The following is a 72,089-nucleotide window of genomic DNA, read 5'->3' on the forward strand; positions in this document are numbered from 1 at the left end:
GACAATTCGGATCAACTGCCCAAAGGATGACAGTTCAAAAATTTCTTCTAGAGGAACCGGTTCTCTATCAACAAATATTTTAGAGCGTTTTAAGCTATTCTTTTATTAGTTTAATATGTTTTTTTTAAATAATACTTAAAGTAATATAAATTTAAAATCAAAGCAAACAATTTTTTTATTTTGATAGATGAGGCACAAATGAAATGGTGCCAAAAAGGCTTTTCAAAACCAATTCAGTAGCGAATATAGGAGAAAGGATTGTTTCCAATAACGAAAAAAACAGAGAAAATCATCATCATCTTCATGCTCCTGCATTTCGGGAAGGACTGTTTTGGCTATGAAGACTGATAGCACAATACAAATCTTGAGTGGCAAATCCTATTGTATTCAACAGATTTGGTGCAACCACATTTGTAATTTCATTCACCAGGAGTCATCATTAAATACCAAAATAAATATTGTCTTCATTCCAAGTTGGTAAAAATCGTAAGTGTAATGGAAATCCAGTGCTTTGTTTTTGGAGTAGGAAAGAAGAAAGAAAGAAGAAGCAATATTATTATTTGAGTTGGTGTCACGAGTCAACACGTATTAATTTAGTTGGGAAAATTACAAAAATGTCATTTCGTAATTAAATTAAGTTATATTATTTGAGGGTATTTTAGTCTTTTCTAACTAAATCAATAAAATAAAAATATGAATACAATGGGAGTTGAACCTATATCAATTGAATTGGTAAAACCTTAAATTTATTATTCAATCAAAGTTTCATTTTAATATGCACTATTTATTATCTCCATCAATTGTATATATTAATAATTAATATTGTATTTGATTGAGTTGGTGTCACAAGTTAACTCGACACCGACTCAAGATTGATGGCAACACAATGATAAACAATATACATATTTTATATGTTATTATTAATTAGTTTCAAGTCATACGTTTCAATATTTATATTTGTGGTTTCCACACGCATACGCATGTGATAAGATTTTAGTATTAATAATATGTTACTTGAGTTGATATCACAAGTCAACTTGATATTAACTTACAATTGATAACAACATGATAGATAATTGTAATGCATTTAGAATTGTTAATCTGTTGTATTTATGTGTTTAAATTTCGTTTTACTCACAATTTAAAATCTATTTTTTATTTTAATATCGTACATATTCGATGTGTTATTAATGATTAATTAGTTTCAAACCATACGTTTCATTATTTATTGTATGTTATTCTTAAACACACATATATTCTAAATCATGGTTTCCACACACTTACACGTGTGATAGGATTTCTAGTTTTTCAAACTATTATGCCTTGTTTGGTTACTAATGTAACAAATTTATTTACTACATATGTATTACAATAATTAGACAAATAATAAATAATAGTTAGTACAAATTTGAATCTAAAACATAAAAGATGAGTAAAAACTCTTGTAAAAATAAGACTTCTTCAAAATAAGAAGAAAAGATATTCCTTCCTTCCCCAAAACAAGTCTTGTGAGTGGTTAAAAGTTACTCATTGAAATTAACTTATTGTTAACTCATATACTAAAACATCGTGAATAAATAATAGTCTTACCAAACCTAGCATAAATGAAATGAAAATAATAAATTTTAGTTAAGATATTATTTTTGTTTAAATTTTATATAAAAAATATACTAATCTATTTTGTTAAATAAAATAATTTTAATAAATAGAATTACATTTATTAATTTTATTAAATATATCATCCAAACCTCACTAATTAATAATATTTTAAACATATAATAATTCTTATTAATATGATCTAGAGACATCTATGGACCGAGCTAAATTGGGCCGAGCCCAATTTCAAAATATTTTTCAAGCCAACCCGACCCACCCAAAAACCCATTTTACTATTCAAAAATTAATAAAATATTAAAAATATTTTTAGTTGCTATTTTATATATTTTATAATTAACTTTTTATTTAAAAGTATTTTTTATTATTTAAATTAAATTCGGGCAGAATTAAGTTAACCCGAAGTACAAAAATCCTTGTCTAAGCCTAGCCCAAGTCAAGTCTAATATAATCTAAATTTGGAATGTTGTTATAGATGTCTATAACCTTTAAAATTTTGGTAAACAAATAGGGTTGTTCTAAAAAAAGTTGACTGTAGCAAAAATTTAATGACTATCATTTAAATCAAGACTAAATTTTCGAAATACAAAAACTAAAAATGATCAAATGAAAGTATAAACACTAAATCCACAATTTCAACATATAGATGCAAACAAGATGCTAGCGCGATTGAATAATTATCAAGTCGAACTCAAGCTCGAGGTTCAAATTTAAACATTATAATACTTAATTTGAATGACTTACGAAATTAATCTGAACTTAAGTACAAAAAATAATAAACAAACTTAATCAAATACTCGAACTTAAGTTCAATTATGTCTCGAACACAAAGATTGATGTTTGAGTCAGAGTATTGAATTTTGAATTTGAGTGTCTGACAAAAACTTTTATCCGAGTGGGGCAAGTTTTCATTTAATTTGATAAAAATTGATTATATTATACTCATCAGACCCAACAGATTGCTGAGCCCATCCATCAAACTTGTTGGATGTCACATAGCAATTCCTCTTGTGATCAATGATGCATTCACTATTTGCACTTACATTGCAAATCTCAGTAGTGTAATTGACGAGCTATGAGAGCCATGTTAACAAAAATTAGGTCCCTAACCCTAACCCTAACCTCAAACAACAAAACAGACAATGGCAAAAGCAGAAAAATGAGAGATACTAGAAGCTCCTTCATCTTTCATTGTCTATCTGCCTGCCATGTATTGTATATCCATATAAATTTTCTTCTTTCAACCACACATATGAACTCAATCAGGTACCTTTCTGCGGCAGTGTTTCGAATGCAGAAACAGTATTCTCAAACTTAATCCGAGGCAAAGGAGCACCACTTTGCTTTATAGCACAAGCCATTTTGTCCTCCAGAGGGCATCGAGCTTTCAGCATCGAAAATACATGATTGTTCAACCTCCTCGCTTTCTTCATTGCTTCTAACATGCTATCCCATCCCTTTTCAAATAGTAATGCCATTAAAGATTGACCAACCAAAAAGGCAGCAACAAGTTATACATGAACAATCAATGAGCATGTGTGAAAATAAATTCAGGTCATTTTGGCTACACAAGCCTCATTGTATCACGTCACTCAAAACCACAACTGTAGTGATAATCCGTAGACTCATTTCTGAAATAGCTATTTAGCCTGGTCATAGAGCCCAGATCTCAACTCAAAATGAGTAGTAAGTACGGAGAAAATTGTGAATTTGGTTTTCGATATACATTAACAGACAAACCTTCGGTTAGAAGCAATCATGCAGAATAAGGAATTTTGGATCCTGTACCTGGCCAGAATGAGGACTTTTATGTGTTTGCATGATTGATGCAGCTTCAACTTCCGCAACATTTAGGATTTGGTATGAAAAATCAAACAGCTCGAAATGCAGCTGCTGGCCGAGCAAGTATATTATGGTACAGCCTCCCCAAGCAACTGAATCCCCCAGCATATCATGATTGTTAGGCTGTAATTGAACAGACTGTTCTAGATATCCCTGTGGTTCAAAAAGAAAAAAGGTGTTAGTAGAAGGCAGTAAAGTCAATACATTTTTAAGGGTGAACAAGGTGTAATTTTGCTACTCCAGCTCTTCATTTTCCTTAAAGTACTTGCATATGGTTATACATATTCCGATGTTGGTTTAGTGATAAGATCCTGCAAATATATGAACTAACCAATCTAACATCTATATTTATCGGATAAAAAAATATGCCCAAAAATTTAGAATTCAGAATAAAATTAACAGCGAGTCCTAAAGGCAAAATACTATAAAAGCAATATCTTTTTACTTGGAAGATCAAATTACAGCTATTGGAATGATGTTTCGAAATTAAGCAATACCTAAAAAGTGCTTGGGTTGAATGATCTCTACATTTTCCAGAAAAATTCAGTAGAATCTTCAAGATAAAATTGTGACTAGTTCATGATAAGGTTAACATCAGATATTGTTTTTTCTAAATTATGGGATCATGGCAGTCTATTTTATGTTTTAGCAATAATGTAACTCAAATGGGAAACAAATAATTATCAAACAGACATACACACATTTATCATAGATCCCTCTTAAAAGTTTCAGACCTTGCGAGATTATGAATTCACATGTTGAGATCAATCATGAAAGATATGGATATATTCATGTTAAGGGTTACAGAAAGTTGTTCCTTACAATTTGGAGGCCACTATATATACGATAGAAATCCTTTGAGGTTGTGATGTCAATGAACCCAGTCTTCGGGGCAGCACTCCATTTACTGCAATATTTATCTAAGGCTGCACTTGTAAATGCAAGGGCATATTCTAACACACTTCCAGTATTTAAGTTAGCCTTGTACAGAAGATCTGCAGCACAAGGAAGATACAAGAACCTTTAGAACAAGAAGCTAAAAGAAGAGTTTCACAAACCTGGATATGGCATAAAATTCTACAGGCAACATAGAGATAAACGCTAAAACTTATTCAAGAGTGAAATATTATTAACACACTTACTGCATCTTGCTATATATAACTGTTTGACCACCTATTCCACCTCGAATGCATTCAACATGTTTCATTGAATAGTTAAGAGGTCTGGACTCTGGATTGGTTATTGTTAGGCATCCAACTCAGACCAATTGGCTTTAGGTGGAGGGGCCCAACTTTAATTATAACATCATAGGAACCCAGTACTTAACAGACGTGAGATAACACCACTTTACACTTTCCCCTACGTGTAGCTCACGGGACCTACACATGGACAACCTCACCAGGGATCTTCAACCTCAGATGGGGTTAGGCAATAGAACAACATAACAAAACCTATGCTTTGATACCATGTTAAGCATCACACCTAAAATCAATTGGCTTTAGGAGAGGCTCAACTTTAATATGAGACCATAAGAAAACCCAACACTTTAACAGACAGAATAATATCTCTTAAGAGTTACAAAAATAGTTTTCTTGATTTTCACTAAACTGTGTTAGAATTTTGCATGTTTTCCTATTTCAAAGAGACATGGGCACAAAATTGTTCCTAGATTCAATTAATTGATAAATTTCTTTTGTTTAGCAAATGTTAAGTGGCCTTAATGAATCATCGGAAATTTGGCCATAAACGAAAATCATAGGAATACTAAACTATAGGCACTACCTGCAGCTTCTGCCTGCTTTGACATTGTATAAAAAGAGGTTGGATTTGGGCACCTAGGGTTTGACACAATTGCAGCTGTAGCAGATTTGAAGAGGTTGACAACAGGACTCTCTCCAGCATTTTGTGAAAGCATTTGCCCATCTGCACCAGGAAGCAAGCCCAACCAAGGTGCTGTTTGCATGAAATGTGTGGTATCCAGCTCTCTCTATAAAGGAAGCTTGCAACGGTTAGATGCCAAAAACAACATGAGTTCCAATCAAATCAGAAACTGATGCAATGAGTTATTGATTATAATTGCGCACGCAACACCATATAAGATTGAGCGTAATAAGATACAATATATAGATGTGTCCATCAGGTTTCTGATAGGACCAGAAGATAAGGTAAGGAAGAAGACTTCACCACCCCCATAAGTATACTCAAACGTCATCTTATATATGCACACACACTAGTATAGTGATACTAAAACATCCTTGAACTGATTTACTAATCTTCTATCCATTCTAGAAAGGGCATGAACCAATCATATAACTGTCTTATACTTGAAATACCCAACAGGAACAAAGACTGAATTATCATGAAACCACAAGTACATTCACAACTAAGTTACACGATAAGTTAAAACTCATTAGTATACTGTGGCCTTCTATTTAGATTAGGCTTTGGCACCTATCAGGCTATTACAAATTTATTCTAGGCTTGATCCATTACTTTTAATAGTTATACTTTCAAGCGAAAGAGTTAGCTATATCTTCAAGGATTTCTATGTCATATTTATCCCCTGCAAGTAGTTGGGGTAACACTCAATAATGAAGAATTCTGGAACTAACCAAAACAATATCAAGGAGCCCCATCCAATATAATACACTTCCAATCTCTTTTATTCCGCGAAGGACTTCTGCCTTGAGCTCTGATTTTGTTCCCCAGCTGAGTTGCTCTTTAACAAGCCTCATACATCCTACACAGAGAGAAATCTGTATATAAGTGAATTGACAACACGAGATACCACTTACACCCATCATTCCAACCACTAAAAAGAATACAGAGATAATAAAGAGGCATATAAAAATTCAATACCATACACAAATCATGGCCAGATTTGAATCTTGAAATTTCTTTTTACAACCTATCTAGCCAAGAATAATTAGCAGAAAGAATACAGAGATAATAATGATGCATATAAAAATTCAATACCATACACAAGACATGACTAGATTTGAACCTAGAAATTTCTGTTTACAGCCCATGTAGTCCAAGAATAACTAGCAGTGCACAGTGATCGTCTGAACCTAGAATGAAATTAAACAACATTTTCTTAAAGAAAATTTATTTTTGACATGAAATGAGTTAAATTTATTTTTAACATGAATTGAGTTCTGTTCTGTTCCCTTAAAGAAAATTTACACACATATTTCCCATCAGTGGTATTCTGGCTTAGCACTGAAGTTCAGGGACAGGAATAAAGAAAAGTCCACCAAATCATTTCGTGAAACACAATAAAGGTCACCAAAATCGCTTTGTTTACTTGCTCTAAGTGATAAAAACTCCCATGATTGCTCATTAAAAATGCATATCTTGCGACACTTCTTCGAAAGTTTCTCTACTTGGCATCAATAAACATTTCAGAAAATCAACACATTAATAAGTAGCTCCAACTTCATAAAAATGTTCTTAAATATACCACGCATCTGTATTTTTGTAATTGAATGAAAATAAACAATTTAGCATTTAAACCAAAACACCACTCTCTGGCATCCATAACTTCACTGCAATCAGATGAAAAGTTATAATTATTATATCAATTGAGGCTTAGCATTTTGATACTGCATAAAAGAAGTACCCTATACTATTACATGAGGAACAATGATATAAAAAGGAGTATTCTTTCAATACCATTTGCATACAATCAATATATTCAGGAAGAAGTATGCTAGAAGGAAAAGATAAATAACACCAGCTTCTACCTGTCACACCCCCATCAAAAGGAAGAAGTCCAATAGATTTCGGCAGTGTTTCTTGCAAGCCTGTGATCATAGGCTCAAGTGTGGCAATCTGAAACATGCAGTGAATCAAATGTTAGACTTAACTTCCACTAAGCGTGCAACCTGTATATGATATATTTGAAGGCTCGAGATTATAACATGCAAGGATTGGAATAAATTATCATTACAGACATCTTGACAGTCAATAATGCTTCAAATATGAAGTATAAAGATTCAGATAAAAGAAGGCATAAAGCAATTCAAGTATAATGCTGAACGTTAATAAGTTAAAAAATTTAAGCTCTGATCACTGCAAAAGAAGTAGAACTTCAGCAAATAATGCATACATACCTTGTTTGATATATGATCTAGTAGTGCTCGGATAAGCCATGGCAAGGACCTTGATCCTAGAAGTTTAACAAGAGAAATCATGTGTGGAATCCCAAAAAAGCCACTATGCAAACGCGCAAAGCTTTGATGTGCAGAATTTAAATCCTGCAATTACCATAAAAGGGAAGACTGTAAATATAAGCCAAAATGTTTTAGCACTCTATTTGCTGATATGTCAGCCCCAGAAAAGAGGAAACTAGTTCACCAAAGTTCAGTTTCTTTTGCAATGAACATTAAAAAGCTCACAAATGTAGAACCAAGCAAAACAGCAATCAATAATAGCTTCTTACTTGAGTACCACAGTAGAAGTTTGGCTTGGCATGTGGAACTGATGGCTTTTGAACAGGAACAAGAGGAACTTTTGAAGATCGAATGAATCGCTGAGTAGTATTGCAAAGGATAAAGTTTGGCAGGAAATCACTTTGCATCTCAGACCAAATCTAACAGAGAAGTGGAAACCAAGCATTCAGTGACCAGTAATCCAAAAACTATGAGCTAAAGTTACACCAAAAGCTGGAAATTTCTGTTGAACCTGAGAAGCTAGTCGACTAGAAAATGACACAAGAGAAATGTTCTCCTGCATCTCATTCAACATGAGACTGAAGGGGTCTATTGAAAGATCCTTTGAAAGCAATTCATGGGAATGCTTTAATATGTCTATCAGCTTTTCTAATTCCTGCAATAAGAGATCATATTTATCACTGGATTATGAAACACATAAAAAACCAAAAAGAAAAAAAGGTAACTACTTACCACTATGGCGCATAGATCCTGAGACTCAAAACGATCAAAAAGAAACTCAAGATTTTCTCTGAAGACTTTGTTCATCCGTTCAGCAATCAGACTTCTTAAATCAATAGTCCTCCCAAGTAACTGTACATTGCAAAAGTTGGCAACAATTGAGAGTATTAGACTAAAAGACAAATTGCATAAGTATTTTTTAATAAAGAAAAAGACATGTGACATGAACCATAACCCCAAATAATAACACAAGGAACCAGAAAATTCTGATGCAATATGCTTAAGATATTGTAGAATGAATATCTTACAACATTGATCATAAAAGATAAGTTCCAGAAAGAAATGCCGAGAGTGCAAGAAAACAGGTATGGAAGTATGCTCCCCGAATTGATAGGAGTTCAAAGCATAGAAACCCAATCACTCTAGATGGTACTAATGGAACTAGTCAGGGAATGCTATCATAAACCAAAACTACATGACATAAAATGACAATATTATGTTGATAAAAAAAAACTAGTAATCGAATCCAAAAGAAAAATGCATAAAATGCTAGTCAAAGACATCAAATATAGTGGTTTAACCACATAGACATCCAATTAAAAGATTTAAAATAGTACTTCATCCACAAAAGTGTAAGTTTACAATCTACAATATAAGCCATAAACTAACTAAGAAGAATATAGAGAGGAAATCAGGAAAATAATTAAAGACCTGAGAAATAAGTTTGCATTTGAATGAACACACATCATTTCTAGAAGCCACTGAGTTGTTCGGGAGACATCAAGATAAAGCCATACAAGCCACTGTACTTAGACAAGATATGAATTTTTTTATAGTAAGGTGTCTACTAAGCTAAAAAAGGTAATTACATAGTTACCTTCACTCTAGTCATCTTTAGAAGTGAAGTAAACCGCATAGGCTGGATAGAATACTTTTCTCCATTGTCCAAGGCAAAGAGGAATGAAGGATCAAGCAGTTCACTACAGAATGTGAGAAAAGGTCAAGTTGGCTTTAGTTTCAAAGTTCATTAGCACATACATATGTATCTCAGGCAAAAAGACATACCTAGCAGACCAGCTCTTGTAATATGTGAAAATAGCTTCACATAATTTTGTAACAAATATATCGAAACAATGGTCCACCTATGGAAACAGCAAAAGATCCCAAAGGACAGTTGAATTGGTCTTTTATTTATTTCAGATGGATAAAGTTGATATAAGAAGAAGGATGTCTACATCCATGTTCACAGGGAATAGGCAAGAAGTCATTTTACCTCAGCCTCAATTTCATCATAAAGAAAGCGCTGCTTCAGCACAACCAGTGCATGCTGTGCTGAATCATTATATATGTCAAATGGCATCAACACACTTTCAAGAAGACCAGCACTTTGGGACTCAAGCACATGATCCACCAGCATCCAAGGAAGGGAGCACTCTATTGGAAACTATAAATGGATAAGAAACAAGTTATCAATGAAAATCAAAGGGAACATTGAAATAAGAACCATAAGGGGAAATTCATTGAGGCTAAACTATATACATAAATAATCTGAAGCTCTCTCAAGCCTAGAAAATATACTTGAGAAAATATTAATAGGCAAAAACAGGGTGCACATGAAAACTGTGTGCTTAACATAGTAGAGATGGCAGTGGTAAATTGTAGATCACAATTCTTACAAAATTTGAAATTCCCATTAACAAATCTAGGAATATTCCAGACAACAAAAAGAAGGCACAGCAAAATGCTTTGTGCTTGCAGCAGCTGTAGAATAGAAAACTTGAAAATCAAACAATGTACTTAGTGATCAACGCATATTTCCAAGATGCTTTCGGCTTCTCCACAGCAGAAATCAAAATCATGTTTAACTGGTGAAAGTCTTATATTAATTATTTATTTATTCATCCTTCCACGCGGGGGGCTCTTAAGATGCCAAAAATAATCAGCAGAATAGCATTTTGACAAGTTAGGCTGGTCCTCTCTGCTGTAACAAGAGCTTCATGTGCTAAAACGAATTCAAAAAGAAATAGGACAGACCATGTAATAAGCATTTTATTATTATCTTTCTTACTTGAATGACACGAGAAGACTCCAGGTAAAATTCTCTAAACCACAAGAAACCAAGATCTGTCAGTGTTGCAATAGTTGCTGCAGAAAAAAAACATGACAATAAGATTAGAATAAACGAATTTATATACAACCATTTTCCATCTTGGTTAGAGTTATGGAACACAATGAGAGTAACACTAGGGTTTAGAAGAACCTATAAGAAATAGCAGCATCAACTCTATATACATGGGTGTTAAATGTGTCCAGACAAGCATTTCAACTTGACATAATGTGGTCCTACGAAAAGGACTCGTTCACATGAATTAAATCAAACAAGGTCATATAACTTAATTGGGGTTACTACATAAATCCATTTCCTTCATTCTGCAAAACATTATTAACACGTGTAAGACAATATGTCAATCCAGGTGCTCAATTTACTTCTCTTGGCTAATGCCAAAGATTTATCTTTTTCCACAATGACAAGGAAAGGCAAACATAGCTTTTCTTTTTTGCATGCGATTATGGCAGAAACAGAAAGGCCAAATAAGCATGGTGTGTTAACAATGTCTGTAAAGTTATTATGAAAGAGGCATAGTTTAAAACCTTGGCAGGGAATCTATGTAAAAGGTACTATAATTGGAAGTTGAATGCTTTATTTGTTTTTCAGTTTTTGAAGAAACAAAAGGTTTGATGACACCATCCGTATTTATGGATATGGGGAACAGATAAATAGCAAAGAGGAATGACCAGAAACATGCAACAAGGAAAGAGCAACATAGCTGAGGGCCGGTTTAGAATGAGGTCATACTGATGCTCAACTAGGCTAAACAGCAAATTACAGTCCTGAAAACCTCTAGCATCAATTGAACCCATAGAAAAAACTACCTTCACAGATAATTCCAATGGATGGGTACAAACTTACTAATCTTCCCTCAAAAAAGCCAGTCTCCAGAAACTGTAAAATGTACAAATGAAAGATATATATGCAAACATGTCTGCCTACCTATATATATAGGTATGCAGGTATCACATCAAGAGAAGTCTAAAATGAAGAAGCAAGTATGCATAGCAGCAGAAAACAAATCTACCCCCTAACCAATTAGAATCATTTTTACTCCAATTTGTCACTCAAAACTGAAGCAATTGCCAATATAGTGGTAAAAGCCAGCTACAAATACTTGAAAGTGATCTCTGCTATTAGAAATACAGACATTGAGACAAAAAGGAGCTGAATGCAGATAAGTAAGAAGATACCTGAATAATCCAATATGTGCAAGAAGAAGCTTAGCTTGTAAAAGAAAGTTTCCAACTGCTTTAAGTCATTAACAGGAATCTCAGACCCACTGTTACCAAAGAGGCCCCCAGGCTTCCTTAGATTACCACCAGAGACGACCTCATATATGAGAAACTGCAAGCAATGAACCTGAAATGGGGGGAAATTATGTCAAGGAGTGGTTTTTAACTTATGACAGCATATGCATTTGCTATGTTATATTGTAAAAATTACAAAACATTTAATTTTATTCCAAAAGCTGCTTCCATACAAGAAATATCAATATACGATAAACTTAAACCAAGAACAAAAAGCTTTGGATTGAGCTATGTATTCATACTGAGCCAGTCAGTTTCTGTAGCATTACTGCTATTCTTTGATTGGAATTTTTTCCAAGAGGAAGAAAATTGGTCCACAAAAGAATGCATGCTTCTAAAGAAAATGAATTCTGATACTTATGATTCTTTACATTACACTAACGTGTCCAGGATGAAATTTGTTGGCACTTTGAAACATTATGGGCATAAGACACTTTATTCATATACAAAGGGTATTAAGATGTTTAATTCCAACGATGTGGGACAAATATATATACACCAAGTATAAATGCTACAATATAGTGCAAAGGAGAGGGCTCGCAAAACCAAATAATCACAGCATGCATAAAAGAACTTGTAGGGAAGAAACCTGGGCTGCTGTAGGTGCCACTGGCCTTGGATAAAAGAAGTTCCCTCTACTTTCATCACCTCCATGTTGTAAAGACTGAAACTCGGAGTCAGGCTTGTTTGTGTTTGCCATCCAGTCTGCTGAAAGGGTCCGCATATCTGAGAGAATCCTGGAGAAAAGCAATTGAATAGATAACATAAGCAGTTGCCAAATATTATTTGGAAAATTTACACTAGTTTATAAGCATATTTATCGAGTGAACACTTCATGATTTCCATGTGAATGTTCTGATAGAACAAAATATTGATATGCTTTCCTTGAGAAGATCACTGATCCCAAGGGAGAGGGGGTTAACATGTTAAGCTTCCTCAATTTTGAAGATGCAAATGTAGTAACATAGGTTTATATTTAATAAGCTTCCTCAATTTTGAAGATGCAAATATATTAAGATAGGTTTATATTTAATACTACCAGTATTGCAAGCATATGTTAGCCAAGAGTAAACAATAATTACTTTTTATCTAATTATGAAACCTACAAATATAGTACATTTTCTCTATTGCTAAAGATAACATAAGCCTTGGAATGACACAGCAACAAAATTAAAAAATAACATTAGCGGTGTTGAGATTCAAACAAAAAATTTTAAACCCAAGATACTAATTTAAAAGCACACCTTGACAGATCCTTTTTCTTTTTAAATGTAGTTCGCAACATGGTAGCTAATGTATTTTGAACAAAATCTTGGACTTCTGCGTGTATTGTTTCCCACAAAGCATCAGCAATCAATGTATCAGATCGCTGCATCGTTGATCCAACACTCTTTATGTAGCTAACAAGTTCAACAAGTGCTTTCCTTTCCTCTGCACTATAATTATATCGTACAACCTACAAGATAATTCCATTTCCATAAAAACTCTATCAAGCAAAATATGGACAGCAAAAGTTGGCAGGTATCTCAAACAAAGAACATATTAAGCTAGTTCTAGTTCATAAGGATTTTCCTTCAAGTAAACTTCTAAGAAACCATCTCAAGTGAGCACAGCAGCACTGAGCTTCAGCATATTAAAACTCAATGCCAGAAAAAAGATAAATGTTGCTAATAAAGCTGAAACTTAAGAGTTTCACATCTTAAACAGAACAAAGTAGAGGATACAAAACTTAATGCAAAAGTTAGGGAGCAATGATGCATTTTAAGCCAAGAATTTTTTCTCCAAAAATAAAATACCTTCTCATAATCAGAATAAGATGATGATAACTCTTGTGAATCTGAAGGACCGACATCTTTGCATGGGCGAGAAAATTTCCATGCACATTGTTCCCAAACACGTGCAGTCCATCTACTCAATAGCTGGAAACCTTCAACAACCATATCATACATGTTTCCTTTAACTTCTTTGCACCACTCAACATCTGCACCATCAGTAGATTTCAGCAGCAAAAGCTGTACAAAAGAATTTGAAGAAAGGAACAATAATGGTTTAGAAACAGATAAAAAGGTTCAGCATATGATGAAAGGGAACTGAGGGACTCAGATTGAAGAAGCACCTGATTCATAGCTGAGGCAAAACGGATAGCAAAATCATCATGCTCAGCACGGATGGCACCAATGTGATTGACAATCAGATAATGCCTCTGATAAGTAATTATGTCAAGGTTTTACTAAGGCAAGAACTGAAATTTTTCCAATGAACAAGCTGATAGATATGCGACAAGACATTTCATAAGTTCTTAAACAGAAGACAGAGGTGGAATATTAATGTGATACAATCAACAGTATAGTTTAATGACCAAAATTCAACATTTATGACTTTAACTTATAGGCTTAGTCTAGTACCTCAGCCATTGGAGTGGAGATAAATAAAATCCCACATCTATTAAGTTGGGATGACCCAGACTCATAAATATGAAAATGGTCTCTTTACCTATCACCAGTTCTTTTAGGTTGGATTCCAATCTAAAAATTCAACAATGTACCAGAGCAGGCACAGCTCCTGTAGTGTCTTTCATTTGTTATGGATCAGAACAAAGACTAATTGCAATGAGTGTTTTGCAAACCACGACCTAATAATATTTTATAAAAGTGCAAGGATATTCTTGTGCTTCTCGGGGTGGGAGTTCATGAGGTGATGGAAGAGTGAGAAGACGAGTTTGGCTGGAAAACTTTTGGAAGTAATTTGACAATTCTTTCAAAATTGCAGTTGGCGAAAGATGAAGATCTGGGAATGCAGGAATTACTGGATCATTCTGCACAAGAAATGGAAGCTATTAATTCAACTGTGCCAACTTGCTAATAAATATACAAGGACAAAAAGATGTACTAAATGATTCTGCTTCCCATATGGCATTTTAGGCCATCAGCAGAGACAATACCTTAAATATATTGATCAGTCTATTTATTTTCACCCTCTTATACAGTGATTCACTATCTTTCTCCGATGATGTTGCCATGACAACAAGAACAGGCAACACTCGCAGAAGCATGTGTCGCTCAGGAAACAGAAGAGCAAAATCCAGTTCCAATGACTCAACAGCAAAGACTATAAGAACCTGAAGGATATCCTCTACACTAAATTCAGTCAAGGACCTCAATAATCATTAAAAATAATTGTGCAAAAGAAAAATTAAAAAGAACGTCACATGGATTCTACACTGGGCCTTAATAGAAAAAGGCATACTATTTTCCTCAAAAACTTGGCTACAAAATAAACATTTGTCGAATAAGGTTCAACCTGGATGTCAAACATTGTTCTTTTAAGGCCACATGCAGGGATACAATAATAGAGACTAAATTCACTAAAAACTTGCATCAAATAGGATACTTGTTCACACGGAACATCTCCACGTGCAAGTTCAATAAAATAGCCCACCTTGTGCTTAAAAAAATCTGTAAAAATAACACAATAAAGGAAACAGTTATCATAATGAAAATGGTAAGCAAAAATAATGTTTCTAAACAATCATCATAGATGAAAACAAAGAGCCACCTGTAAATCATCCAATTCCTCCCTCATAGAATCAGTATCTGGCCACTGAATGCTGACTTGTGTGAATGTCCTGTTGAAGCGGGAAGATGTCAGAAAACATTTTTAAAATATCTGTGAAGGAGATTGCCCAATGTTAAAATCAATTCTAAAGATTTCTGGAATACCAGCAATAAAACAAATTTTAAGACCACGAAATAGTGAATTTGAACTTTGATGATCAACCAGTAACTTTGAACTTAAAAATTTCTTAAATCGCAAAAGAACCATATCCAATATACTAAATGAGTTTTCATGAAAAAAAAAAGTTGCAGAACCATTCAGTGTATGGTATTTCCGACAGAGATTCAAATAAAAGTTATCAGGCAATAGGCAAGGGTCCTACGCAATGCTTAGTTACATGTTTTCCGCTTGTTTACATTTTATAAGCTTTCGGTTCTCCAAGTTTTGATTCAGCACTTATTGGTTTTCACTCTTACAATCTGAAGTGAAGTAATTACATACCATTTGAAAATCTTCATTTCAATGTACCTATAAGCTGCATTTCTACAAATGTCTGAGTGAAACAATTTAAGGAACCAGACTTCTCATCCCTAGACCTTCTCTATTCTGATTTCCTCATATTTTGACACATTCAAAAACAAATTTAATATTCTGCTTAAATCAAACCACTCCAAAAGCCCCTGAAATAGACTTAAATATACAATCCCTTCCCTAAAATCTGATTGATGATAACCCATGTGACATCTAACCTAATACTAGATTGCTACACTTCTAAACATTCTATTCAGGTTAAGAAAGCCTAAACCAGTATGAAGTTCATTTTACAATCTAAGAGAGAAACACAACCCAAATATGGCAACATGCAATAACTAAAAATCATTCTTACCTCTTGTACCAAGAGAAATCATTAGGTATGCTTGCTTTAGCATTTTTGAGATGATCAAGTTGCACCAAAACATCAAGTAACTTTAACATGGACCTGAGAAAATAAAAAACAAATCATAATTAAGGCATCTAATAAGAACAGTTTATTCTAATATCAACACTTAAATTATAACAAGAAGGTTGTATATTATTATATTAGTAGTACGCTATGTTGATCACAGAAAAACAAACAAGACAAGGTTCTCAAAGGAAAAATAAATAAATAAAATAAAAAGGAGAAGCCATCACAACACACCAGAGGTGAGTTATTGTAGGGCCATTAATTCGTCGCTCAGGCCTAGAAAAGCGTTGCATGTCAGCAGCAAGCTGTGTTACAAATTAACAGTTATAAGAGAAAAACACAACCTTGAGGGAAAAAGAAGGAATATTGAGGAGGAGGAAAAATATCTGTATCATTACTTTAGTCGCAGCTGATGCTTGCCATCGCTGTATTTCACGCAACCGACTCATCTCCAAGTCCAGAACTTGATATGTTTCTAGATATAAGTCAGCTTGACTATGCTTCATAGATTCAGGAAGCTACAACATCATACACAACAAGGGATGAATTGCATAAGAGAATTAAATTCCAAAAGTACAGTGCTTTTCTCATTAAAAGAAGCAGATCAAAGGAACGTTTCTCTTTATGATGTTAATTGGTATCATGACGTTCACCTTAAAATAATTGAAGTAATTCTTTTTTGCCTCAACTAATGCTAAAATACCTGAGGAAGTGCTTTGACACAGCTGCGATATGTATAAAGCACTGATGCCATCTCCTTCCCATCCTGGATAAGTGTGTTCTGCCATGCCATCAAATAAAAGATCAGAGACAAAAACAAAACACTAAAAAGTATATCAAAATTTTGCAATTAACTTTAGACTCTAACTAGCTTGGGCAAAAAATAAGTATTTATGCATATAAGCAAAAAAGGAGAAAAATAAAATAAATTGACATACAAGCTGATTGAGAGCTTTTGTGTCCTCTGTAAGAGACAAACGATAAGCAGAAACATCACTATACTCTGAAAAAAAAAAGGATCATCAGTAATGCAAGAAGAATTTTTAAGAAAATGCAACTAAGCTGAGAAAAACAATAAAAGAGAAATCAAGCAACGTCAATACTATAAGACCAACAAACAACCAATTTACTACTAATAAATTGCATCTATTCCAAGCATATCTCTTTATTACTCCAAAAAGAGACCCGCAAGTCAAAGTTTCATGCAAATCAAAGTTCTAAAACCTCAAGTTCAAGTACTGCAATGAACATATATTCCATTTTTAAACTAAATCCAATGAAGAAAAAACCCTTAAATCATAAGAAAACACACACACACACACACACACAGAAATACCAATTGGACTGATAGTTGATCCTCTTTCAGTTGAGACCAAAACTGCTGGTCCTTGTACTTCTGGTTGCTCATCCTAACAAAACAAAACAAAAAAATTAACCAATAATGCATGGTGAAAGTTTTTTTTTTTTCAAATTGAAAAAAAGGAGCACTAGATGCATTTTCTCCAGTAATTTGCTTGCAAAAAGTTAAATTTGATTTCTTCAAATTTTCTTCAAATATGAATAATTTACGTTTCTAAAAAACTACAATTTAAAAAAAATAAAATGCATTATAATTTCGTAAAAAAACAATAGAAGCCATTTTAGAAACAAAGTTTTAGAAATTAAATCAATTTCTTCGAAACCAAATTAATGAAAGCAAAGCTAAAAATGAAAAAAGAAGAAGAAGAAGTTAAGTATGAAGAAATTATTTACCTCTAGGGAGAATGTGGATAAAGCTGCAATGGCTTCTTCAACTGGAACTGCTGCCATTTTCAAAACAAATTGTTTCAAAATTTCCCCCAAAAAATCCGTTCAAACATCTAAGCTTTTTCAGCCTTTTAAAATATCAACATTTTTGAAGTGATTTCTTTTAAAATTTTATTATGGCTGTAAAAATGGGAACGTTCGATCTCCAGTGAGTCGGAATCTGGAAAGGGTGTCGAAAAGTGAGTTGATGGCTCGAGACTTCAACGATGCTTAATAGATGTGGAAGCTCATTTTCACTAGATTGGACACGACTTTATCTTCAAATTACGTCAATGCCATTATAAAATTTTTTTGCGGTATGTATCAAAATTGAGATTAATGTAATCTTTTATATTTTAATAAAAAACATATAAGTTTAAATTTTTTATTGATAAATTTAATAGTTTATATGATTTTATATTTCTACCATTAATTTTTTATGTACATCATTTTCACCTTCTGCTATATTTTTCCACTTTAGTCAATATTCAAATGTAAAAGATAAAAACTGTAAACTGTAATTCTAGAAGAGTAGTTAGTTGATTCATAAAAGGACCATTATGTTGTATTTAAGATGGTACATGAATTCATAATTTACATTTCTCTCTCTTGCAGTTAAACAAATGAAATATAGCTTTGAGGTAAAGCATGGCTGAAAACTGGCTTCCACTACGGAAATTTGGGTTCCCACTAATTGAGTTTGTGTGTGATTCAAGCAATAAATAAATAAACAACAAAGAATTTATTTGGATTAAGTATAACTAATAACAGCTTGTTTGACTTAGCTGACACCACGATTTTTGTTTACATTTTCAACCAAATAGTATATTGCTTGGAGTCACAGTCAATTAATTATGACTTCAATTAGGGTTGCAAGATTTAAACTCAAGTCAAAGCATATTTATTTTTAAAACATTAATTTATTATTTTAATCGATCAAATTCCTTTAGTCATGAAATATAGTAAGAGTTCAACTCTCACCTATAAAAATAAAGCACATTTCATGATAATTATTTATTCCTTAAAAATAGAGTCCTGATTTCACAAAAATAAATTTCAATTATGCTTAAACCAAGTTTTAAGTCAAGTGCCAACATTTTTAACTGCTACCACATAGGGTTTAAGTATCAAAATTTTGATATATTTTAACCGTTTCTATCCGTTACTAACCAGTAACTTGTTCCACTGCATACCACCTCCAATAAGTTGATATAATAGTTTAATATTTTAAATTAATTTCTAACTTTTTTTATTTCCTATAGTTACATTTAAAATATATATAATCATTTAATTTAGTTTTGGAATTTAATTAAAAAAATTAATTTTTTATACTTGCATATAAGTACATTAATTGAAGTATATATGTATATTTATTTATTTTAAAATATCAATAAACCCATGTCGATATATCAAAACACGTCTGTACCGAAACGCATCAATGCCAGAACAGTACCAGATCAAAAATAATCTATCCACTGGTACGATACTAACCGCCTTAAGGAAGTGCTAAATGGCCACGAACCCAAAAAAGAAAGGCTTATGCTACTTTCTTTCCTTATTTTTCAGTATTATTAATGATGCTAGCATGGATGAAGGATACTGTATAATATGAAAAAATTAACAAAAAATTGAACATTCCTGTACCCCACATACATTCATATCCATCACTAACCTGAGTCCTAACACAAATTACTACTATGCAACATGAAGATAGGATTATACACCTGCTGTTATGATGATGGTGGTGGTGGTGAAGATGATGATGTATCATTCCCAGAAGTGTCCATCGTTTGTCTGGCAGAAATAACCCTGTCAAGAGTTTGATCAGGGACTGCGATTCCTGTAGTCTCAAGGTCTGCAACAATGGCGATGGCAGCATCTAGTTCTCCCAGGTCAATACATAATGAGATTGCTTCATCATAGAGGGGACTGTAACAAAAGAAACAGAATTAGATGGAGAGCTAGTCTTGAATTAAACAAACTATGCTATAGTCACATAAAATAAATTCCAAAATCTGGCAGAGATCTGAGTCAACGGTTTTAACTGTTACTTAGAATCGGATGCAAGAGTCAAACACCAGTATGTGTCTGCCATGAGCATTATTTAATTGTTTCTAAGCATTTCCACAAATAGGAAGGTTCTTAGAGGATTATATCCTCCTGTCCATGTCTGACAACATGTAGGACACTGGCCTTAGACACGAATACTTCAAGAAAAACAAGGAGTCGGAACAATAGCTTTCAAGTACGGCTAAATTAGTAGTGGCATCCAGTAAACCAAAAAATTGAGCTAAATAATAGAATTGATTTTCCATTAATATGTATAAATTTAATAATGTCTGAGTATTTCAAGAGGATTAATAATAGCAATCTATGTTTACCCAGACTGAAGTCCCTAAAGTACTTGTGTTCACTACATATGACCTTTCGAGCGTGGTTATGAAAGAATGACCCTACAAATATATGAATAAACTTAAAATGTAGAGCAGACCTGTTTCAAATACATACCCATATCTGACACCCAGTCCAGATAAATGTCTCATCCCAATTTTGACAAGTAGACTCAAGTTTCAGCCTATTCAACTATTTGACAGCTCTTGGAGGATCATATCCTTTACCCGTTTCTAGATATGTATCAGACACTAGTGTCGGACACAAGTACTTTAAAAAAAATGATGTAACACTTTAAATCAGCATCTTAATTCATCAGATAAGGGAACATCACATACCTCCCAAAGACAAAACCAAGACTGTGCGTCTTCTGCAGGATCTTCAAGAAGGCTGATGGCACAGGAGCCTTAATGGCTGCTCGCAATATCATTGCACAATCCCCAATGGTGGGTGTTCCACCTAATTCTATGACCTGAATAAAAAGTTAGGAAATTTCATTAGTTATTGTAAGAAAAATAAATGCCAATACTCGAGGGAAATGGAAATGATCCTATGTAGCTTCAACCCTTCATTTTCCATGGATTACACATGTCCGACACTAGTGTCTGACACATATTCAGAAATCGGTATAGGGATATGTCACTCTAATTGGTCCTCCAAATACATGTAGAACTTAGAAAAAGCTGAGCATGCTCATGTCGGACACATATCCATAACAAACACTCGCACCCAAATCCAACATAGAAATGGTCTAGCTTGGGTAAAAAATGAAGCATATCAATGCAATTTCAAGAGCTGCCTGATCTAGAAAGCAAGAAAACTAATCACAGCAGAAGCGTATGATGGATAGAATATTCCCACCAAATTAAGGATTTTGGATTACAAAAAAACAGATAGAAATGTTGATGAAAAATGAAATGTATATGAACTAGAAGAAAATATAAGATATTACTATTGAATACACGAGTAAACAGAAAATAAGAACATGCCTTTTGCATTACTTGAATTGCCAACTCAACTTCCCATTCCTGCGACCATCGTCGAGGAGGTTTATTTTTAAGTTCTCGCTCCCATGTCCAACCCCAAGCATCCGCTATAGTGTACATGTCTTCAACATCGAACACCTTTCTATCTCTCATCTCTTGAAATGCTTCGAAAATATCCTCAGGAAACCAATCTTCATCATCATCATCCTGTATCCACATGCAAAAGATGTATCAATGTCCCAAGTTCTAAAAAAGTAAATTTTGACGGTAAACCACTTCTATAAGCCGTAATATATCAAACAACATTATCTTTGTTACCTCTACAGATACTCGAGAAGATCTTCGTCTTGATTTTTTAGATCTAGTAGTTGTTTGGTCAGAGTCTTTCAACAATTGAACCCCAATCATTTGGAGAGGCTTCTTAGCTTCAACTTCCTTATCCTTAATCCTATCCACTTCTCGGCTTTCGGTTTGTTCTACTTCTTCCTCTTCCTCACCTTCCTCCTCTTCGATATCCTTTCCAGCATCTTCTACAACATCACTCTCATCCAGCTCATCATCTGCAGCTTCTGATTCATCTTCATCTATCAGCTTCACCTGATTAACATTCAAACCTTCTCCAAGAAACCGGCGTTTCCAGAATTCTGTATTTCCTTCTTCCAGCTTAATCCGAGAAATTAACTCATCTAGCTCCTCATCAACCTGCAAGAAATACACAATCAAACCAAAAAATTGTTTTACTTAAATGCATTGATATGCAAATGGTACCATAACATGAATAAGAAAACAGATATTAATAACTTATAACCTCTTCTTCTTCCTCCTCCACAGGAGGAACCCAAAGAGGCCGACCACGCGAGCGATTTATTCTCCTTGCTTTTTGGACACGCTGGTAAAGAACATTTCTTGTTCCATCGGTTGGTAGACCTTGAGCTTCAAGCTCTTCCTTTAGCTCAGATACAACCATCTTACTAGCAGCCTTGGGTTTTAAAACATTCTGGTCAGGACCTTTTATTATTTTCCTCAACCTCTCCACTACTCTCATGTAATCAGATTCTGTTGCATCACCCAAAGCTGCAAGTCCTTCATTCTGCAGGGTTTTCAAAAGCTTCCGATGGTATATCTTCCACTCTTCTAGACATCTTTGCTTGAAGGAGGTTTCCATAGGGTTTGAATATATAAATCCTGTAGCATCAGGATCCAGAGGTGTTTTTCCTCTTCGAGGCACCCATCGTTTGCGCTCACCTGTAAGCCCACCCTCTTCAATGTACCTGGGAGAATAGCATCATTAATGATCAACTTACCGACAGAATTGTGGAACATATTTTGGGCAAAATATGGTATGCTGAATCTTCCAGTAACACACAGAATGCATGATAGGAGAATTATAAGTTAAGAAATTATAGAACCAGATTTTACTGTTGATTAGAAGGCACACCTAGCAATGTAATCAATCTCATAACCAAGTTCAGCTTCTTCTTGCAGAGGTTCAATCCATGAGCTAACTAGCGTTCGATATTTTCTGCTCAGAATCATAGCTCTTGGTGGAATAGGTTGGTTATCTTTGGACATAGCTTCTAGAGCTTCTACCAATTCAACGACTCTTCCTGATCCAATCATAAGTACATGGTGATAAAATTAAATGTAAAACAAAGAAAAATTAAATTAAATGGCCAGATAGAACAGATTACAAGATACCTTCTCGGCATAATGCTCGAAGATACAAAGAAAGTGGATCATCAAAGTTTCCTTCATTGTGCAACACTATTGTTCCCCCTTCATAGTTCTTTAGTGCACGAAAATGACGAATAGCTTCCCTTACAACACAATACTTGGTAAAACACTCCACTAACAGCCTGGCATATGATGACATCAGGCATTACAAACGAAAAAGCAAATAGTAGGAAAAAGAAAAAGGATATAGTACACTATGATAGTTGTGAATTGATGAAGATGTAAAAAACATACGAACACAGCATTCAAGTGCACATTTCATGAGTGAAATTTAATAGAGAAGACAAATCATAGCTGGTTTTGCGTAGAATATATTTCCAAGTCAAGCAAGCTAAGTTAATAAAACTTTGAATCACAGAAGCTACCAAGTAATTACTCTCAAGTAAGACAAATAATACATTGTTTGAGCACAATAAAACATCAGCATATCAACGCATCTATTCATATGAAGGGTAATTAAGAGTGAACCCCCAACATTTAAAGCTAACTTCTGTGGAGAAATTTTTCTGGCAGCAGGGTATCCATCCTAAGTTACACATCACAATAAAGTTTGACAGAATGCAACAAGATCATATACACAATAAGACCATGCAATACCTAGAATTACTCCAAGATGTCTTTGGGGCAAATTTGTCCATGGGTAGAAGAAAAAAAGAAAAAAAAAGTAGATAAATCACTTAAAATGGATGGATTGGGCAATCACAAGCGACAGTTATGAGAAGTGCTTCAAGTCTTCAATTTGCACAAAGCTTTATGCACTTTTATTATCAACATCACCTACTTTGGAGCATCCAGAGTTTTGTGAATTGTAAGTTATGGGAAGCAGTACTATAGTACGAACCCTTTTTCCTAAGCTTCTCAGACTTCTGCCACGACAAGGAAAGGGTGGACAAACACCTCTAATAGAACTCAATCTCAACTTGTTTTAGGGTTGCAAGAATAAAAGAGAGAAACTATGCATACCCTCAAGGAGCACAGAATCCTCTCTTTATAACAGCTCTAAATTTTAGTAAATTCAGCGACAACTCAAGTCAGGTTTCCATCTAAAAACCTAGAGATTCAGAGGAATGACAAATAGAAGGTTATAGTCAAGCAAAATATACCAGATTACCATATGAAAAGAGTAAACAAGTAAAGCAGTCCAATTAAATTGGAATATTGTTTGCAATGATTTGAAGATAAAATAATATAATAAAGTGTATTTACCAAAAAAATGTATCAACCATTTAGAAATATAACAGAAAAATAAAAAATTGCTTACGCGTAGGTTTTCACATTAGGCTGCAAACGCTTGTGGTCTTCAACCATCATCCCAAGTAACTCAGCCACATCTTGCACCCTGCAATTAGTATCAAATCCGAAGTACACAATAATGTAAGAGGGTCTCTTATATCATATACAGTTATCTGCAATTTCATAATTTTTTAAATTCCATTCATGGACTTAACTTAGTAAGGTTCCTTATTGACTCAAGAACCAATTCTATGCTATTCAAGTTTCAATATGAAAATTACCATTTCATGCTTATACCAGACAGCATGACTTCCAAAAAAACAAACAGAAATGTATATCTACATCAACAATACCCCAAATAAAGAAAACTGGTGTGGCAGTGATGTGATATATAAATCACCTGTCATAAGATTCAGCTCTAGTATATGCTTGGATCACCCAATTATATGTTTCTGTGTCAGGTTTCATATATTCTGTTAAGACAAATACAACAATATATGTTATAGAAACCCTGGAAAATTGGAGCGTTTTATGTTGTCAATGTTGACAAAGCAACAAAATGAAGCGAAATAAACGCAAACCTTCTCCATATTCCATGTTCTCAAATGTTGCAAAAGCTATTTCAGGAATCCCACATGTGGCCTAGGAAAAGGAAGCAGATTAAATTAGCAGCAGATCTAACAAAATGGGAAAAGGATTCCAACAAACAGAGACTAAAAATGCTGTCAAAGACACCTATAGTATCTCTTCCTTTCTTAATGAGACATCACAATTCCATTATTATTTGAAGGATAAGATAGACAAAATCACCATAAAATACCATTGTCTCATTTCCAAATAGTTGGCAACAAACAAACATTGCAAATTACATGCACTTAACAAGATCAGAAGAATCCAGAAAGTTTGAAAGATTAATGCAAGCTACAAACTAAATCAAATGCAAATAACTCTTTACTAATTAATAAGAGCATTGAATTGCAAACTATCAAACTCCATTGGAAAGGTCAACAAAAAAAGTTGAAATGCCGTACACATAATCAGAAAACTCACTTGCACACTAAGGAGACAATTGAAATGAAAAGTTGTTGCCATCCGTCCTGCAGCTTCCATTTCGTAGGCGATTTCTAATGCATTTGAATGATCACCAGCTTTACAATCTTCTTCAATCATTAAATCATAGAGCTCATTCGTAGCTCTAAGCCCACCTTTAGCACCCTTCAAAAACACGGCATTGGCATCTTCCAGATATTTGTTCCTTACAAGCTCCTCTGCCAAACAAATTTCAACAACTTAGAATAAAATTTATCACCATCCACATATATAAAACACATAAAAATTATAACTCATCGAATTCTATTAAGCATTGTACCAACAAGAATAATCCAAGCTTGACGAATATCATAGTTTAACTTCTCCATTGCTGCAAGGACTTCCAAGCCTTTGGTTGCAAGGCCTTTAGAACCGAACAAACGGACCATTGAAACAAGCGTTTCATGGAGAGGACGAACACCCACTCCCAATTCCCTCCTCAATGCTTGCAGCTACATTCCAAATTCCCAAAATTTTGCTCAAGATACTACAAAAGAAAACTAAAACCCATTCGAGTTTTTAATCTAAGTAAGCCAACTTCATTCATTTCCACCACAAAAGAAAAAAAAAAACAGTTGAGTTTTTAATCAATGGAAGACAATTTTATAGATTCACACTGAAAGAGAGTGAAAGTTTTTAATCCAAAGGGAGGGGGAGCCATTTTAATTTATTTCCACCGAAAAAAGAAGACAATTTATGGAAAACTTAGAACATTTACCGCGCCTTCAACATCACCATTAAGAACGTGAGCAACGACAAGCCCATGGAAGGACCTGGGACCGGGAGTGAGGCCGGCGGCGATCATGTCGTAAATGACATCGGATACACCTACAGTGTCTCGGGACCTGGCTTTCTGCATGAGCTCTTCCATGAAGGTGAGACGGAGCGATTTCTCGAGGGCGGAGAGAGCAGTAGAACCGTTTGAAGAAGAGAGAGTGGCATTTCCTTCGTCTTTGTTTTGTTGCGGTTGGCGCTTTTTCCTTCTGGATGATGACTTCCGCTTCTGGGTGGAGATGGTGGCGAAAACTAAGGCGTTGCGGTGGCCGGAGAGAGGGGGCAGAGACGGGGGAAGAGCGTGAGAGAAAAGAAGGGACATTGTTTTTGGATTAAGTGGATAAGAGGGAGGGACATTCACAGGGTTTAAGGAAATTAAAATTAAGAAAAAACCGGAGGGGTTTTTCTTTTTCGTATTGAATGCTGGATAGAGAGATAGAGAGATACAGAGAGGGGCACGTGACTCTAAACTTGTTTTTCTTAGTAAATATTTGCTGATATACTTACAGCACGTTCGGTTCGCTGTATTGGAATAGAGGCGTAATGGATTAGAGGTGTAATAGATTAGAAGTGTAATGGAATAGAATTGTAATAGCAAATCAATTGTTTGGTTGAATGTAATGGAATAAAGGCGTAATAGTAATCTTGTGTTTGGTTGAATGGAATAGAGGAGTAATAACATAATGGAAAAAACTAAAATGACTAGAATACTCTTACCATAAATTTGTTTCGGTAAATGATTATTGTTATTGTTATTTAAATTTTAATAAGATTATTAATATCAATAATAAATAATTTAATCATATTTAAACATAATTATTATTAAATATATTATAATTAAAATATATAATTTAATAAAATTCTTAATAATTAATATTCTTATATGAATTTACTCAAATCATAATATATGATACTATAAAAGATAATTTAACATAATTATTATTAAATATAATTTAATTAAAATATATAATTTAATAAAATTCTTAATATTAAATATTCTTAGGTGAATTTACTAAAATCATAATATATAATAATATAAAATATAATTTAAAATGATTATTATTAAATATAATTTAATAAAATATATAATTTAATAAAATTCTTAATATTAAATATTCTTATATGAATTTACTAAAATCATAATATATAATACTAAAATCATAATAGATATATAATTTAATTTTTGAATGAATGCAAATGATTCACTATGAATGTTTCATTCATAAGATCTCCCTTGCTGTAACTTCTTCCTAGATAAAAATTGAAAAACAATAGCAAACAAATAATTCAAAGGATTTTTTCATTAATTTTATAAATGTTAATTGGGAGAAGCAACTCCAAAAATCATCATATGTTATAAAAAATTCAGTATTTATGAGCTAAACAAAGGAGCTTGATGATATCCCAATATACAGGTTTATAAAACTTGATAGCAATCTTCCATCAAAAGGGTACGGATGAAGATAAGAGATGGTGACATTTTGGTAAGATAAAGGTTCCAGGACAGCTTAACGCCCCAAAAGCGCAACACGATCCTTCTGTACTGCCTGTGTCAGGTTGATGTCAAAGAATTTGAAATTTTCGTGGAAAAATAGGGAATTGAATCATGGTTCTTTTGGTAGCGGCAGAAATTTTGTAGGAAGAATGAGATCTGGGGATATGAAATCTGGAACAAACTTTTTGGGTAGAAGAAAGCAGGATATTTTGGTCTCAAAATTTTGGGGTGAATAAATCAGTAAACGGTGAATACTAATTCCTTGCCCCCACCCCTGAATACCTATTACAGGTGCTGAGGGAATAAACAAGTAATAGCAAAACGGTGGAATAGTAAACAGTGAACCAAACAATGGAATATGGGTGTAATCACTGTAGCGCGCGGAATCGGCAAGGAATGGAATGGCTATTCATGCCAACCAAACATGCTCTTAAAATACTGCTTAAAACTATTATTATAACTTATTTAAATAAGTTCTAAACTATGATTTTTATCTACGTGTGTCCTTAATTTCGATACTTAACTTTTTCAACTCAAATTTTTGTTGTATTCATAGTTAATTCATGGTCATAATTTATGTTAGAATTTTTCTTTTATTTTAATTTTAATCCCCAACATTCGATGTAATGAGAACTCTGCTCATAGGGCTTTATCATGACATAATGTTTAAAAAACTAGAATCTAATATGATGAGGGGATAGACCACATGAGATTTGAGGGTCTCTTGGTAGTGGTTGTTTGTTTAATCTGGTTTGATTAAAGTAGAAACATTTATGAATTATTCTAGTATTGCGATTACTTAATTTATCTTTTTCCTCTTTTGGAATTATTTATTTTGCAGACATAGTTTTTAGGCATCAATTTGTATTATCTTATTTCCGTTTATGCCATGTGTTATGTTTTTGTATTCTTATCTTTCGTGGTTCCTATTGATGATAGTATTTTCTTGAACAAATAAAAATAATATTTTGAAAATTCTTAAAATGCTTATATACATAAAACTTGATTACTCTTTTAAAATTTATGTTGATGTTAAAAGTGTATATACTTTTTATTGTATTAACATGAAATTAAGATAAGAGGTTAAAATTCAGAATATACTTGCATTAATATTAAAATCAAGAGTTTTTATGAGAAATTTACGAGTTTTATTTTAATATTTTAATGTGCTCACAAATTATTCGTCCGAAATCAAATTTAATCCAGCCTTTTATTATTAGTTGAATGAAAAAAAAGGATTTGTAATAAAATAATAATATTAAAACATAAATAAATAATTTAAATTGAAATCAAGCTTCTTATCCCATAAATAATAAATTGAAGGCCTACATGTTTCCTTGTTTTGGATTTCAATATATTATATTGATTGCATAGGACCTAATATGATAACAGCACACATTTTACCAAATCTAATCATCATTAATTCCATTAAAAAGGCATGCATGTCCAGCTCCAACATCACAATATTCCACACAACAGCAAAAACAACTTGAAGCATAAATTTAATTTTATGACTCCAACAAATTATTCAACAACATTTTAAGAGTTGATGTCAGATCTTGGAATCAAAAGCTATGATAGTGCTGAGATTCGTAGGATTCATGTATTCATTAGACCCTGTCATTATCTGTTCTACGATCAATTTGTTAGCTTTCTCCGATGGATGAAATGGATCCCAAAACGCATATAGATCTCTGTTCGGACATAAATTCGACAATTGAGTACATAAACCCAGTCCATTGTAAGGTCCTTGTCCGCAACAGGCTATCTCTGATGTTGTAAATCCTGTTTCAAACCAATTTTTTCATATATTTGAAGAGTCTTAAGAACCTATATCCAGATATATGTCAAATATGAATACTTCAAAAGTAATTTAGTTAGGGTAAAATTCTCCACATATCTATATATAATTTAGAAAAAAAATTAAGTATAGTCATTCGAATGTGAAGGTTGAACATAGATATGTGTTAATTTTTTGGTGTGTATGGAGAGGATAAAGTCTGAGATAGGGAAGTACGTACCAAAGGCTTGAGGGTCACTAACGAAATCATTGTGCATTTTTTGAGTATTTGCACTGATGAAGACATCTCTGCCAATTTTATCATTGAGTCCATTAATCATCTGAACAAGTTGTGGATTGTACAAGGAAGCAGCGCGTTGCAGTTCTTGTGAGCATCCTCCATTGTTGCCCCTCATTGCAAGTTCTGCTGGAACACAACCCAATGGTCCTGTGCCTGTCACTAGAACCCTTCGTGCTCCTGCTTTGTATAGCTTCTGCAATAATCAACAAAGGGTTAGTAAATATTCTTATGTCCAAACTGGCATGCCAATTTAGGGTAGAAAATTTACCATCAAGAGTTTTCGATATTCGGAAATGAGAAAGCGGACATAATCAGGCAAACTGTATTGTCTAGATCTTGCAGAGAAGGGAACCAAGTAATAGTTGTTGACGAAATCATTACCACCCACTGTAATAAGGACAAGTGCTTGGTTTACTACTCGATTAGCTTGCCTTGTTCCAAGTAAACCTGACAATCTTCGCTTGTATTCTTCAAACAACTCCAACTGTCTATACATTCTCAGTATATTTACCTGTTTTCCCAACATTTTTACACCAAATTATTTGAGTTCAATTAAAAAAAAATCGGCTTAGTCATTGTCAATCAAAATTAAGTTTAATTTGTAACTTACGAATTGAACTCCAGTGTCATTAAGGATTCCCACACCAGCTGAAGCAAAGTTAGCACCAAGAAGCAGCTTTTTACCATTAAAATCTGGGCTCAAATATGGCAATGGTGACTCCGACAATCCAATTTGCTTACCTGCATTGCATGCCATGCATTCAAATTAATTACATTTATCTTGTCTACACCAACATATATTAGAAACTTATATACCAATCAGGTCTGGGATGTTAAGGCCATTAGAGAAACGGCCGGTGGGTCTTCCTGTCGGATAATCGATGCCGTAAGGTGGGGAATCAGCACGAGCCGTGGTTTCGAGGTAGTTATTGTTGCCACTGTCAACAAGTGAATCACCAAAAATGAAGAAAGCTCGAGCCTCAGCAATGGCGGCGATGCTCGCCATTAACAAAGCCAGGACCATCAATGAAGCTGAAGATGCCATTGGTATTGGTTATGATAAGAAAAGAAACCAAAGGAAGAGTTGAATTGAATGGGAATAAGAAAGTAATAAGGGGTTGCTTATATAGAGATGGATTGAATTAAAGAGAAGGTTAAAAAGCAAAAAAGGGAAGCTGTTTTGTTAGTTGAATATAATTTTGTACCAACTTTTGCCACCTTTGTCAGGATATTTATTGCCTAGTGTAGTAGTGTTGCAATTTTGTTCATGATGATTGTCTGTAAAGCTAACTCACAACACAATAGGCTTTTGAATGATATGAAGTTATGCATATGATGGTAGGTGTTATTGACAATAAGCGTGTGAGCATCCTAGACTGGACCAAAACACTTGAGCTGTCTATATGAGACATGAGCACCATGCTGGGCGTTTTAAGTTATAAATTTTTGAAAGGAGTCTAAATGTAATTTTATCACTATATTAACTTACATTTGTTGTGTATTTGCAGCAGAACATCCGGCAATTCATCTATCCCTGTCACAACAACTCAACATGCTCCAAGCCCATAGAGTCTGCAATGACAAAATTCTGAAACAAGTTATATGTTCAGTATTCACTGTTAGTGTTCAAATTGTCTGAACCTTGTGATTATAATTACCTACAAAAATGTAAACTTCCATGTCTATCCCATGCACTAATTCATATCTATGTTGATGCCGGTCTGTGTTTGATGGGTATGCTAAATCTTTTCTAAGATTTTCCCTGTACTTAATATATGTTGGATACGGGTAGTTTAGAGAAAATAAAGAGTGAAAACAATATAGAAAGTTGTGGAATGTATGCGAGTCAGATTGATGGGGCCGGAGCAAAATCCAATGGAAGATGAAAGAGATGTTAATGATGGGCTTGATGGACCTAGTGTGACTGAGCCTGCCTTTAGAAGCGTTGGTTCCAAAAGAAGAGTGGGTACGGTGTACTGGGTTCTGACCAGGTAAGTGGATTGAGGTGTTGAACTTAATGGGCTCCAACTCGGCAATTCTATTTGTTGGTGAGGTGCTTGATACTAAAATTTGTGATGGCTGCATTCAAAGGACTATCTTAAGGCTTGAATTCATGGAATATGTCTTCAATTTTGACTTACTATAGTAAATTGGGGGATGAATGTACCATTGGTTTTCTGCTTTCTTATCTTTATTCTTAACCAAATGGAGCAAGACTTCAATCTTTATTTTGAATTGAGCTAAAGTCAAGTTGGAGCTTAGCTCGGTTGAATTACACTCTCAAGTCACAAGGACAAGGGGGTAGAATCTGACCGGACAAACAGCAGTGAAAGGTAGTTGTGGGTTCCGCCATTAGCAAGTGAATGACGGAGCCATCTTCGTCAACACTAACACTAACACTAACACTACACTCTTTGCTTCCATGGAAAGAGATTTGTTGGATTCAAGCCGGAAGAAATGGAAGCTAGTAAAGCCATTTAATACAACAATTATAATGGCATGACATCAAACAACAAGCGTACGTTCTATCTTTTAATCATCAGCACCACATGTATAGGACCAAACCCAGATTGGTTTAGCCTAGCAAATCAACTTTAGTTAATTTATCAATCGATTTTGATAACTTTAGAGATTCTTTGTCCAAAAAAACAAAACCACAGTTCTAAAATCTAATTAACTTACATGGTCCTCTGCTTAATCAAGCATTAATCATGTGATTAAGTGCAGTTGGATTTAGTTGCTAAATATAAACCTATACCATGTATCATTCTATTTATATGCATGAACATCAATGATATATATATATATATAAAAGATTGATGATGAATATAATAACCGACAATGAATCAAGTCTATGCACCAAATAATGAGGTGAATGCCATTATTGAGCTAATTCCACCTAACAAATTAAAACTACAAGTGGTTCTTTTAAGAAAGATTTATTATTATTATTATTATTATTATTATTATTATTATTATTATTATTATTATTCAAGTTGCTATTTAAGAGGCTACGAAGATGCACGAATACTCGTTACAGCAATTAATGATTAAGGCTTTATTTTAGTATCCAAAAATCTGGTTTTATTTAAGCATTTAATTATCTTATATACATTTTCCTCAAATTAATCAAGCTATTAATATAGAATATCACAATCTTTAAATATCATAAACCAAAATTCTTCGTTTTATCTCTTAAAACAACCATTCATTTTAAGATTTAAATTATATTTTAAAATTTAATAATAGTAATATTAAAAAATAATAATGGTAAAACTTTATTGATTAGATGATTGTAATAAACTCAATCTACGTACATTTGTTCATGGGTCGACTCACCTGAAAAGTGTGAGGGTTTGGGTAAAAATATACGCCCGAAAAATAAGTTTGAGCAAAAAAATAAAGTCCGTTTAAAAAATGGGCCGGGTTGGACCCGAATTCACAAAAGGACAAAAAAAGCTATTTTTTGCTATTTTCTTGTTGTTTTCCCCTATTTTGCTACCATTTCACTATTATGTTGATACCATTTGTTATTGTTTGGATATTGTATAACACTTGTTTTATTGTTAAATTTGTTATTATTTTAAAGGCATTTGCTCGTTAAGTTGCTTCTATCTTAGTGTTATTTAAGTATACATATTTTTTAAAATTTATTTCCAATTTGTTAGGAAATATTCATTTTAATATTTTTAGTATTTTTGATGTATTATATGTATTTAAAAATTATATAAAATTTAATACGGGCGGGTCGGGCCGGACCCAGGTTTTAGCATTTTTATCCGGGCCAAGCTTGAGCAAAATTTCAATCTCATTTTTCAGCTCGGGCCTAGCAAATGGGCCTAAGATTTTGGTTGTGCTTGGCTTGAACCCGACCCATGAACACCTCTATGTACAAGTATTCAGATCCCTTATTTTTAAGGTTTTTCTTTCAATGGTAACTATTCCAACGGTTAAAAGGAGTCCATCAACCATAATTTTTCATATACAAACCCTTTCAAACGTCATTCTTTTTAACTCAATACTCAATTTTAAATTTTCAATTCTCAATCCTTAATTTTTAATCCTCAATTTTCAATTCTCAATCCTCAATTTTCAATTCTCAATTTCCAATTTCCAATTTCCAGTTTTCAATTCTCGATCGTCAATCCTCAATCCTCAGTTCTAAATTCTAAATTCTAAATTATTCTTTAATTCTTTTTTGAATTTTATTCTCTTTGATTTTGTTTTATTAGTTATAATTTTTAAATGCAAATCAACTTATTCATTTAGATGACAAGCATATCTCCGTTGTTCAATTACAAATGGTAAGAAAATATTATTAAATTATTTAATTTTAAATAGTTAATTATTATACTATTTAGATTATTAATTTTTTATGTTTATATACTCAGCTCGAAGATCAGATTTTGGAGACATACATTAATAATTTAAACGAAGGTATATCGGATATCATTTATGGACACTTGTGAGATGCAGGATTTTTATACGTGGCTCGCATGCTCAAGGGGGCTAAATTGTATCACCCACTCATCAGTGCTTTGGTCGAAAGATGGAGACTAGAGACACACGCATTCCATCTTCCTTGCGGTGAGTGTACAATTACACTCGAGGACGTTAGTTTACAACTCGGTCTACCAGTTGATGGGGAAGTCATTACGAGGCCAGTGATTAGTGCCGATTGGAGTGCAACATGAGAGCAACTACTAGGGAATGTGCAAAAAAAGTTTAGGGGTAGTAGGATTGAGATGGGATGGTTGGAGGATAACTACCAAAATATCGAGGCTTCCGCTAGTGACGTTGAAAAAGAACAATTCACGTGTGCATTTATCTTGAGGTTTTTCGGGGGTCTACTTATGCCAGATAAATCTCCAAATTTGATACATTTAAGGTGGCTACTACTAGTAGTCAACTTGAAAGAAGCGAAACGACTTAGTTGGGGATCAACGGTGCTAACAACATTGTATCGAGAAATGTGTCAAGAGACGAAAGCAGAAAAAGCCAAAATCGGTGATTGCATGCTCCTACTTCAATCGTGGGCATGATATCAACTGCCATTTTTACTCCCCCAAGTGGAACTTCCTTACGAATTTCCACTCGTAATATGATAAAATTCACTTGATAATATCATTATCATTTTTTTATTTTTCATTCTTGTAATTTTGAAATAACATATTATTTGAATAGGTGGAACAACCCTGTAAGACATAATAGTATACCGACCAAGCTCGAGGATATTCGGGTAGTTTTAGATAAAAATTGAAGAGGAGGTTAGTTTATGAATTTCAAAGTTATCGGTTTTTTATTCCAGCATTTGAAATTAAATTTTAGGCACGTGCTAAAATTTATAAATTCGTACGACAGTGTATTTAGATGCCATATGCGGATCTATGAATTCAAAAATGCGTCCCGATCAAATTTTTAGCCGATCGCAACATCTGGCACGTCAAAGTGTCATTGACCATTTTTGCTACGGACGAGATGCACGAATTTGACCGAGTGATGTGACAGTTCGGGTGTACGTGACGTATTCCGCCGCTACCTCAAGAGCTCAATGACTTGTATAAGATCGACTTGCGAGGGAGACTCGAGGAAGATTGGCTAACATTCTACAAGAAGAATATCGAGATTTGGCAGCGTAGGAATGATTACTTGCCAATGAATGAACCATTTCTCACACTAGAGTTGGTGACATCTCTGGATTACATGGATTGGTTTAGGCATAACGACAAGCCATATCTACTGTCGACTTCAAAAAGGAGTAGACAACATTGCCATAAGAGGTCAAAACAAGGGTTCATCAATCCTAGGTTAGGAGAAGATGTCGCAAAGGGATCAATATCTACTTCAACTTCACAGGAGGGCTCGATTGTCGTTCAACCTCCTAGTCAATATGGTTCATATATTTTTGGTGCTAACTTAGCAATCATTCCATGCATTAACACCTTTAGCTCTAGTTTATTTTACACAAGCACCATAGCACGTATAATTATTCCTTGCATCAACACCTTCTCCAAGGGTATATTTCGCATGACTGCCACCCAACGTACCATATTACACGCCGATGCTGCCAGCAACATTGACACATTCGAAATCACCGAAAATTCCCACCTTTTATCCGCAATCGACCCATGCGACACCATACAATTATTTTTCGATAGTGTCGCAAACACCCCCAACATCGTTGTTGTATTGAGGTGGGTCATCCTCACAACCACCGACTCATATAGGGGGATGTATGATTGGCAATTAGGACACGATTGTAGTCAACCATAGAGGAAGGAGATGAATGTGATGATCAACCCCAACGTATATGTGAAGATGAAGACGAAATTGATGAGGAGCTGCCAACCTAATAGTGTAACGGAACCCTAGGCGTGCTTGATGCCCACCCGGTTGTGGCACACATTTGGGATGTCGATGATTGTGTTATTTGTAATTTTCCTAAATTGTATACTTTATTTTTCTTCCCAAATGTATACTTTGTTTTATATCCCAAATGTACACTTATTTACATTCTACGTAACAAATTTATTAAATTGGTTTGCTTTGTACCATATCATATAGTGAGTTTAAAATTTACAATTATTTCTGTTACTTTTTCATTTAAGTTTTTCTCTGTCCATTTGCTAATTATAATATTTTCAAAAAGCAAAGATTTAACGACAAGGTACGAGAAAAGAATAAAATTTTGGCTTGTGTATTGTAATATATCTTACTTCAATAATTAATATTAACTTACACTTTATAGAAAAAATAATAAATAAAAGAATAAGTTAGTGTTTTAATTAGCTCCTCTTCTCGATGCTCTTGGGAGGTGTGGACATGTTGGCTTTGTATACCATGGGTTCCTACAGTAACTACATAATCTTGGTCTCCCCACTCCTGAATATCCATATTGCCTCGTATCCATTCTTCTAAATCCAATGTCAATCCCAAAATCACTTCTGTTTGGCCCATCCTAGTAACTTGATGGCACACATATGTGAGTGTTACCGGGTTTGAACATAGGCGTGCCAAATTGAAATCAAAGGCATTAATAGAATAATGTACGGGTGTATCATAGGTCCAGTGACCAAATACACTCGACTATCCCCCGAAGTTGAAATCGGAGGGTGAAACCGATGAATATCTCACCATTGATGATGATTCAAGGGTGTCTTGGTATGAGCTTTGCAACTATGACGTGAATCCACCGCAAAACCGTGTGGTTGGACTTTTAGCTTCCTAATCTGGTGTGAAATTTGGTGGACATGATGTAATCGAGCTCAGGCCACCTTCGTTTTCTTTGACGAAGTTGACATATAACTATAGTACAACATTCTCATTAGAGCAATGAGATTCAATCACAGTCTCTAGGTCATTGTCCCTCGTGATCTAAAAAATGGCATATCTAACGGGGTTAAATAGCGAAAAATATCTACATTTTAGGCTCAAAATTCTTCTTGGGTCCCCACTTTACACTTAATCCTTGTTCGAAGCTCTGTTAATGTTATACTCCGGTTGAATACCAGATTTGCAGATTGGGATGATACAAAAACAGACCCAATTTTGGTCTCACAAATTTGACCATTATAATGGATAACAACTCTAACTTATCTACTTATCTTGAACCAAATAACTTATTCCACATGTTTAAAATCAAGAAAATAGTAAAAAGTATCATTCTCATCACCCAAATCATTAAACCTACATGAAATTCAAGTTTTTCATGACAACACCGATAAATCCTAATGCCAAATATCCTTAAGATCAATAATCTGCTTCAAAGGTTAGTATGGAAACTTAAAGGGTTGTATTGAGTTCATTTTATAGAGTTCTTACATCGACGCACATGAAGCAATTCCAACAACAACACATGCTTCAGGCATTACGCGTTTTTGAGGTATACACTTAAAGTTTAAATTTGTAGGGGAGAAAATGCTCCCCTGCAACAGTATTTTTCAGTCCCGGGTTGTAATGTATGAAATTTATCCCGAAAATTCTAGTTTTAGGGGACTTAGTGTTGGAACGCCGGCACCCCTACGGCGCAGCGGGAAAAATATAACACCCGACGATCCTAACCATGGATCCATGTGTGAGGAACGAATTGGGGTGAAAAAGGGTTTCGAAATTACCGAATGGTGATTCTGAGTAGACGGTGACGCCTCGGCAATGAGTAATCTAATCTACTATTGAACCAAGCTGTAATCTTTGATGACTCCGACCTCTACGTAATCCACCCAGTTGACTATGAACGGAAGGAATCCCCAAACAGTTTTGGAGCAGACTTTGCTTTGACGGCTGCTAGACTCACCAAGCAAAGAAAAATGAGATTTTATATCTTATTATTTTTTTAGGGTTTCTCAGAATTAAATAAATATAATAACGTTTAAAAAACTAAAAATTATAATTACATTAATTATAATAAAGATTTCGGTAAACTATATTTATATATATAAACCAAAATCATATTCTCATTATGTGTACAACAACCTTGTACATATAATGTATTCGATATTTGATTACCCAGTTAAATTAATTCTATAATTAATTTAATTCATGCGACAACCAAACACAATACCAATTATGTTTTATTTCGTTCATTTCAACTATAGAGTGTGACCCTGTAGGTTCTTGCAACGTTAGTAGTAATGTTAGAACGATTCCAATGTTACAAACAATGAGTGGCACCTAGCAATGCATCATTGCTACCTAAGTCACAAGAAATCATGATTCGACATAACCTTTTTATGATTAATCTTTTCATGCACTAATCCTTAAGTCCTTTATTTCTGGATTGAACACAAGTCATGGAATAGTCACACTTGTATAATCCATTCCATGTTCATTGATATCTTAAGTAGACTATGATATACAAATAAATATGATATCTCATATCAGCTTATTTGAGTATGGCCATGCATTTCTAGTCTCACTCAATCAAGTGCCCTAAGATATTACTCCCATTATGTAGAAGGGACTTATCCTATATCGATCAACCATATCCCTCCATAGATTGTGGTATATCCAACATCTGCCTTTATAGAACAACCAGTTAAGGTGTACGTTTGACTGTATCAAAATATACAACTCACAATGTTGGGATTATGATGATCTCAAGTCTGAAGATCATATACATATTAATCACTATGAGTAATGTCGTGACAATTACATAATAATCCAAGAAACATACTCATAACGGGTCAGTCCAATATGTTGTTCTCTAACACACATATTCATGCATCGATTCTGACACTTCATATCAATGACAACTCTTTATCATCAATCAACTACTTGTTAGTTTTAATGCGTTATCGTTGTCCTATCCAACAATAATACTTGACTAAGGACCTTTTAAGAATAATCATATTATTCTCAAGACATTATTATAAAACAGTTTATTTATACACACAGAAAAAAAACTGAAATAATAATGGTAACACCTTATATTAATAAACATGATAAATCAAGTATGTTATTACAACTATCTCATGATTGATCTTTGGGCATACTCCAACACTTAGAGGTAGAAGCAATCAAGTTTAGCAATGGTTGAAACATTTAGAAAGAAGATGCCCCCTGTAGGTGGCGTTTTCACTTGACACGATAGTGAAAACGCTTCATACAAGATGTGTTTTCCAGCCACATGTCTAACATGTCAGTGAAAAACGAGTCTTACAGGAAGCATTTTCTCTGCCATGTCAGATGAAAATGCCTCCTACAATGAGTATTTTCTCTCTGGCAATTTCAATACCCAGCCCAACTTCATTGCTTCTAAGCCTTGTAACCCAAGATTCTCGGCATAAATTTCATACCTTGCAACCCGAGATTCCCGGGATAAATTAAAAAATTTCCCTTTTTACCTCGCCCTATCCCCTATATAAATGGTCGTTCTCATCCCTTACTCACTCATATCTCAGTCTCTTTTAAATTGTTTTTTTCTTGTATGTTGAAATTTTTGGGTTTAAAGATTTATTTTTCTTTGGATTTAAAGGAGATATAGTTATAGTTTTAAGTTGTTTTTGGGTTCACGATGGTGCCGTGGAGTTGGGTGACCTACAAATTTGATCTGCCATATGAGTACGAAGTCATCACCTGAGAAGTTGGGATTGCTTTGCAACTCATGGTCCAAGTTGATGGTGATTATACCATCTCGGGTTGAAGTGTAACTAAGGCTTCAAGTTTACAAAGGTTATGCTGTCAAAGAATGGAGTATAATTGGGGCCCTAGTTGGTGGTGGCTATGCGGGTACGACAACAAGTTCCTCCTCGTCAGAAGAGCATGCTTTATAAAACCCATATGGAAGTGCGAGGAAGGAAAACATAAGGGGCCTTCTAATATAATCAATTAATTCGTGTTGTCTATCTCCACCGAAGACAGTGACCTAGTTAGCATAACCTGTTACACCCCAATTCTTACACAGGTTATAATAACAAGGTCATTGCCTTCTATGGTGATGGATAAGACATATTTCTTTATTATACTGAAACACCACTGTATTTTCTTCCTCGTACTTTTGTTTGGGTTTTACAAAGCATCCTCCTTTGGCGAGGAAGAACTCGTTGTCGTGCTTATATAACCATTGCCAATTGGGCCCCCATTTATGCTCCATTCCTTAACAACATAACCTTTGTAAACTTGAAGCCTTAGTTACATTTCAACCCGAGACCATATAATCACCGTCAACTGGGACCTTGAGTTGCAACGTGACCCGACTTCTCAGGTGATGACTCTATACTCATATGGTATATCAAACTTGTAGGTCATCCAGCTCCATGGCACCATCATAAATTCAAACATAACTTAAGTCTATAACAATGTCTATCTCAAACATAGACAAAAATAAATCTACAGACTTTTAATTTCTAACCGCAAGAAAAAAAAAAGAATTTTTTTTAGCAAAGTGAAAACGCGCCCTACAGGGCACGTTTTCCTTTCTCTCTCCAAAAAGAACTTTGATCGATAACTTTCAAAAATTTCAACACACTTTCTCAAAAAATTTTTTCAGCATATACATATAACTTAGCCAGTAACTCACATATAGCTTACACAAAAAAGATCTTAGAGTTCTTAAAACTTAAACCTTGCCCATAAAGTTATGACTCTAGTTTAAAGTTTATTTTAAAAAACTTGTCATCAATGACAATTATCTTATCTTTTACTTTTTTTCCTTTTTAATAATGACTATGCAAATATATATGTTAACTATTTAAATTTAAATTATATATATTTATATTAGAGAAATTATTTGGTACATTCTCAATGAAGTTTTTAGACTCTATAAGGAGAATTAGGGGTTGACAAGTGTTCTATAAGAGTATAGTAAAATATTAAAATATATATATATATTTAAAAAACACACGTGACAATTTTGTAAAACTACTTGTAAAATAAAAAATTTATACTGTCAACGTACCAAATACAAACCCTTTATATTAATTTTAAGATTTTTTTTGGTTTTTTATTTTAATTGATCTCATTTTCATTAAAACCTTTTAAATAATGATAATTATTTAATTTTACATAATCATTTAATAATTTTGTCTCAAATTTAATATATAAATTTAAAATACTTGAATTTGATTGAAGTCAAATATATTTTTATGAAAAATTAAAATATATTTAATATTATAGCATTTCAATATGAAATTAAATTTTCACTATCTTGTAATTAAAAATAGAAAAGTGAATAAATGGAATAGAAAGTTATAAATTTTATGAATATCTTATTAAGTTGATATCCATTATAATCAAAATAAAGTTTTGATGTGCTTTAAATTCTAATAGTTATTAGAATTAGATCTCTAGTTCTTTTATATTTCCTATGCCTATAAATAGAGACATCGATGAAGCATTGTAATAATCCCTTTCATTAATAAAGTACATTCTCTATTGCTTTCATATTTTCTTTTTCTTTATTCTCCCATCTATTTTTATTTTATAACACGTTATCAAGACGATGATTCTCTTTTTTCTTTTCAAAATCTTTTGTAATAGTGCTCGTGATAATAGTCAAGGTGATGGCGATGATGTTAAAGATTTTCAAGTATATTTTATTGTGTTTTATTTATTATATCATGTTTATTATAATATGAGAATAATCATGACAACATGAATGGATATATTTTGATTTAAAATCCACGTATGATTACGATGATGGTTATGAAATAAAAAATCAATAGAGGCGTTTAGAAGTCCGCTTACAGATTTGTTACATTTCAAGTGAATGCAAATATAAAGAAAATAAAAGATATAATTATAAACCACTAAAAGTGAGAACATAGTAATAAATAAGAGAACAATGAGAGTTCTCAAGATAACTCTTCAAAGGGTAAAGATAATTTATGTTATCAATGTAATATGAAATATTATTGGTCACATATGCGTATGCTAAATATTTTGTTTCATTAATATTCTTTGAGGAATGATCTGAAAATGTAGTAATAAATTTTATCATTACAGATAGAAAATATTTATCTTATTTGGTATGAAACAACCAAATATTATTCTAATATTTGATAGTACAAAATTAGTTGAAAGCTCCGGAAGAGCTAATATATCAATATCTAAAAAGCACAAAATTTTTGATTTAGTGCATTACTTTTAAAAGATATTTGTAATGGATCTCATATTGAGATTGTGAATAAGGAAAATATTATATTTCATATGAATAAAAATAAGGAATTGAGTTATTAATTTATATTTATTTTATAATATTTGTGATCTTCTTTTGCCATCATCCCCATTAAAGGGTTGAAAGCAAAATATTTGACTGTGAAAGATCTACTTATGAGCAATAGAGTATGATAATTCTATCTAAAGTTTATTATGGTTGGATGCACCTAAAGTTGCAAGTTTTTTTAAAAATTGTGAGTATAACTCTACAGTATTCAGAATAAGTTCTCAATTAAAATTACGTGGTAAAATATAACTCATGAGAACTTGCAAGAGAGAAAACTTATGTATGAAAAGTCCTCGATTATGTACCTGTTGTACACCTGAAAAATAAGATCCACTCTTAAAGTTTGCTAGTAATAGATTTTTGGGCATTTGAAGATTTTGACATATTCTCTGAAGTGAATACTACATAGAATTATTTAGAAATTATATTTATTGACTTAGTAGCATTATATACTTGACATTGATTTAGACATTTCCAGTAGTAATTGTCACAATAGTACTTATATGTGGATACAAATTAAAAGGAATGGTAATAAAATTATCAATTTGTTACAATTTAGTACAATTGAAACACATGTTAAAGTAAACCAGAAGTTTACTAATACAAATGCAAGTATTACTTGGCGTGACCAGTTAGACCATCTTGGATCATACATGATGCGGAAATTAATTGAGAATTCATATGGACATTCAATAAAGAACTAGAAGATTCTTTAATTTAAAGATTTCCCATTTGTTGCTTGTTCTCAATGAAAGTTGATTCTTAGAAACTCACTAGCTAAAGTTGAGATTTAATGTCTTACATTTCTGAAATGAATATCATCCCATTCAACCACCATGTGGATGGTTTTGATATTATATGATTTTGGTCGATACATCTAAAAAAAATAATCACATGCATTATCAACTCGCAACTTGTCGTTTGCGAGATTGCTTGTTTAAATGATTAATTTCAGATTATGCAATTAAAACAATTCATCTTGCTAATGTTGGTGAGTTTATGTCACAAGCTTTCAATGATTATTGCATGTCAATTGGGATAAAAGTTGAACATCCTGTAGCTCATGTTCATTTACAAAACGATTTAGCTGAATCGTTTATCAAATGCCTCCAACTAATAGCTAAACCATTACTTACGAGAACAAAACTTCCTATTTCAGCTTGAGATTTACATGTACGTATCAAGATAATAAATTATAAATACTCCTCATTACAATTGATTTTTGGTCAAGAGCCAAATATTTCCCATCTTACAATTTTTGGACGTGCAGTATATGTTCCAACTGCTTCACCACAAAGCACAAAGATGAGTCATAATAAGAGATTGAGAATGTATATTTATATGAGTCTCCTTATAATATTTTTGAGCTATTAATTCAAGATTTAATTATGACATGAGTTGTCAGTTTTCCCAACATTACGAGAAGAGGATAAAAAGCTGGATTAATAAAGTACATGAAATGAATTATTAATGTCTAAGATCCTCATACAAAGCAATGTGAACCAGAAGTTCAACAGATGATTCATTTTACAAATTAACTGCCAGATTCATTAAAATCTCACATACCAACTGAAAATGCTCCAATACGAATTGATGTCATAATAAGGCAAATTGTTACTGCAAAAGAAAGTAATCCATGCCTGAAGCGTGGAAGACCGGTCGGTTCCAAAGATAAAATTCTCGTAAAAGTAAAGGAGCAAACATTCAAGATGGTCATATAGTGGAGGCAAGGGTTCCTAAAGAGACCCATGACATAAGTAATTATAAAACTCAAGAAGAGATTCAGGTACCTAAAAGTGAAAATAAAAATGATAAAAATAAAGAGATATCGATAAGTTATGTCAATACGAGAAAAAGATGGAACAAAACAATTTTGCTTATAATATTGCTATTGAAATAATAAAAGAAAATGAGGATATTGAGCCTAAATCTATTAAGGAATGTAAAAATAGAAAAGATTGGTCAAAATGGAAAGATGCAATTCAAGTAGAATTGAATTCACTTTCTAAACATGAAGTTTTTGGACCTATAGTCCAAACAACTAATGGTGTAAAGTCGGTAGGATATAAATGATTATTTGTGTAAAAACGAAATGAAATTGATGAAGTCGTAAGATATAAAGCTTGACTTGTAGCACAAGGATTTTCGCAAAGGCCCGACATTGATTATGAAGAGGGATATTCTCTTATGATGGATGCAATCACGTTTAGATATCTTATTAGTCTAGAAGTACGTGAAAAACTTTATATGCATCTAATGGATGTTGTTACAACCTATTTAAATGGTACACTTGATAGTGAAATTTATATGAAAATCCCTGAAGGATTTAAAATCCCAAAAAGATATAGAGTTTCTTGAGAAAATTGCTCGATTAGATTAAAGAAAAGTTTATATGGATTAAAATAATCTGGATGTATGTGGTACAATCGTCTTAGTGAATATTTGTTAAAAATGTTACAAAATGATCCAATTTGGCCATGTGTCTTTATAAAAATATTTAGATCATATTTTTGATAATTGATGTTTATGTTGATGATCTAAATATTATTGGAATCTGAAAAGCTTCAAAATACAACAAATTGTTTAAAGAAATAATTTGAGATGAAAGATCTTGGAAAAACAAGTTTTATCTTGCTTACAAATCGAGCATTGAAAAGATGAAATTCATGTTCATTAATCAACTTATATGGAAAAGATATTAAAGAAATTTTACATGGATAAAGCACACTCATTAAGTACTCCGATGATTGTACGATCATTAGATGTGAATAAATGATTGTACGATCATTAGATGTGAATAAAGATCAATTTCGTCCTTGCGAGGATGGTGAAGAGTTTCTTAGTCCTGAAGTACCGTATTTAAGTGCCATAGGGGCATTGATGTATCTTGCAAACAACACAAGACCTGATATAACTTTCGCTGTAACCTTGTTAAGATTTAGTTCTTCTCCAACACGTAGACATTGGAATGGAATTAAACATGTATTTAGATATCTTAGATGGACTATTGATATAGGGTTATTTTATTCAAATGATTCAAAATCCCTATTAGTTGGGCATGCTGATGTTTGATACTTATTAGATCCACATAAAGGTCAATCTCTAACAAGATATTTATTTACATGTGGGGGGTACTGCCATATCATGGTGTTCAACAAAGCAAACATTAGTTGATGCTTCTTCAAATCATGCTGAAATAATTACAATGCATTAGGCAAGTCGATAGTGTGTTTGGCTAAGGTTATTGACCCAACATATCTAGAAGATATGTAATTTACCTTTACAGGAAAAGATGGCAACTATCTTATACAAAGATAATGCAACATGTATCAATTGAAGGGTGGTTATATCAAAGGTGATAAAACGAAACATATTTCACCAAAATTATTCTTCACCCATGATATTGAGAAAATAAGTCATATAAATGTTCAAAAAATTCGTTCTAGTGAGAATTTAACAGATTTTTTTACTAAGGCATTGCCAACTTCAACATTTGAAATACTATTACACAATATTGGAATGTGTCGACTCAAAGATGTAATGTAATGTTGCCATTAGGGGGAGTCAAGAAACAAGTTGTACTATTTTTCCTTTAACCAAGGTTTTGTCCAATTGGGTTTTCATGGTAAAGGTTTTTAACGAGGCAGATTGTAATAGAAGATTGTGTACTCTTTTTCCTTCATTAGGTTTTTTATCCCACAGGGTTTTTCCTAATAAGGTTTTAACGAGGCACATTATCTACCAATGGACATCCAAGGGAGAGTGTTATGAATATCTTATTAAGTGGATGTCCATCATGATCAAGATAAAGTTTTAATGTGCTTTAAATTCTAATAGTTATTAGAATTAGATATCTACTTCTTTTATACTTCTTATGCCTATAAATAGAGACTCTGATGAAGCATTGTAATCATCGCTTTGATTAATAAAGTACATTCTCTATTGTTTTCATATTTTCTTTGTTCTTTATTCTCTCAATCTCTCTTTATTTTATAACAATAAATAAATAATAAGGTTAAAATTATCTTTTAATCTAAAATTTGCTTCGCAAATAAATCTAAGGGGATTTGAGGGATTTTCTTCACACCTAATAGGGTAATTGGGAATTACCTTCAATAATACTCGATAAATGCCCGCACTTTGTTGCGAGTATGCTATTATATTCTAATTGATAAAAAGGTAATAATAAAATAATTTAAATGTTTAATAATTTTATTTATTATACAATATATGTAATGATTCGATTTTCGTTGATGTCGAAAAATCTAGTTTAAAATTGAATTTCTTAAATTGGGTCATTCAAAATTTTAAATTGAGAAGTAGCAAGTTGAATACAGGATTAATGAACAAAAGAAAATAATAATTAAATAGATTAAATTATTTTATAAATTAGTAGAGGGATTAAATTATAAGGTGAGTATAAAGAAATTTGATTGGAATTTTATGTCTGTCCTTGATTTGCAACTTACCAAGTCCTTAAAAACAATTAGTCCAAAATTAATATATGTATAGATCCAAGCCGTTGGTTGCCATTAATTTTGGCATGAAACTCTAATGACCATTGATTTAGTGTGAATTGTTTTATTTAATTATAATTGAAACATGTTAGTAAGAGATAAAATCAAAGTTGTCCATTATACTCTCTTATCCAATCAGTCACTAGAAAGAAAAAGAATGAAAAATGCTTAAGTTCTCTCTTCTATTGCCATGGCTTATACAAGGACATAGGTAGGATATTTCTTTCAATTTTAGTTGGAATTATAATTAATGAAGGTAGATAATAAAAGCCCACTTAATAGATTATTGAATTAAGGAAAATTTAGATTGAAACATGGTTGAATGCTTAAGTTAAGAGAGAAAAAGGTTAGAACTTAGGATGAAATGGTTGTATAATAATAGCTTCAACTCTTTAGATTGTAAATACGGGTTAGATCATGATTTGATTGGATAGATTGTAAAATATGAACATTTCGGATAATAGAGTTTATAAAGACTAAATTGAATAAATGTTTAACATATTTAATTTGAATGTGTGATTAGTCAAAGGAAGGTGAAAATCATCGAGGATTATCGATAATGGTTTGTACTTTCATAATTTATCTTCTTTTCATGAAATTAATTAAATAACTAAACCTATTGAATAGTAGTGATGAATGACACTTTTGTTAAGTTGGACTATGCCTTGTTGAATTTTGGTACAATGGATAAGTTTGTCACGTATGTATATACAAAGTTCACAATGACATTATGATGATTAGTTCTTATACTATTATGATAAGAAACATGTAACTTGATATGTGTTTGTTAAATATATAATAGATAATGATTTTGAGAAAATAATATGTTCATGTCATGTGATAATGAGTTGAGACTAAGAATATTGAATGTATTGACATTATGAAATCATGAAATAACCCTATTAAACAATAATAGACATATTTAGGATATAGTTCGATGTCATAGGATTCATGTACGTATTGGTGGGAGCATTTTGGCATTTAGGTGCATTACATTCTATGGAGTGTAAAGGGGATTAGTGCATTAATGCTAGGTCATCACTTCAGTGTTTATTGTGGAGTATTAGAGGATAAATCTGTGTACCCGTACTTTTTTCTGCATCCAATTAATAGGGATAAAATTAAATAATCAACATGCCATCTTGATTCTGAAATTGAAATGTTAGTTTGATTTGATAATGAAATTTCACTTTGATTTTGATTAATCGAATGCCATTTGAGACTTTGATTAATTGAATGCCATTTGACATTTTGATTATGAAAGCTTATTCTAAAAATAATGCATAAATAATGGATATAATAGAATAATATGATTTTGATATTAATGATTCAATTTATTGTATTAGTAGTTTGTTTATTATCTTAATAGTTTTTATGTTTAACTTAAAATTATGTTAGTATTATTGAGTATTCAATACTCAATGTGCGAAATTGTTTGTTTTCGTACACATGTCTCATTAGGTTTTTGGAGTGACCCACCAGCATCCAAGCTATCAACACTCATCTCATCCATTAGTTGTAATGTTTTTATTATGTTTAGTTACGTATGGCATGTATCTAAGTCATTAGGAAGTATTTTGGAGTCTTTATAATATTTTGATTTGTAAATATGTTAATGATGCAAGCCTTTGTTGAATGGTTAGGTGATTTTGAGTTTATCTATCTCATGGCATATGCAAATATAAATATAAGTCAAGAAACTTTAGTTAAATGGTTAGTTTAATTGGATTAGTCATATTGAAATTAGTGACATGATCTTTAGATGTTTGAATGCAATTAAACATGTTTAATAAGGGTGCATTAAGTTAAAGTAAATTAAAATGGTTCTTGTGTAAGAAATTGATGAAGCGTAACTTCGTTTAAGTAATTAAGAAATTAAGATGTGTATCTAGTTGGTTTAACTATCTACTTATTAATTGTGATATAAGATACATGGCTTCCAATTATTTTTAAGTTATTGATTGTGCTTTTTTTACATGTCATATGGATGTGTTTTGGTTTGGTGCAATTTTGTGACGATTTAGGAAATGTTTTGGCATCAACTTGCTTGTTGAGAAAGTTGCATTTTTGGCAGTTAGGTCTTGAGACACATGTTGGATAATTACTACTGCAAAAAAAAGACATTAATACTGACAAGTACAAATAATAAGAGAAAACTAAATAAATAAATATTGTGTCGTGGAGAACCACTTCCTTAGAAGCTATTTCACCTTGATCGGTGTAATCGAAAATGGACATTGCCCCCTCAAGGTTGACACAGTGCTTTTAAATTCGTACACTTGAATGAAGAAGATAGAACACAATTGGTATTGCTCTTCTTAAGTTTACGGGAAATAAGATCAAAAATAATTTTAAAGGTGGTCAAAATTTTGGCTGGAAAAAAAAGCCACACTACGATGAATTCCTATGAAAGTTTAAAGGAGTCACAGACGGTTCCGCTTAAAACCCAAACTCCTAAACATAACTTCCTCTAATGTAATTTTCTAGTAAATTAATAAAGAAGGATGAGGGAGACAAGAAGAGTGTTAGAGACTTTAATTTTTGTTAGATGAAATACGAGGAAGATACCTTCCTATTTATAGGATTCTAAAATGGGAAAAATGGTCCAAAAAATTCAATGGCCCTATTGCAACGGTCAGATTCCAACAATCATATTGTAACGGTTAGATTCTAACAACCATATTTGTAATACCCAATTTTTGCTCGGCCTATATTAAAACCAAAAAAAATAAATAACAACCCCATAAGCCTAATTTACAAAACCCATTTTTGCGGCCCAACAATCAGCAAACCACCCAAAACCCTAAATTCCTTTCAGCCTCCGCCGCTCCCACGCACAGCAACTCCCACGTGCGCCTCTACGCCATCTGCTGTAACATCTCGAATTTTGGGCTAGTCGAAATAGTGGTTTCGGGACCACAAATTCGACGAGAAAAAAATTTATTTTCATTATATTTTTATGGTCTAAGATTTCACAAAATTATTTCATGAAAATTTCGTTCGAAAATTTTGACGTTTGGACACTCAATTTAGTCAAAAGGACTAAATTATAAAAAGTGCAAAAGTTGAGTTCTACATGTTAGAACTGTCCAATTGTTATGAAATTTTAAATTTGAGGTCCTTAAATGGTAATTAGACCATTGGTTAACTTGTTGGACAAAAATGGACAAGAGATAAGTGAAATAGGAAATTTTTATGTTGGGGGCATTTTGGTCATTTAGTAATTAAAAGAATTAAAAAGGCCAAAATAGCCAAAAATTTGTCCATTTTCTCCATGGTGAACGAAATCAGCAAGGGGGAAGCCATATTTAGGGTTTTCAAGCTTCCAAGCTCCATAGTAAGTGATTCCAAGTACCGTTTTTAATGTTCTTTACGTTTTTGGAGTCCCGGTAATTTGATTTAGCTTATTCTAGCAATAATTTAATCTAGGGTTCATATTTGAAAAAAATACCCATATGTGAAATATGTTTATTTTGATGTTTTATGGTAGAATATGAAGCTTGAAATTATGTTAAATAACTTTTGCTAGCCGATTTTAAGTGAAAACGAGTAAATTGACATAATCGGTAAAAATACTTAATGTTCATAAGTAAGTGTTAGAGTGAGAATTTGATGTTGCCATAGAAGGGAAAAATTTTCAGCATGTCATAAAACAAAAGAAAAAGGAATAAAGTTTAATTTTCGAGCCTAGGGGCAAAAATCATAATTTTGTGGAACTTTAGGGGAAAAAATGTAATTTTACCAAAATATGATTTTTGGACTGGATTGAATAATGTGAGTGTTAAATAATTTTAATGTGTTATTATAAGTTAAGAAAGACAAGAAATTGACTTTGATTAGTGAAAAAGGAAAAAATGAGAAAAAAGTGAGAAATTTCTCGATTGAACATTCAGAATAAAAAGGGATACGAATGAAGTGACAGAAATGATCACATGTGTGGCATGGACTGTGTGTAGGCCACTATGTGAAAGTGAAAGTGATGGTCACTTATGTAGTACTATGTGCAGGCTACTACGTGTACCAGAATGATAGGTCACATGTGTATTACTATGTGCAGGCTACTATGTGAACCGGTATCATTAATTATAAGTTGGTTGCTATGTGCTGATCCCACCGGATATCATTGATTACAAAGGGTGGTTGCTATGTGCTGAATCCACCGTGTATCTGTTATTATTCCGAAGTGTTCATCGGGAAATTGACTAAGTGAAAATACATGAGATCATGTAACGATTAAGTGTGATTGAATGATGAATATATGTGTGGAATTGAATTGAATAATGATTGAAATTGAAAAAGTGAAATTATGAAAAAGTAAAAATAGCAATAAAATAGTTTTAGACAGTAACAATAGTGTGACTTGGAAAAATCACCAAAAATGGTGGAAATTTAATTAGAGAGTTAATAAGATATGAAATGAAAGCTTAATGAGTCTATTTTTACATAAAAGAAACAGAGAAAGCATAAGAATTATATATTTTGAGATATTTTAATTTTAGTGAGGTAGGGTTGGATTGATTTCAGAATCCCCTGTTCTGACTTTGGAAAATAATTAAAATTGTAAAAAAATAATTATGAGTTATAATTTATATTCTTAGAATTTTTAATGAGTTTATTTTCAAAGGAAATAAACAGAATTATCATCTGAATTCTGTACAATGAGATAATTCATTTTTAGTGAAGAGAGGTCAGAGATGTTGAGCAGTGAAACAGGGGTGACTTTAAAGAATAAACTGTACTAATTGGGTAAACAAAAAATTCTGAAAATTTTATGGTAAGAATACATGTGAGTTTAGTTTCAGGGAAAATTAAAAAAATTTAATTTGGAGCTCTGTAGCTCCGGATAAAAGTAATTTAGTGACTATAACTCGACTAGAAAGCTTTGAATTTAAATATAAGTGAATACTGAAATTATGTATAATGCTATTTAAGCATGTTATATACATAAAGGATGTGGGATGGAGAGGAGGAGGAGGAGGACAATAAAGTATATGAATGAATTGTGTATAATTTGTTAAATGTCTGATTATAATCGATAAATGTTGAAATAGGAGTGATGCTTATATTGGTGCATTACTGGTCATGGTAAGCTCATGAGAAAATAAAGTTTCATAGCATATGCGTGTGATATATTTGGCATGAAATGATGTCATGAGTGGCTCATGAATTAACTCATATTGGTAAGTTGATGCATAATTATAGTATTCAAATATATACATATTTGTAATATTTTGCTATGTGATTCGAAAAAAGAGGAATAAATAGGATACTAAAAATTCGGCCATGGTGTTAGTTTATATTAAAGGAGTGTTTTATGGCATATCTTAAGTAATGGAATGTTATGAATTTTGAGATTAATTTGCTAGTCAAATAAATGACAACTGAATTGATTACGTATTCGTAATTTTGACATATGCTTAGTATATGAAATGTAATAATATATGCTTGAATAAACTTTAAGTATTCGAATGACATGGATTTGATGGTGATAAGATTCGAACATTGAATTCATGAAGCACATGTGATGTATTATTATTGTGTGATAGCTTGGTTCGAGAAATTGGTTAGGTAAATGGTAAGTGAAAGCATTTATGGATATAGAAGAAAAATTGGAGTGAATATGAATTTAGCTCAATTAAATGATTTCATCAATTAAACATTGTGTATACCAGAATGTGTTAGTGAATTACGTATTCATAAATTGACATTCAAAGTTCAGTTAGTGATATATGAAAATAACATGAAAGGATTTATGATTGTGATTAGTATTGATTCTGACTTAAAGTGGATTCTTCAATATTAGATTGATTTAACGGATACATTGAGCATGTGAATAGGTATGTATTGGGCCTCGTAAACCCTAATTAGCGACTCGAAGATAATAATTTGAAAGTTTTTAATTTGGATGAAATTTTATAACTCGGTTTAATATGTTTATAAGTGTATGTATTCTGGTAATGCCTCGTACCCTATTCCAACGTAAAATACGAGTAAGGGATGTTACAATGTGACATTACCAGATTCGGCCCTAATGTTTAGGCAGGGTTTGGGGTGTTACATCTGCCATGCTCCTGCAACAAAACAAACAAGTGGCAACAGCAAGCAAAGCAAGGAAAATAGAATAAATAGCAAAAAGAAGCAATTAGATAACAAAAAAGGAAATAACAGAATTAGAGGACGGATTTTTATTTTCCTTTTTTTGTTGTTTTCTCTGTTATTCCGACTATATAAAGCCAAACACGAATCTGTAAAAATGGGGGGGGGGATAATGGATACGTAATGAATATGAAAAAAGAAATAAAAATTGCTAAAAGACAGAAATTCAGAGGTGATTTCATTTTTTCCTCTCTCGATAATTTTCTTTTCTGTTCTTGAATCTTTTTTATTTATTTATCGTGTATGAAGAAAAAAAGAAACAATTAAGAGTCGGTTACCTGGTAGTCAAACCTTTGTTCTCTCCATCGCAATCGAAGGCGGGCGAAGGGTGGAGGGCCTTTGAACGGCCTGATTGCTGAACGGCGCTCGGAGAGGATAGGACTAGTTTTTTTTTGGGATAGATTTTCAAATCATAAATGGCTGCTAATTTTAGGGTTAAAATTGGTTTGTATATGATGAAAGAAACGACGCCGTTTGGGGCCTGTTTCAATTACTCCAAAATGACACCGTACCACCATGTATCCCCGCGTAGTGACCCGACCCGGGAAAAGATTCGTGCATTTTGTAGTGCATGGGGAATTTGCGCAAATGGTCCCCCACGTTTATAATGTATTCAAATCAATTCTTTTATAGTTTTTTAAATTTTGCCTGACATTTTCTTTTTGTATCATTTTGGTCCACATCAAAGTGCTGCGTTTTGAGGGAAGGGAATATTTCCCGTTTGGCCCTCATGTTATTCGCACGTTATGCTCTGGCCCTTCATTTTGTTTTGTTTTTGTTTTTTTTCCCTTTTAATTTTTTTTGAGTTCAATTTAATCCCTACTAATTTAATGCGCTTGATTTTCTTTAAATTTTATTTAAGCATTTATTATTCCTTTATTTTTAATGTATTTAATTTTAAAATTAATATTATTTTAATGATCAAGCTCAATATTATTTTAAATTTATTGTTAACATTGTTTAAATTTATTGTATATTATTATTTTAATTTTATATGTATTATTTTTCTAAGCTTTTCATGCATTATTATTTTTAAAATTTTATTATATATTATTATGAAGTTTTCATTCCATATGTATTACTTATTTAAATTAATATATGTATATTATTTTGTGTGTTTTGATTTTCTTCTTATATAATATTTATTTTAAAATTTATTTGGATACTATTATTTTATGTAGTATTTATTTTAACTATGTTTTGATTTATTTCAAACTTTCATTTATGTATATATTATTTATTTTAAATTTATATAATTCCCTTCTTTCATGTCATTTGTTTTTTAGTTGTTTTAAAATTTGTTACATTTTATTTGTGTTAATTTGCTTGGTATTTCTTTTAAAATGGACTTTTGATTCATTAGCTTTTAAAGTTAGTATTTGTATAAAGATCATTGCTCTCATGTGTATTGTATTGCTTATTTGTATTTATTTTTGCTCATTAGTGTACACTTTAGTTTACGAATTATCCTTTCACGTTATACATTATCATTCCATCGTTTTTTTTGTTTAAAAGATTACGCTTAATTAAAGTAATTAAATTGTTTTATTCAAAGGTTTTCAAAATAACACCATACTCGGTATCCAAGATTCTCGAGAAGATTGTGCCCTAACTTACTGGGTTTCAATTTTCCTCGCTGAATTTAAGTAACCGAGTATCCCTTTTTCAATTCAAATGTAAAAATTTCAAATTAAAGTTTATCTCAGGAATTCGAAGCGTTGTGTCCTAACTCATGGGATATGACATTTTGATATCTCGAGACGAGGTTTTTAAATAAAGACAAACTTGTACATCATCACTGGAGCCTCGAGAAATCGTGCCCTAACTTACGGGATTTTGATTTCCTTGTTGAACCAAAATGACTAAATGTTTTGATCTCAAAATACCTGGATTTTTGAAGGCGAACTTACACTCAAGGGTTCGGAGGTTGTATCCTAACTTACGAGGTATAACATTTTGTTATCCACGAGGTAAGTGAGTCTTTTATGCTTGTTTAAGTTCATTCAAATTTTTTTTAAAAAAAAAAATATACATGTATATGAATAAATTAATAAAAGGGGAATCATTTTTGAATTCGACTTTAAGACATTAAATAATCGATTCGGTACCAATTTTGGGCGTTACGAGGGTGCTAATCCTTCCTTGTACGTAACTGACTCCAGAACCTTTTTTTTTTAATTCGTAGACCAAAATCATTTTTTAAAGGTGATCCGATCCCACCTCAATAAAAGATCGGTGGCGACTCCAATTTTCATTTTTTTAAGTCGACACTAAATTTTTGTTTTCAAAAAGTGGTTTTGACAATATTGTAATGGTCAGATTCCAACAACCATATTGCAACAGTCAAATTTTTGCATTACCAACATTCCCCCATTAATGCAAAAGAAATAAAGATTTTTAAAAAGATGAGAAAAAGAGCAATAAAGAAATTAGCTGTTTAAGTACTAGTATCTATTAGATTGGCACTAATACGTAGTGAAATGAGCAATTCTTCTTTTAACAAGTGAACGAATCTAAAACTTTTTAAAATAAGAGTAAACTCATAACAGACTACTAATCCTAGGTCCAATTGTGTTCTGCGATAGATAAACAATTTAGCCAATATAACTCGAGATGCTGGTAAGTGCTCTAGAAAAATAGCCCAACGTCTTTCATAAAAGGTGGATAATCCTTCACACTTATGTAGGTGATTCCATCAAGTCTATCTCAGTTAGACCACCTGGACCAGGGCTATAAAATCATTAAGAGCATTTAATAAGCTCAACCTCTCAGTTTAAAAATTCGGTGAATTCATCAAGTCGATCTCGCTAGGACCACCTAAAGCTTGAAATATGAATTTATTAAGAACATTTAGTGGATCATTCTATAAATTCGATAGGTTCATCAAGTTCGTCTCAATAAGACCACCCAAACCCTAGGCTATAAACTCATTAAGAGCAAGGAGCTCATCCTTATGCATGTACATTGTGCGCCATAGGGATAGCTAAAGATATACACTGTGACTATCCATGGTTACGTTTGGCTACATTGAACTTAAAAGACTAATTTGGGTATCCACCATGAATTTCTCAACAAATGGGCTTAAGACCCATCCCTTTGACGAATTAGGAACCATTTTCCTACATAACCCTTTGGTCAAAGGATTAGCTAGGTTTCTCTCAGATCTTACGTACTCCATGTCGAGTACTCTATTCTTAATTAAGTTCCTCACACATTCATCGTATATGCCTTTTCTTGCCATTGTAAGCCTGATTTTGAGCAACACAAATGACAACTTGTGAATCACATAATAAAAACACTAGAAGTGTAGCTTTCCCCCATAAAGGAACCTCTACAAGTAGATTCCTAAGCCACTCGACCTCTTTTTCGGCTAAATCAAGAGCTATAAACTTTGATTCTATTGTGGAGCGAGCAACACACGTCTGTTTAGCAGATTTCGAAGAAATGGCTGCTCCACCCAAAGTAAACACATAGCCACTAGTAGAGCTAACCTCATCATTATTAGATACCCAATTCGCATCATAGTATCCCTCCAGGATTGCAGGGTATCCAACAAATTGCAATCCCCAAGTCATCGTACCTTTGAGGTACTTAAGCAGATGCTTAAGAGCAATATCTCACCGAGTATGGTTTATTAAAAACACAAGACTCCCAAAAATTTTAGCATACTATTGAAAACAAAGACATAACTAAAGATAGTTTTGTGAAATTTCTCATACCATTTTTTTGGAGCTTGTTTGAGACTGTACAAAGACTTTTTGAGTCTGCATACTCTGCCTTCCTTCCCAGGTGCCACAAATCTTGAAGGTTGCTCCATATGGATCTCCTCATCTAAATCACCATTCAAGAAAGTAGTCTTCACATGATTCTGATGTACAAGTAAGTTGTGAATGGAAGCTAAAGCAAACAAAACACGAATTGTTGAGATCTTAGTAACTAAAGAGTATGTATAAAAAAATCAACTCCAAATTTTTGAGTAAATCTTTTTACAACTAGTCTTGCTTTATACCTTTGGATTGATTCATTTGGTCTAAATTTCTTTCTAAAAACTCATTTATTACTAATAGGCTTACAACCTTTAGGCAAATCTACTAACTCTCAAGTATGATTAGGCGTAATAGAATTTAGCTTATCGTTAATTGCATCTCTTCAAAAACTAGCATCAATTGATTTTATAGCTTCATTATATGTTTTTGGATCTTTATTTATTATGAAAGTATGAGCAACAAAATCACTTATTGAATCTAAGTCAATAATTTCAGTTATAAAAGAAGTAAAGAAGTCAATACCAAAACTAGTTGCAATTTTCCTCATAGGTTCATCATCATATTGAGCATCCTTAGAATGCTTACTAGTGTTGGAAAATAATGGGTTTGGAAAGCGTAGCAAAAAATAAATTTAGGGAAAAACTAGAGTTTTAAAAAAATTTCCAAAACGATATCTTGTTTGTGATATCTAGAGTAATAAACACTTAATCAAAATTGTACTTTTTCGATTCGTCTAGGATGAGCGCTTTGATCAAGTAGTCTTCTTCGCTATCCTCAAGCTCACGTCTGTCGAGCGTGGGCTCACGTCGGATCAAAAAAATTTTCACAAAAATTACTAGTGGGGTAATTTCGCAATTTCTCTAAACTTTTGGGTCAAGTTGTAAATCAAAAAAATATCTCTAGAAATTTTCTGAAATAATCTCTTCAGAGAATTCTCTCTAGAAAAATATCACATCAAGAACGTTACAAGTGAATTAATTCACAAACAGATTCAGAATTAATTCATCTTGGGTCCAGTCCAATGTATCATTGTACTAATGAATACATCTATGTCTCTACCCGTGGAGTCAACTGCTCCGATAGCCAAGACTAGCCATCTCCCAAATTGGAATTGTATACGACATAATAACCCTTATCAATATTTGAATCAAATGCTCACTTCGATTCTTTTATGAGATTACGAACTTATTTAGATTATCTACTAAAGTAAGTTGTCTTTCTCTTGATGTAAACGTTCTTACAATGCCACTTATCTTCAGTTTGAACTTAGATAATCAATGAACTAATATTTGTTTGTCACAATTTCGCTATGCATGCAAAATCTGAAAGATAAAAAATACAAAAGACATAATAGTGAAATGTGAAATTAACTTTATTTATTCATCGTTCAAATAAATAGAAAACAGTTGCATGTTTACTACAATATGGACACATTTCCCAACAACTAGAAGAGGAAGAAGCATGTTCATCTAACTGTATGTCATGCATTATTTAATGCAACATGTAAGGACATAAATCTATATGCCGTGCTATTTAAAACATAACCATTAAAAATTGCACCAAAAGTTTTAGACTCGATGGTGTTCTTTTTAAAAGAAGGTAGACTTACTTTAGCTAAGCAACCCCACACTTTCAAGTATTGTAGATTAGGGGCATAAACTTTCCATAATTCATATAGGGTGCAGACTGATTTTTTATTAGGCACCCTATTAAGAATGTCGTTTGCAGAAAGTAGGGTCTTCCCCCACATATTGTCAAGCAAGCTAGAACTTAGAAGTAAGACATTTATCATTTCATTTAAAATTCTATTCTTTCTTTCAACTATGCCATTTTGTTGTGGAGTATAAGGGGATGTGGACCCATGTATTATGCCATGTTTCTCACATACTTATTTTGAGAAATTAGTGCTATATTCATTGCCTCTATTGGATCTAACCCGTTTTATTCTTCTATCAAGTTGGTTTTATACTTCTGATTTATAAAGAAGGAATGTTTTATCCGCTTTATCATTTGACCTTAGGAGATAAACCTTTGTGTATCTAGAGTAATCATCTACAAAGGTAATATAGTAACATTTCCTCCTTTACTCTCTGTGTTTCTAAAATTTGCTAGATTTGTATGAATTAACTTTAAAAGTACTGTCTTCCTATCAGTAACAGGTTTGAAGTAAGGTCTAGTATGCTTTGATTCAACACAAATTTCACATTTATTAAACCTATTGTTATTTAGATCAGAAAGTAGTTTCATCTCTTTAACCAATTTAAGGGAGTGAAAGTTCACGTGTCCTAATATAGCATGCCACATATCGAGAGACTCAATAGTGTAAGCATAAGTAGATGTTTTATTAATAGCATTAGACTCAGTCTCGATCACAAACAATCCTCTATTCAAGTAACCTTTTCCCACGTAGGTTCCATTACGGGAAAGTACAAGTTTGTTAGATTCAAAGACTAGTTTAGTGCCTTCCTTATTTAGAAGTCCACCACTAATAAAGTTTCTACATAAAGTAGGAACATACAAAACATTATTTAAAGCAAATATTTTTCCAGAAGTGTTGCGCATCGCCTAAAATTTGACCACACTAGCTGTGAGGAAACAACCCACAAGACAAAAATCATACATTCTATTTTGGCATTCCGGGACTCCTGCAACCTGCAACACCTCCTCCTCATCATCAATGATACGTAGCCTCGCCATCCTATTCTCCATTGGCAGATTCGTACACACAATCCACAAACCCCATGGAGATCATAAAAAAGACAAGAAAAATGACAAAACGCGAAATCCTAAAGAGACCAAACCGAAAAACCCTTAGAAATGTGCTACTTCAAAGCAGATAGAGACGTGCCATTCGTCACAGTTATTTTTAATCTTTATAATACTTAATTGAAAAGATATTTGTATTGAAAATATTTTAAAAAAATTAACTTACAACTAAATAAAATTTTATTTTAAAATATTAAAATATTCATATTTTAAATAATTAACCTGTAAATGCAATAAAAGAATAAAAGGATAAATATTACATATAAATATATTTTTATTGATATGATGCTTTAAATTGTTATTATATTGATTAATATTTTTGAAGTTAAATTTAAATTTGATTATTTAAATTATATATTTTTTAAAATATATAAATTCAATATATTATAATTTGATAATATCACGTGCATATGTTACTTATTAATAAAATCATATCATAAATTGGAATATTTTTTTCATATATAAGATTATAAACATACAAAATCACATTAATATAAAGTGGGGATGATAAAGTAATCCAAATTGGAAGATTTTGGATCTAATTCAACTTTATAACAGCAAATTTTCATTTTTAAAACCAGGTTTGAGTGATTTGTTAAAGTTTTCAAGGGTAGGGTCATGGATCCACTCGATCTCTCCCTCACCATTATTAAAATATAATTATATATTTATATTAAATTAGAGGGTAAAGTTTTGAAGATTAAAATTTATTTTAAGGCTTTATACAATTTTTATATTTAGAATTTAGACTTTCTATTTTTATTTTTAATAATTTAGTCCATTTACTTTTCATATTTAAAATTTTGCTTTCAAATTATATATAAACACGTAACATTTTAATCGAAAGGTTAAAAATATTAAGTGTTTGGACTAATTAGGAATACTATAAAATATAGAGACCAAATTATATTAGAAATTAAAACATAAGGATTAAATATCAAATTTAAACATTATAGAGGAACCAAAACTGAAATTTAACCATTTTCTATAATATAAAAAAACAACGATCCATCTAGACGTGTCTATGAGCAAAAATATAGGTCCGAAAAATAGGTTTGGACAAAAAATAAGACCCATTTAGAAAATGAGTAAGGCCTCAAGTAAGGCTTCTTTTGCCCAGGCTTGACCTGAATTTGCAAAAAGAAAAAACTTATGTTATTTTCTCATCGTTTTGCTGTCATTTCACTATTATGTTGCTATTGTTTGCGTATTATACAACTCTTATTTTGTTGTTAATTTTGCTACTATTTTAGAGGCATTTGTTTGTTAAGTTGCATCTATGTTAGTGTTATTTTATGCATAAAGATTTTTTAAATTTATTTTAATTTATTAAGAAGCAATTATTTTAATGTTTTTGATGTGTTATATTTTAAAAAAATAATATAATAAAATTAATATGGGTGGACCAGACGAGATCTAAGTTTTAGCATTTTTATCTGAGCTAAACTTGAACAAAGTTTTAGGCGGATCCCTTAAAGTTTTGTTAAGTCCCGGCCTAAATATAAAGAGATGTGGGTACATGGGCATGTAAATAAAGAAAGGCCTTCAGACCTTTCGTTATATAATATATCTTTTATATGCTTGAGTTAAAATTTTTAATTTTTACCAGGCTTCAATCACACACGTATTTCGATGAATTCGGATTCATTAGATACCACTTCTTAAAAATGCTTCAATTGGGTTAATGAATGAAGAAAATGAAAAATATTGGATTTGAAATTGATGAATAAATAAATTGGTAGGTAGATGGTAGCATTAAGCCTATCATAGCTATAGCTGTATAATAGCTGAGGCAAATAAATGTTATGGGAACATCAATGGTTGTCCATTAAGAGAAGATAATCCATGGCAGAGAAACAGATGCATTTGATGAAATAATTCTATTGCTTACCCTAATTATTACAAAACATAAACCAGCTTAAGTCCTCGTGTCGGAGTTCAAAGCTAAGAGGGTGCTCAGATTCATCGGACTCACGTAATTTGTTGATCCGCTTACGATGTTGTTTACGATAATCCCATTAGCTCTTTCCGATGGATGAAATGGATCCCAGAAAACATATTCGTCTCGATTTGAGCATAAATTCGAAAATGCAGTACATAATCCAATGCCATTGTAAGGTCCTTGCCCACAACATGCTATCTTTGATGTCGTAAATCCTATAAACCAAAAATATCTCAGAATTGGTTAGTAGAAAATTTAAATCATCAATCTCTCGATTAAATTATAATGTTCAACCGATAACAATAGACTAATTGCTCAATACTTATCTCTCAACATTATAAAAAAAAAAGAGAGTATATTTTTAATATTATTTTTATTATAATTAATATAAAAGCATAGCATTTAATATTTTACGTTGATATTACCTATAAATTTAATTTAATTACAATAATGAATAAATATATTTGTTGAGAATTGATTCCGATTTACCAAAAGATAGAGAAGCTGGCCAACCTCATTCATGGGTACAACGAATTTACTACTTACTAGTAAGGTATTTAAGAATACATAAATGTCGTAGCTGGAAAGTTTTGGGTCCAAATATGCATATATATATTCATCTGATATTTAATATTTATATTTAACACATATTTAAGAAAAGTTAGACATTTTATATTAATATATTTGAAAGGGTATTTTATATTTTACACTTATTTATGATATCCAAGTCATACTTGTAATGATAAAATTGTGGTTCATTACTAATATAAGCAAACATTAAATGGTTAGAAATATTGATAAAGTATATTCTATTTTTAAAGGGAGAGTTCAAATTTAAATTTTTAAAAAAATATTATTATAAAATTTCAAATATAAATAATAAAACGAAGGAAAAAAAGGAAGAGGATAATAGGGGTAGGTTGACGCCATAAATAAAATTTGAGACCTTGTTTTAATGAGGTCAACAAAATCTCACGCTGCCCTTGCCCCCACTTTATCAATTCTACCCAATATTTTTTACTCTTAAATATTTGTGCTCCTTTTTCATGTGACAATATAATAGTAACTTTGCAGCTAAAATGTACCATCCAAATTTATTAAAAAAAAATATATAAAAGAGTAAATTAATCAATTCAAAATATAAATTTATTTAATTAAACATTTTAACTTTTTTTTCATTAAAATTTATCAGTTTTCTTCGCTGTTAGTATCACTTCACTTATAAATATAGCTGTCGAAAGGTTGGGCATTAAACAAGGACCAGTACCAATTACTATTCAATGAAAAATAAGGAGAATTTTTATAATAAAAATCATGAAAATTAAAATATTATCATTCCTTTGATTAAAATGAATAGTTTTAAACTATACATTTATCATTTATCTTATCTCATTAAAATAATTCTTTTTTGTTGTTTATTTAAATAAGGATATATATATATATATATTTGTAAAACTCTAAATTCAAATAGAGTATAGATTTGAAAAAGAATAGAGTACTTATGCCTATGTTCTTGTTTCGGTCGCCCGCTCTTGAATTGATAATGAAAAACCTGTTTTTAACTGGTATAATAACACATTTTGTCTTCAGTACTTACCTATTCTATCAATTTGATCCTAATTCTAAATAATTTAATAAATCTAACCCTTAACATTTACAAATCCTATCAATCTAATTCTCAAGCTTCCTAACCAAAGCTTTTAGCTTTTTAAACAGAGGCATTCTACGTCTATAAATTTGTAAAACCAAAAAAAAAAAAAGCTTCTCTTAACTAATGATCTATTTTTCGAGCCAACTCCTAATACCAATAAATTTATATTGAAACTTTATTTCCTTTTCTTTTTTATTAGTTTTTTCTAAATATAATATTTTATAACCCTTGATTGATAAAATTTTGATTAAAGAAAATGAGAAAACCTCAAAAAAAACACTTTAGATTTACTCTTGTTGTTAACAATATGGTATTTCCTTCAAAGTACATAAAATAGTCTTGAAGTTGGCCCTTGAAATTGGAAATTAAATCCAAAGTTAAAAATATGGTTTTGAAAAATCCAATTGTTCAGTCAATAATTATATAAGAAAAGTTATGAACATTTTATTTTTCGTAAAAATTCAAAGAATTAATTGAATTTCCTTTTGTTACATCGATAATAAATTTATTTAATTTTATAAACTTATTAAAAGATTATTATATGTTCTATTTATTTTTAATTTTAATTTTTATTTTAAAATCCACAATAAACAATATGTCTCACTAATAATATGATTTAATATCAAATTATTTACCAAAATAATTAAAACTAAAATTATTTTGGTTAGAGTGAAATTTTATTTTATTTTACAAATATTAAATTATTTATATAATTTTATTATATATTATATTTTTAAAATTTGTACTTTCTATTATTTTTAACGATGCTTAATTAATTTCTCACACTAACTTTTTAAAAATATAAACAAAAAGGGTTATGTATTAAATTAGATAATTGCAATTATAAATAAAACAATTAATAGATGTGGAATGTCTTTGTTTTTAAAAGTTGAAACCTTTAGTTAGTAAGTTTGAGGATCAAATTGATAAAATTTGCAAATGCGAAAGGTTCAAATTATTGAATTATTTAAAATTAGGATCAAATTAATAGAATATGTACGTATTGAGGACTAAATGTGTTATTATACAAGTTAAAAAGACTTTCTGTTATCAATTTAGTGGTGCGTGGCCAAAACAAGAATAAATTCAAATATTAGTGCTTAAATTGAAAAATTTTAAAGTTGAGTGACCAAAATAAAAATGCGAGCATAGTTAAGTGATCATTTATATAATTTATCCAAAAAATAGCGCTTATGTCACTATTTTACTCTTAATTTTGTTCAAATATTTTTTATTTGGTAAATTTTAGGATGAATATATGATGTGTGCTGAAAGTAAAAAGGGTAAGTAAGAAGTTAAAAATGGCAGTGGAATTTGAGTTTTCGGTTTATTGGTGATATTGTGAGTAAAATTAAACAGGTGTAGACCTTTGTTTTTATTTATAATAATTTTAGTTTATTTTATTTTAATAAATTCAACAACTGAATTAATATATAATTTAAATTTGTGATATTAATTTTTATATATAAGAGAACATATAGATATGGTTGAATGTACTAACCGTAGGCTCCAGGATTGGTAATGAAATCACTGGTTTGTAGTTGTGTATTAGCAGCAATGAAGATATTTGCACCATACTCGCTATTGAGTCCATTAATCATCTGAACCAGTTGTGGGTTAAACAAGGAAGCGGCTTGTTGCAGCTCAGGGGCACATTCACCATTTGGGCTCCTCATCGCCCGCTCCGCCGGAACACACCCCAGTGGTCCGGTCCCCGTTACCAGAACCCTCCGAGCTCCTAAATCATGTAGTCTCTGCATTTGCAATAATATTATTTTAACTACCGATAAAGACAAAGGTAGTGGGATATTGGCTATCTAAAAGATTCCTATCCTATCCGAATTCACCAGAGATAAGTGGAAAACAAAATTCACCATTAGAATTTTTTTGTACTCGGAGATGAGATATGTAACGTAATCTGGTAGAAGGAACTGGCGAGATCTTGCGGAGAAGGGAATCAAGAAATAGTTATTGACGAAATCATTGCCGCCGACTGTGATGAGAACAAGACCGTCGCTGACAATCCGCTGTGCTTCATCGTTTCCGACAAGTTCAGCCAACCGTGTCTGGTACTCTTGGAAGTATTGTAATTGCCGGAACATTCTTATAATGTTTATCTACCAATTTATCATCATTTCAATAAAGAATTAGGCTAAATGGGCGGTCCTACACTGTCACATTGCCATGGAAACTATGGATATATATATATATATTGGGGTTCGAGGATTGAGCCTTGTAAAAGAAAATTTTGATGACTTACAAATTGAATGCCAGTGTCATTGAGGATTCCAACACCGGCAGAAGCAAAGTTGGCACCAACAAGCAGCTTTTCTCCCCTGAGTTCAGGGCTCAAGTATGGCAATGTTGGCTCTGACCCAAGTGCGTCACCTGAGATATATACATATTCCATTAGCATGATACAAACATGAGTATTTAGTGGGATTTTCAAGATTCAAATCTCATATTTGAGGAAGGAAAGAAAGCGCAACTGATAAAATCAGGAATGTTTTTTCCATTTGAGAATCGGCCAGTGGGGCGACGGGTAGGAGTGTCAATGCCGTAAGGTGGTGAATCGGCTCGAGCAGTTGTTGCTAAGTAATTGTTGTTGCCATTATCAACCAGAGAATCGCCAAATACAAAAAATGCCCTGGCGGCTGCTTCAACTTGAGTCGTCGTTGAAAATGCCATCAAGAGGCCTAAAGCCATCAATGAAACAAGGACCATTGAGTTTGCCATGGGAGCTGAAGGAGCTTTAATACTCTATATGTTATTCTCTTTTTATTGGCATGTAAATTAAGGACTAGGCACTGCTTATATATAGGTAGGGACGGGACTTCTTGTCAAAGGAGAAAAAAAAAAACCCAAGCCAAATTTAGGGTTTGGGCCTCACGTGAGGTTAGTCTTTATCGCGGCTCAAAATTTGTTGTTTAGGCTGGCTTCTAATTTTTTAATTTTTATATTATATAATATTTATACCATTTAAAATTTATTTTTACTAAATAAATAAAAATTTATTAATTTTGAAAAATGATAAAAATAATAAAATAAAATCTTAAAAGTAACGAAAATTAGTAAAAATTAATAACAACGGATAGCTAATAACTAATTAACATAAAATTAATTTATAAATTAAAACAATTGAAAAATTACCTAAGAATATAAATTAAAATAATAATTTACCCAAAGATAATTTCTTTCTTCATATTATACTTTCATTTCATTTTTGAAAAAGTTGGGTTAGCATAAAATATATAATTAATATCAAGTAAAAATAAAATAAAATATTGTATTTGTCATAATATAATTATAATTAAGGGAAATTATTTGATACACTTCTAGTGGAGTTTTTAAACTCCACAAGTAGAATTTGGGTTATGACAAGTGTTGATGGGTGTCGAACCCACCAAAATCCAAAATTAGCATTCCTACATCTAAACCGTAAATAAATAATAATATAAGGAGTAAGGTTGATCCCACAAAGGTTGGGATATCTAAAATTGATGTTTGATTCAACTAGGTTGCACATCTAGCAACTATTGTGCTTATGATGTGTGATGGTTTGTGCAAAAATTAAAAGGAAGAATATAAATATGATAAAAATTAAAATAATAAAAACAATTAAAATCAAAATAACAATAAAAATAAACAAAAAAAATTAAATTGAATAAATCGATGAGATGAAATTCTAACTTCTAACTTCAAACTCAATTTTTGGTTTCGGTTTTGAACTGATCCTAGATAACAAGTCTTCTCCTTCAACTGGTAAGTCAGTTATAGTGATCGAGAACACCTCAAACCACCAACCCTTCCATATGTAAATTGATTGCAAAAGCACCCAACAACTAACCCTTACTGAATGAATAACCACAAAACACACGTCCACAATTTAGCTCTTCAATAGCTTTGCAAACTAGAAGGGCCCAACTTGAACCAACGACATCAACTACACGGGTCGTTTAGATCTGATTGTTATTTCCCTCGATGGATCCAACCAACTACTTAATTGGATACGCCAACGTGTTCTTCAATAGATTGAATACGGCATACGATCATATCGGTTCTTTCAACTGTACGCTTATCAACACTAAATCATCGAGCTCTTTTTGACTTAGTGTCAATACAATTTTATGAGATAATAATGTCTATTTCCTAAATCGGAAAAACGAAAAATACAAAAATAAAAATTTTTAAATACGATTTCGGATCTTAAGACTCTTTCCTGAATTGTCTTTCGACCTAAAGATAAATCAAGCTAAATTATAAATCAAACAACAATAAAAAAAATAATAAGGGGAAATTTTTATTAAAAGAAAAAAAACAAAGTTGGAAGTTGGTGGGTCTGTATGCCACCTCAAATCTCCTATCTAATGTATATATAAATATAACCTAATTCTAAAAGCTTAAGGAGTCTCACGCCTCCCCTTCGTTACGTCTCTATCTATATGGGCGGGTATTTGATATTGATTATAAAAATCAAGGCTAATGAGATAGAAATAAAGAGAATTTGGATTCAAATTTTATACATAATATGATAATGGACAAATGAAACATTCTTTCAAAATTTTTATTTTGAAAATAAGTTGGTTCAATCTAATTAAATGTACTTGAATTAGATAAGACCAACGAAATCGAACGCTAACTCTCATTTTTTATTTAATTAACCGATCGAGTGACTCTGGTTCGCTATGCTCCGTTTATCGATGTCTGTTAGCCCTGCATTAGCATTAGGAATGACGCAGAAGCTTACATCGAAAGGATCAGCAGCCTTTATTTAGTATTAGATAATTTTTAAAATTTTTTTGACATATTTCACTTTATTATATTATGAGAATAAATCCTGTTAAAAAATTAACATGTCTTTTAAAAAAAATTATTATAACTTTATAGAACACTTATCAACCCTTATTCCTGCTTGTAAAGTCTTAAAACTTTGTATTTTTTTTATCGAGCCTGCAGCTCCTTTATTATAAACCCTCTATTTCTAAATAATAAAAATAAAATAATAATCTGAATTAATAAATCCTAAAATAAAAAGAAATAAGCTTAAAAAATACAATAAGTTTTAATAGAAATAATAAAATAATTCTAAAATTTTTGTCTTGGGTGCCAACTCAAGTTTTCGTGTCAAATTCTTCATACAATCTACATATTTATTTATTTTTCGACACATTAGATAATTGTTGTACTTGCATAGAAAATGATCAATTAAATGTCAAATTAGGTAGAATTCATGTCCAAAATTAATTACAATAAATAGCAAAAATATGTCGATTAAACGTATTACCAAGTGCCCTTTAAGGTATAGTAAAATATTAAAAATAAATGTATAAAAGAATGAGACACATAGACAATTTTTAACTTTACTTTTGAAGTTAAAAAGTACACTATGTACTAAATACTATCCCTATGATTAATATCAACATTATACTATTTGATAATCAGGGCGAAACTAGGGCAAGGGCCCAACCCTTAAAATATAAAATTTTTCATTTAGGCCCTGTAAAAATTTTAAAATTTTAAATTAGTAAATGTAAAATTGTACTTTGACCCTCTAAAAATATAAAAATTAATTTAATCCTTTAAAATGATAAAGATTTAGGTTATTAAAATGATAAAATTGAATTTTTATCATAAAATTATAATTTAATTTTGCCCCTAAAATTTTTCTGATTTCATCCGTTGTTAATAATTAACAATATATAATATCTATATATAATTTACGTATGGTATTTTTCTTATTTTTAATTTACCTCATTACTTTCAATCAATTAATAGTAGTAATTAATTTTGTTATAATCACATAAGAATTAGTAATATATTAATAAATTATTATTGTAATGTCAATTTAGTAATATAGTGAACAATAAGGGTTATTCTCATTTGTTAAAAATTTCTCTAAATTCATGTTGTTACATAAATTATAGATAGATATTGGGGTAGGAGATGAGGTGATATGGTTTAAATTTGTGTCAAATGGATGTCTAATAAAAGTTTTAATCACTTTACTATAAAAGTGTAGATGTTTTAAAAATTTTAAAATAAAGAAAATATCGTAAATAAAACACAAATTTATAAATCTAGAATTATTTACAAACCAAAAAAATGTATTTATATAATTTTATTAATATATTTTAATGGCTTTTTTAGGTGAAAAATAATATACTTTCTGTAAGGGGAAATGATTGAGATATGTATGATCCCTTAGGCTTTTATTTGGCAGCGTGAAGATTGAAAAGGTAGAAAAATAGAAAAGTAAAAAATAAATGTACCTGGTAGAAAAGATAGAAAAATTGAAAGAAAAACAATTTTTTCTCTATTCATTGTTTGGCAGAATTGAAATATGGGAGAGATGGAAATAAAACATTTGAAAAATGTATTGAACATACACTTCTTTCTCATTTTCTCTCGTCTCGTCATTTCAATTTGGGAGGACTGATTTTATGTATTAAGATTAAGAAGAAATGGCCATCCATCCTATTTTCTTTCCTACCAAGTACACTCAAAATCTTTTTTCTTCCCACTTTTTCACTCTCTCCTTTTATCCTTTCACTTTTTCACTCAACTAAGCACACCCCTTAATGTTTAAAGGCGAGTTTTTCATTGTGTTACAAGTGTGTGCTTTTAGAGTCAAAAGCATTTTGGCACCATAATAAATAAAAAATTAGGCGTCACGTCAAAAGTTAAAAGGCGTTTGAAAAAAAAAGAACATTTTTAGAGTCAAATGATACTTTTTAACATTCATTTATAATCCAATGTATATTATGTAATATTTATATTAGGTGTACAATTATTTCACTACCGAAATTTATTTCAAATAGATAGCATTATATACTTGAATTTGTAATAACTATTTTTATTAGAATGTATTTTACATATTACAAACATTTCATATTAATTGCATGAGAAATATTTAAATTTTATATTTCATATATCAAAATATTAATAATATTATTTTATATAGTTGCATTGAAATATCACAATAGTAATGAATTTAACATCATTTAGATGCAATTTTTTTTACTTTGCAACATTTTGTTTAAAATGGATATATTATTTTTCAAAAGCACTTTTGACGGTAATATTAAACACTTACATATTAAACTAAAATTTTTAAAACATTTTCTCAAAGCACTTTTCAAAAACAACAAAAAATCGGCCATAAAACATACCTTCGTATATAATCTTTAGAATCATATATAGTTTGTAATACATATTAGAATTGGGATGATAATTATACCATTCGAATAACTATAATTATATGTAAAATGTACAAAATGATACTCAAATTTAAGCTATAAAAATGTTTAAAGTCTTGCCATTAAACGAATACCTCATCGTAAGTTTTCATCTCAATACTAATTTTAGAAGTTTCCTTGATTCCATCCAAATAATTTGATGAGCAGTTGTTGAACCATCATTTTTAAAGTAAACAAGAAAACATAAAATATATTAATAGAGTAAAATAATAATCGATAAAATGTGGTTGCTAATTAGTGTTGAGTACAGTAATAATTGTAGTAATACATATTACATTCTTAAGAAGAGAACATACGTTCAAAATTTAGAAACAAGGGTAACTACAAATTTTAAATATAGACCACAAAATCAAGAGGGAATGTATAAAAATTAAGTGTGAATAAGTGGAGTAATTGCCTTAATTTTGAAAGGAAAAAAAGAAATAGTGAGGATAAATTAATGAAAATTGTTATCCCAACTTTAGTGATCCACAATTACCTTATAGAAATTATATTTGGAGCAGTTAACAAATATAAGATGATAGCCTCCACTATTCCAAAGATTATGTGCTTACAATGTTAAGAAAATGGAACATAAGAAGTTATTGTTTTAGTAAAGACATTTGGACCTCCAAATATAAAATGTGTCATTCCAACCAGATTTTGTTGGGGTTAAAAATAGCTTATTCCAAGTTTGGTCTGGTTAATTCGAAACAGATAAGGAACAAGAACTAATGTAAAATTTGGGGTTAGATTAGTTAATTCATTAATTGATATTTAATAAGGTTTGTACAACTTCTTCTCTTTATCTTGAGGTAAAGGCTCAAATATATAGAATGTAAAAGTAAAGCTTTTTTAAAGTACCACATAATTACATTATCACACAAGTTACACTTGTGGATCGATTTCACGTTCTGAGGTTGGGGTGAATGTCCTTAACTAATGAGCTGAGTATTGAGATTATTTTCAAGTTTAAAATGGAAAATTACAATTAATTTAGAGAAATATATACAAACTAACAAACTTATTTTAATACATTTATTATCACCATTCATATATATATATATATATATTTATACAGTTGTTGTTTGCTTAATATGAAAATAGTTAATGAAAGTGCTGTTGTCACCACGGTTTGACATCGAGAAAGCTATGCTAACGAAAACACAAAGAACATCAAGGTTTCTTTATGCAGCTTGGTTTCCCTACGTCTGTAGAGCCTAACTTAGTGAGTAATTCCACTATCTTTAATCCACAATACAAGTGATTCACACTCTATTACTCCCCAAATATAGAGATCTCACTTTTGTACCTAAAGACTAGAACACTCTTTTCACTCTCTCACAAAAAAAAGTTACTCAATGAACAAATTAAAGTGCTCTCAATAAGCTCTCATACAAACCTACACAAGCCTCAAAGCATATATCAATTTCAGCCTACTAACATAGAATCTAAGTGAATACAAAGTAATTCCTTAAAAATGGCTATTACAACATTAGCATTCAAAGCATAATCAATCGAAGATATGTTCTCCAGATTCAACAATGCAATCTA

The 72,089-nt window shown here is 31.8% G+C and overlaps 4 protein-coding genes across 5 annotated transcripts; all 4 read right to left on the reverse strand.

Moving 5' to 3' along the window:
* Positions 1-2,499: 2,499 nt before the first annotated feature.
* Positions 2,500-18,267, reverse strand: LOC105782643 (protein PIR). Its single transcript, XM_012607511.2, has 30 exons — positions 18,025-18,267; positions 17,609-17,681; positions 17,211-17,275; positions 16,976-17,053; positions 16,671-16,790; positions 16,507-16,577; positions 16,213-16,305; positions 15,327-15,396; positions 15,162-15,226; positions 14,713-14,908; positions 14,435-14,586; positions 13,888-13,981; positions 13,568-13,783; positions 13,016-13,227; positions 12,361-12,508; positions 11,655-11,823; positions 10,420-10,496; positions 9,625-9,795; positions 9,417-9,493; positions 9,229-9,331; positions 8,364-8,483; positions 8,143-8,286; positions 7,901-8,050; positions 7,572-7,715; positions 7,203-7,290; positions 6,069-6,196; positions 5,239-5,443; positions 4,279-4,451; positions 3,403-3,609; positions 2,500-3,071 (listed from the first exon to the last, which is right to left on the reverse strand). Exons 1-30 carry the CDS (start codon positions 18,079-18,081, stop codon positions 2,877-2,879), a joined length of 3,861 nt encoding a protein of 1,286 aa, XP_012462965.1. The 5' UTR covers positions 18,082-18,267; the 3' UTR covers positions 2,500-2,876.
* A 1,376-nt stretch (positions 18,268-19,643) lies between these two features.
* Positions 19,644-26,667, reverse strand: LOC105783342 (uncharacterized). 2 transcript variants are annotated; one of them, XM_012608746.2, is made up of 13 exons: positions 26,209-26,667; positions 25,771-25,942; positions 25,452-25,669; positions 24,983-25,043; positions 24,802-24,874; positions 24,430-24,507; positions 23,133-23,290; positions 22,873-23,041; positions 22,243-22,705; positions 21,753-22,136; positions 21,438-21,641; positions 20,787-20,920; positions 19,644-19,986 (listed from the first exon to the last, which is right to left on the reverse strand). In XM_012608746.2, exons 1-13 carry the CDS (start codon positions 26,584-26,586, stop codon positions 19,788-19,790), a joined length of 2,691 nt encoding a protein of 896 aa, XP_012464200.1. In that variant the 5' UTR covers positions 26,587-26,667; the 3' UTR covers positions 19,644-19,787. The 2 variants fall into 2 exon arrangements, with proteins under 2 accessions (XP_012464200.1, XP_052482676.1); XM_052626716.1 differs by having other exon boundaries at positions 25,771-25,990; positions 26,209-26,347.
* Positions 26,668-29,157: 2,490 nt separating this feature from the next.
* On the reverse strand, positions 29,158-30,932 carry LOC105784472 (GDSL esterase/lipase At5g33370). Its single transcript, XM_012610359.2, has 5 exons — positions 30,657-30,932; positions 30,451-30,581; positions 30,109-30,351; positions 29,781-30,033; positions 29,158-29,544 (listed from the first exon to the last, which is right to left on the reverse strand). Exons 1-5 carry the CDS (start codon positions 30,883-30,885, stop codon positions 29,312-29,314), a joined length of 1,089 nt encoding a protein of 362 aa, XP_012465813.1. The 5' UTR covers positions 30,886-30,932; the 3' UTR covers positions 29,158-29,311.
* Positions 30,933-61,456: 30,524 nt separating this feature from the next.
* On the reverse strand, positions 61,457-66,097 carry LOC105784510 (GDSL esterase/lipase At5g18430). Its single transcript, XM_012610407.2, has 5 exons — positions 65,790-66,097; positions 65,561-65,688; positions 65,175-65,417; positions 64,802-65,054; positions 61,457-61,864 (listed from the first exon to the last, which is right to left on the reverse strand). Exons 1-5 carry the CDS (start codon positions 66,034-66,036, stop codon positions 61,626-61,628), a joined length of 1,110 nt encoding a protein of 369 aa, XP_012465861.1. The 5' UTR covers positions 66,037-66,097; the 3' UTR covers positions 61,457-61,625.
* Between the last annotated feature and the right edge of the window lie 5,992 nt (positions 66,098-72,089).

The sequence above is a fragment of the Gossypium raimondii genome, chromosome 13, assembly GCF_025698545.1.
Source record: "Gossypium raimondii isolate GPD5lz chromosome 13, ASM2569854v1, whole genome shotgun sequence".
NCBI lineage: Eukaryota > Viridiplantae > Streptophyta > Magnoliopsida > Malvales > Malvaceae > Gossypium > Gossypium raimondii.

What these genes read in the sequence shown, in the direction of transcription:
- LOC105784510 (XM_012610407.2), bottom strand. Translation starts at nt 66,036, where the DNA reads ATGGCAAACTCAATGGTCCTTGTTTCATTGATGGCTTTAGGCCTCTTG. An exon ending in AAACATTCCTGATTTTATCA is followed by an intron (nt 65,689 to 65,789) that starts GTTGCGCTTTCT and finishes TATATATCTCAG; the next exon opens with GTGACGCACTTGGGTCAGAG. An exon ending in ATGACACTGGCATTCAATTT is followed by an intron (nt 65,418 to 65,560) that starts GTAAGTCATCAA and finishes ATAAATTGGTAG; the next exon opens with ATAAACATTATAAGAATGTT.
- LOC105784472 (XM_012610359.2), bottom strand. Translation starts at nt 30,885, where the DNA reads ATGGCATCTTCAGCTTCATTGATGGTCCTGGCTTTGTTAATGGCGAGC. An exon ending in AATATCGAAAACTCTTGATG is followed by an intron (nt 30,034 to 30,108) that starts GTAAATTTTCTA and finishes TGATTATTGCAG; the next exon opens with AAGCTATACAAAGCAGGAGC. An exon ending in TAGTGACCCTCAAGCCTTTG is followed by an intron (nt 29,545 to 29,780) that starts GTACGTACTTCC and finishes GGTTTGAAACAG; the next exon opens with GATTTACAACATCAGAGATA.
- LOC105783342 (XM_012608746.2), bottom strand. Translation starts at nt 26,586, where the DNA reads ATGTCCCTTCTTTTCTCTCACGCTCTTCCCCCGTCTCTGCCCCCTCTC. An exon ending in ATGGTGATGTTGAAGGCGCG is followed by an intron (nt 25,943 to 26,208) that starts GTAAATGTTCTA and finishes TTTGGAATGTAG; the next exon opens with CTGCAAGCATTGAGGAGGGA. An exon ending in AGAGCTGAATCTTATGACAG is followed by an intron (nt 24,508 to 24,801) that starts GTGATTTATATA and finishes TACTAATTGCAG; the next exon opens with GGTGCAAGATGTGGCTGAGT.
- LOC105782643 (XM_012607511.2), bottom strand. Translation starts at nt 18,081, where the DNA reads ATGGCAGCAGTTCCAGTTGAAGAAGCCATTGCAGCTTTATCCACATTC. An exon ending in ATCAACTATCAGTCCAATTG is followed by an intron (nt 17,276 to 17,608) that starts GTATTTCTGTGT and finishes TTTTTTTTTCAG; the next exon opens with AGTATAGTGATGTTTCTGCT. An exon ending in GATTTCTCTTGGTACAAGAG is followed by an intron (nt 15,397 to 16,212) that starts GTAAGAATGATT and finishes CCGCTTCAACAG; the next exon opens with GACATTCACACAAGTCAGCA.